The 72,089-nt window shown below is 33.0% G+C and overlaps 1 protein-coding gene and 1 long non-coding RNA gene across 10 annotated transcripts; one reads left to right on the top strand and one right to left on the bottom strand.

The window, feature by feature from the left end:
* Positions 1-43,640: 43,640 nt before the first annotated feature.
* Positions 43,641-48,824, bottom strand: LOC105794086 (uncharacterized). Of its 4 annotated transcripts, none has more exons than XR_008194393.1 (7): positions 48,194-48,824; positions 47,746-48,003; positions 47,098-47,340; positions 46,806-46,955; positions 45,170-46,598; positions 44,662-44,765; positions 43,641-43,986 (listed from the first exon to the last, which is right to left on the bottom strand). XR_008194393.1 is itself a non-coding variant. In XM_012623077.2 (5 exons), the coding sequence occupies exons 1-5, from the start codon at positions 48,638-48,640 to the stop codon at positions 45,555-45,557; spliced, it is 2,142 nt and encodes a 713-aa protein (XP_012478531.2). In that variant the 5' UTR covers positions 48,641-48,824; the 3' UTR covers positions 44,883-45,554. The 4 variants fall into 4 exon arrangements, 1 of the variants encoding a protein (XP_012478531.2); XR_008194392.1 differs by lacking the exon at positions 43,641-43,986 and adding an exon at positions 44,346-44,561; XR_008194391.1 differs by lacking the exon at positions 43,641-43,986 and having other exon boundaries at positions 44,346-44,765.
* Positions 48,825-63,158: 14,334 nt separating this feature from the next.
* LOC105794084 (uncharacterized) lies at positions 63,159-71,705 on the top strand. Of its 6 annotated transcripts, XR_008194388.1 has the most exons (12): positions 63,159-63,355; positions 64,120-64,192; positions 64,316-64,363; positions 65,100-65,222; positions 66,209-66,255; positions 68,690-69,049; positions 70,105-70,245; positions 70,332-70,576; positions 70,657-70,883; positions 70,964-71,056; positions 71,131-71,232; positions 71,389-71,699. It is a non-coding gene; the product is annotated as an uncharacterized LOC105794084 (long non-coding RNA). The 6 variants fall into 6 exon arrangements; XR_008194389.1 differs by lacking the exons at positions 66,209-66,255; positions 68,690-69,049 and having other exon boundaries at positions 71,389-71,501; positions 71,562-71,705; XR_008194387.1 differs by having other exon boundaries at positions 66,209-69,049.
* The last annotated feature ends 384 nt before the right edge of the window (positions 71,706-72,089 follow it).

The raw sequence follows: 72,089 nt of genomic DNA, 5'->3' as shown, positions 1-72,089 counted from the left end.
ACGCATCGTTAGGGGAATTTTGAATATTAGGCCTCAAAGACACCAGAAGCGGCCTGTGATCTGACTTCAATTTGTGTAGGTGACAAACAAAATTGTTTGGAGCAAAGTTATCCCATGCTTGAACATAAATGATTTGAAGAGATTTCACCCAGCTTTAGTATTACCAGATCCACCCCGTTTCGAATTATCCAAAATTGAATTGAAATCACCTACTAGAATCTAAGGTTAAAAAACAAACCCTGCAAGTGACTCCAGAAAACTCCAAAATGAGCGTTTTTTGGCTAGTTGCGAACTGGCATAAGTAGCTGAGCATAAGAAACTTGAATGTCCCTATTTACTATGGATCCTTATATGAACCAGTTGAGGGTTTATATCTAAAATATCAACTTCAATATTTTTGTTCCATAAAATCAAAATCCCCCCAGCAAAGCCCACTGTTTCAATTATGAAAGAGTTGTGAAAACCCAATTTCCTGATAATAGCATCAGCTCTCGAACTACTGATACGAGTCTCAAACAGAACCATTAAATTATGGGAGAAATGTCTTTTATACTCCTTCACAAAGTTGTTAAAACAGGGATGACCTGTCCCTATCAATTCCAAAATAATAATTCTGTATCCATACAAAAATAGATTACAAAACAGTAAAGTCATACCCGATTACTACGACCTGCCAGCACCAAGGCTTCCCACAATGTCAAAACCTTTCACCAGCATGGAATCCTCACTGTCCTTAGGTACAATGACTGAATGTTGATCTATTCCATGTAGAATCCCCTGCATCGCAACTGACATATCCACCAAAGGATCTTTCAGTCTCAAATTTCTATCATCTGGAGGCTTCGATAGGCGTGTCATTTCCATTAGTCTTGAAACCAATACCACGCTTGTCTTAATAACCTCAGCCAGAGTTTCCAATATCATGCTTGTCCCCTTGACAACCGTCTCAACACTTTCCTGCCCAAAACCCTACTCAGCCTATCAGTTTTCAACAATCCTTACAACTTTATTTTTTAGCTATTCAAAGGACCTTTAATTTGCACTGATTGAAAACTAAATGGACTGCTAGTATCTTTAGTTGTTTATTGTTAACACCTTAGAATAGATGAAATTGAAATAATAAAAAATATATATAAATTTTCATTTACTTTGAATAGAAAAGAAAAAAGATTTCATCTTACAATCATGGGACAAAAAACATCTACAACAATGATCATACAACAGAGGTTGCTGCAAGGTTGCCTACTTGATAAAAAATGGTTGAAGTACTTAAAGTTCCCTATATTATAAGGATTAATGTAAATTAGTCACTATACTTTAAAAGTAGCCAATTTAATCATTGTACTTTTAATATGATTCAAATAAGTCCAATTTGGATGTTAGAAACTTGTGGAAAAAAATGTCATATAAATGTATAGTGTCATGTGTCAAGTTTTTGTTAAGGGGGATCGACTTCCTTGGGAGAAGTTTCAAAGTATTGTCTGTCGGGTAGTTAATGCTACCCTCAACAATCGAAGGTATTGTCTTGTGTTGGGGTTTCGTCTCTCGATTCCATGAAAAGCCCTATGGGTTCGCAAAGTGGGAGTGCCTCAATTGGTGAAGGAAGTATGTACCTGTAGGAAAAGTAGAATATTTATCATGAAAAATGCGCACGTGGGGATTCAAACCATCACCCAAGGTATAAGTAGCCTTTTCCTTGGGAGCATAGTTTGATGTATAGTATTTTAAAACATCTTAGTCTGATGTGCTCTGTTGTACCACAATAATAACAAATTATTCTTAAATGAATGGGTACCTTTTTGTTTATCTTAACATAATGACCTTGGTTGAGCATTCTCTTGTTTCACTTTGACTTGATCCATTCACAGACATAGTAGGACTCTTCATTATTGTATTTCCTTTATCAACAAATCCAAGTCCACTCTTTCCTGGATCTCTTCTACCAGCAGTAAGAATTTAATCTAATTTATTGCTACATGTATTGAATTTTTCAAGCATAATTTTTTTTGCCAACTCGTTTTTGGTGTTAACAAGATTGTCCAAGTCTTTGGTCAACAAAGCCTCATTAGCCTCAACTTGCTTAATCAAATTTTTGTTTTCTTCCTCTAGTTGCAAATTCTCTTGAGCCAATTTTGAATCAAAGTTACATACTTATTTCCATTTTCTCAACATAGTTTTGTGGGTCTTCAGAAATTCTTCCCCTTTATCACCATTTGGATCATCATAATCTATTTCAACCTTTGAGCCATATACCACGCTTGAAGCAAAGGTAACATAATTTTTCACCTGGTCATCTTCATATTTAGAATTGCTGGAGGTGTCTTCATCACTCCACGTAACACATAAATACTTCTTTTTCTTCTTAAGAGTGTTAGAACTCTCAGTTGAATATGACCATAGCCAAGGCATTTATGACACTAGATTCCCTTCTTCTCTTTCTCAATCTTCTCTTTAACAATATCACATTTATTCTTAGTCTTAGGAGTGTTCTTTGACTCATAATTCTTGAATTAACTTCCTTCTTAAAAGTTTTATTAAAACTTTAAGTAAGTAGAGCAAATTGCATTATTGCGAAATCTGATTGTGCTCCATTTATTTCTAACCTTTATTCTAATTTGGATGATATTTCTCTTTTGGGCTTCTACCTAAATGAAGCACGATTGTTTAAACATTTTATTTTTGTCTTTGAATTTTCATTATTTAACATGTTTAGATAATAGAAGTGTCGATTGCTTAAGTCGATTAGAGCTTGATAGCTTAGACATTTTACTTTTGATGTGGATTACTTGTGAGAACCACTACTTTCTTATTGATGATGGTGTTTTATTAATGAAATTTAATGGATTTCTGGGCCTTTTATGCTAAAAGAAGAAGAAGAACAAGAAGAAGAATCTAATAATCAATTTTGTTTCATCTAAGATAAGGGGAAGGAGTTATTTGAATTTGAACTCCAACTAATGTCAACACACCGTTGATTGGTTGATAAGCATAAATCAATATATCAAGGCAAAAAAAAATGCTTCAGACTAGACTTGTTTTTTGCCTCCACATTCAAAATTGAACTAACAATTAAAAAAGGATAATGAAATTTATTTATTTTCTCGATATGACCCCATTATTTCAAATTTATATTTAAAATTAAGGAAAGAAAATACTAAATTACAATATTTTATTTTTAGTTTTCTTAAAATTTTAAAAAGAGATTGTTTTAAATTCTTGTTTTAAATTCTATTTTTAAAATATTAAAATTTGGAAATTGTATTAGTTTTGCGCTTTTTTATTATTGAAAAGTATTACTTTTAAAGTACATTTAGATTTTGGTTAAAATATGCTTTAAGTCCCTATACTCTTCGTACTTTTGGCATTTAATCCCCCAACTTCTATTTCAAGGATTTTAGTCCCTCTACTTTTCAGAGTTAAAAATGCAAGTTCAATTGTTAACACTGTTAAAATTTTTTTGTTAAACTCATGCTCATTACAATTTTATTCTTTTAGTTACATGGTCACCAAGTGAGTATTTTTTATTTCAAAATGTCACATTAACAAATGCAACAAAAAATAATGGCGTTAACAATTGAATCAATTATGAAATATGAAAAGTGGAGGGACTAAATTTATAAAATTAAAATATAGGGACAAATTTCAAAATTTATAAATAGTACAAGAACTTATAGCATATTTTAACTTTAAACTTTTCATATTTTAAAAGTATTTGTTATTTGCTATAAGAATATTTGTTAGGATATTATTATAGGATATTATCTTTTAGCAATTTGATTCCTAATGGGATATTATAAGATATTATTATGGGATATTATATATATCTTTGAGGTCTATCAATAAAATTCAAAAGATTACCCTATTCTTGTCATGGCATCTAAACAAGGTTTTTGACACAATTGTTTTTCTTTCATCATTCTAAATGGTTGTTGACGAGTCTTCTCCTCGTTCACTACTACCAAGGGGCGGCACTTCCTAGTTTTAGTGCTGAACAATGATAGTCTCTTTTGGTGGTGTTCGGTAATAAACAATCAATTTCTACTCGGTTGAATGGTAAGTCTAAGAATAATTTGATTATTGATACATGGTGTTCAAATCCTGTTACAGGTGATCTTATGTGTTTGATGAATATGAGAGATGTTGTAGCATGTTCCATAAGAATCCCCAATGGCCAAACAATAGTGGCTACCCAAAAAGGAATGGTTAAATTGACAGACAAAATTCACTTAAAATACATTTTTTACGTTCCTAAATTTAATTGCAATATAATTTGGTTTCCTATTTGAATGATAATATGAATTGTTTTGTCCAAATTTCTACTAACATATGTGCTATTCAAGACCTTTATTCGAGGGAGCTGATTGGAGCGAGTGAGAGACAAGATGGACTTTACTACTTCTGACAAGTTTCGACAGTTAAAGCAGTTTTGGTTAAAGCTTCGTCCGTTTTGGAGCTTTGGCATAAAAGATTTGGTCACCCTTCCAAGAAAGTAGTAAATTTACTTTCTTATGTTAGTAACTCTAGAGGTCATCTAAATAAAACATGTGAAATTTGTCATCGTGCTAAAAAAACTAGAAATAACTTTTCAATTAGTGAACAAAAAGCCACTTATATTTTTGAGTTAGTTTATTGTGATTTATGGGGGTTTTATGACACTTATTCATCTTATGGATCTCATTATTTTTTGACAATTGGTTGATGATTTCTCTCGTGTTGTTTGAGTATATTTATTTGCTAACAAAAATGAGGTTTTCAAAGTTTTCATGTCATTCATTGTTATGGTTGATTGTTAATTTTCTCAACAAATAAAGTGTGTTAGAAGTGATAATGGGACGAAATTTAATTTTCTCTAGGATTATTTTCTTATAAATGACATTGTTTTTCAAACATCTTGTGTTGGTAATCCTCAACAAAATAGGACAGTGGAGAGGAAACATCAACATATTTAAATGTAGCTCGTGCTTTACATTTCTAGGGAAATCTGCCTATATCTTTTTTGGGAGAGTGTGTATTGGTTGCTTCTCATCTCATTAATCAAACTCATTCACTTATTATTCACAATAAAACACACTATGAAATGTTGATTGGTAGCCCTCTTTTGTTTGATGATCTTCGTGTGTTTGGTTGCTTATGTTTTGCTCATAATCAATGTTCTAAGGGTGATAAGTTTGTTAGTCGAAGTCGAAAGTGTGTTTTTGTTGGGTATCCTTTTGGAAAAAAGGGTTGGTATTTATATGATCTAGATTCTAAGAAGTTCTTTGTGTCCCGTGATGTGAATTTTTTTAGGATATTTTTCTATATTTGGATGGGAATGCTGCAACCATTGAGCTTGCCAATGTTGCTTTGCCATATGGATTTGCAGACATAATTTTTTATACATATTTTGGTGAATTAAAGGTGTTACAACCCGCGAAAGTTCCTCCACTTGCTACTCCGTAGCCTGTGAGTTCTCTCCACTTGTAAGTTCTCCGACAGCTGTGATATCTTCTTCTTCTTCCAATGACATGGTGGTACAAGGGGTTTTAGGTGATGATGTGCATGAATTGGGACAAGGGCATAGGGAGAAATTTCCTTGTGTGAAGCTTCGGGATTTTGTCACTCATACTGTCAGAATGAAAATCTCATCTCTCACCTCACCTGCTTTAGAGCCTTCCTGAGGTACTCCATTTCCCATAGCGCATTTTGTTAATTATGACAAATTTACTCTGAAATACTGAAATTTTCTTGCAGCTATTACTGCAAGGGTCGAGCCACAGTCTTTTAAAGAGGCTGTGAAGGATGAAGGATAGCATGATGCTATGCAAAAGGAGATTTGTGCTCTGGAGGATAATGACATTTGGTCTATGGAAACACTTCCTCTTAAAAAGAAAGCGCTGAGTAGTAAGTGTGTGTACAAGATTAAATATATCTCCGATGGAAGTATTGAGAGACTTAAAACTCGTCTTGTTGTTTTTGGTAATGACCAAGTAGAATATATTGATTATAATGAAACTTTCGCACATGTGGCGAAATGTGACTGCTTGAGCTTTCTTAGATATTATAGCTTCAAAAAGTAGGAGTTACATCATATGGATGTCCATAATTCCTTTCTGCATAGTGATCTTGATGAAGATGTTTACATAAACCTTCCTCTAGGTTTTGCTCTTGATAAGCCTGGAATGGTTTGTCATTTGTGTAAGTCTTTGTATGGGTTGAAATAGGCTCTTCGGTGTTTGTTTGCGAAGCTTGTTACTGTATTGAAAGGGTATGGATTTCTTCAATCATATTCTGATTATTCTCTCTTTACATACACTAAAGGATTTGTACGCATTAATGTGCTAGTTTATATTGATGATTTACTTATTTTTGGGAACGATTCAACTGTGTTGAAAAATTTTAAAGGGTATTTTAGTTCTTGCTTCTATATGAATGATCTTGGTGTTTTGAAATATTTTTTGGGGATAGAGGTAGCTTGTATTTCTTTGGGGTTATTTCTTTTTCAAAGGAAATATGCACTTGATATTATTTTGGAGGTGAGTCTTTTGGGAGAAAAACCCGAATGATCACTAATAGAGAAAAATAATAAATTAGTGCATGCAACAGGAAAAGTTTTGTTTGATCTTGAGTAGTACAGATAGTTAATAGGTTGTTTGATTTATTTGGCAATGACCAGACATAATTTGGCATACTCAGTTCATGTCTTATCTCAGTTTATGCATGAGCCGAGGCAGGAGCATTGGGACATGGCTCTGTGTGTTGTCTGGTACTTGAAAGTCTCTCCTAGCTAAGGGATTCTTTTGAGATCTGATAGTGATTTCTCCTTGAAAGGGTGGTGTGATTCGGATTGTGTTGCATGTCTGTTAACTCGACGTTCGCTTACTGTTTGACTTGTCGTTTTGGGAAAATCTCCTATTTCTTGGAAAGCTAAGAAACAACTTACTATTTCTCGTTCTTCTGCTGAGGCTGAGTATAGATCTATGGCTTCTATCACTTGTGAGCTAAAGTGGCGAAAGGCCTTGTTATTGAGCTTAGGTGTTCATAATCCTAAAGCAATTCCTTTATTTTGTGATAGTTAATTTGCATTGCGTATTGGTGAGAATCCCATATTTCACAAGCATACTAAACATATTGAAGTGGATTATTACTTTGTTAGGGATGTAATCCAGGATGGGTTTATTGCACCTTCTTATGGTTCCACATTGATTCAGTTGGCTACCATTTTTACAAATGCGCTTAGTAAATTACAATTTGAATATCTTCTCAACAAGTTGGACATTTATGATTTGCATGATCCAACTTGAGTGGAGTGTTAGAATATTATTATAGGATATTATTATGGGATATTATCTCTTAGCAATTTGATTTCTAATGAGATATTATAGGATATTATTATGAGATGTTATCTTTTGACAATTTGATTCCTACATAACTACTACTGTATAGATATATATATGGGTGTTCATTCGGTTAACCGACCCGAAATCGTATTAACCGAATTAACCGACCTTTAAAAAATTTTAACCGTTAACCGAACCGAAATTTTTTCAAAAAAATTAACCGAACCGAAATTTTTTCGGTTAATTCAGTCGGTTACTAAATATTATATGTTTTTTTTATTTTTGGTTAAAAATTAACCGAATTCAGCAAATTAACCGAATTACCCGAATTACCCGAATTAACCGGATTAACCTAATTGAATCATACATAATTAAATTATTTTTAGACTTTTATACTTTAGTTTTAGGTTTTAGTTTTAGAATTTTATTTTTATTTATTAAATTATTTGTAATTTTTATGATTGAGTTGGGTTGGATTGAATACTTGGGTTTGGATTGAGTTTAGGTGAATAGTAGGCCTATTTATATATTATAATTTTATTTATTAATTTTTTTCGGTTAAACCGAAAAAATTCGGTTAACCGACCGGTTCGAACCGAATTAACCGTTAACCGAAAAATTAAAAAATAATTAACTGACCCCCGACCGAAAAAATTCGGTTAACCGACCGATTAACTAAATTCAGTCGGTTAACCGAATTTTTTTGGTTTTACCCGAATTTTGTACACCCCTAGATATGTATATATATATATACCTTGAGGTCTATCAATAAAATTCAAGAGATTACCCTATTCTTGTCAATATTTGAACAAAAAATTTGAATTAGAGCCAAAAACCATACGTATAAGAATATTGATCTAAAAGAGAGCTCAGGAAAAAATAAAATATTTTTAAAATATGAAAATTCTTACGTTTACTTGTAAAAAGTATATATATATATATATATATATATAAAAGTTGTTTTTGGCCGTTTATATAGAAAAGGTGTACTTGTAAAAATTATATTGTCATTTTTAAAATAAAATTTACAAATTACTTTTAGAATCGGTATTTTCTCAATAATGCAAAAAGTACAAAAAGTAAAAGAACTCCGAATTTTAATATTTAAAAATAATAATATACTATTTTTAAGACAATATAATTTTAAATAATCTCCTTTTAAATTTTTAAGAAAAATAAAATAAGAAAATAATTTACTTTAAAATTAAAAATAAAGTAAAATCGGAAAAAATATGAACAATAAAATTTCTGTAAAAATTTGAAAACCTCAAAATTAATATTTTTACAACATCTAGTTTTATAATATTTACTCTTTTATAAATGTTTTATTTTAAATTATCACATATAAGATTTAACCTCTCATTTAACTGATAAATTAACTATTTTAATAATGACAGGATCTTATTAGTATAACCTCAATAATTTAAAATATAAATATAATATTTTAAAGTTTAAGGACATATTTTGTTTATAAGAAAAGAAAAACTAAGTTTCAACTGTGAAGCTAAACCATTTGTTGTAGGTACATGATGTGTGTTTCTTTAAAAAAAAAAAGATGCCTAACTAATCCAAACAAGTAGTGCGGGCAGATCAGAGATGGTTGCCATAGCAATAAAATAGGAAAATATGAGTGAAAAGTACAGCAGGTTTCAAGAAATCTCCTCCACGAAGGTTTTCCACTGTTATCATCTGTTTTTTCTTACATGTTAAATCTTTCTTATTTGTTGTTTTCCTTTTGGCCTTCTTTTAGACATAATAATTAATTCAATTCAAAGTGATCTTCTGACGTCAAGAGAAAGCAAACTTGGAAATTTCATTCATGAGAGAAAGAAACGAAGATCAAATTAAGACAAAGTAGGAAGGTTCTCACCAGCAAATTAAATATGGAAAAATAAAGAATTTCACGGAAGGGGTTTTTTTTCGTAAAGAGGCTTTCAAAATTTTGTATTGAATTCTCATTATTAGGAAAAAATCTTGGAATTTTAAGGAGAAATATTAGATGACCCAACATTTTTTGGACAAACTACAAGTTTAGTCGTTCATGTATGGTTTAAATTATGCATTGGTCATTGAATTTTAAAAAATTGTTACATGATAATTAATGTTATCGATTTATGATGTTATGGCATTAATCGCTAATTGTCATTAATGTTATAGTGACAAGCTGATGTGATATGTTTTTCTTTTTGTAATAAAGTGAAAATTGAAACATTTAAATTATTGTATACATGTTGGAAATGTGACTAGACCCTTTTTATCCTTTTGTGTGTCAAGTAACAGCTCCATTGGTGGTTGTTGAAGTACTTGCAAACCAATGTCTTGCTCCATGGTCATTTTAGCCAACCTTTGCGCTACCATATTCCCCTCCCATTAGATACGAAAAACTTTGAGTTGCCACTCTCACTTAAGCAAACCAAGAATTGCTCGAGCCAACGAATTTGTAGGTGGAGCCTCGGGTCTTTCCCTAAGCATTTGGACTTCATGTAAATTATCCACCTCCACAACTAGTCAATGATATCCCATTGACCATGCCATATTTAGGTCATCATAGAAGCCCCAAAATTCAGCTTCTGGTGGTAATACAAATGTTTCTTGTAAATCCTGTTAGCCATGTGCTATTATGATCCTGAAGTAGTCCTCCACTCGACACCCTCTCCGTATCATTTTTAAAAGCCTCATCCATATTTAAAGCACAAATTAATTCTTGTTTAGATTTATTGCTATAAATATCACAATGGCTCGATTTAAAAAAAATTCAAATTTTCGCTATAACTAAATAATTGTTTTCTAAACGGATTTTCCCAATAGCATAACTATGTAATTCACCAGAACGTACAGGGGCTTGGCAATGGTTTATAAAAAGCCCACATCTAGGTATCTAATAATTCCTCAAAAAGTCTACAAAATTACCATTATCCAAGTTCCAAAATATTCCTAATGTGACCGAACTCCAAACAAAAACAACCCATTTCTTAAGGTCCTGAGAGAAATCTATAGCACCCTTTCACTTATATCTTGATCGTAGAACTTGAATCTAAATCTGATCTTTTTTAAGGATTAAATTAAACCTAATTTTCATAAAAAAAAGTGATTTTGCATGTCCATATTTCTTAATCCAATCAAATAAGACTTACCACATTCTTTTCAGATCTATTGCCTCATATAAAGTTGCAGATCAATTCCCTACTTAAAGATACACCCATTTAGGAATGAAATTTAATTGCATGACATAAATTGGAATGGTCGCCAAAACAAATTTGGCAAAAGTAATGCGACCTGCTAAAGATAGGGTTTTAGCTTTCCATCTCAATAATCTTTGCTTCATTTTGTCAATCAGAATCCCCTGCTGTTCTCCCCAATCGAAATAGGTGGTTCAATTCTTTCCCCTAGAACCATACTTGAGAGTTTCCTAACCAAATGTGGCCTTTTTCACTCTCTTATGAAGGAAGGGAATGCCTAAAATTTACCAAAGTCATCTACCAATTTAATCCCAAATTTGACACTTATGTTATCCCGAGGTTGAAACGACATATTATTAGAGAAAAATATTTTTGTCTTTTGAATATTAATTCGATGCCCTTACGCCATACAAAAATCCTCTAATACCAACTTAATCACATTTAATTGCTTCATGGACGTTTCCATGGAAAATATAAGATCATATGCAAAAAAAATGTGGGATATAAGGGGACCATGTTGGAAAAAATCCAGTTTAAAAACAGTTTTTTTGCACAATAGAAAAATAAAAAAATTGAAAATTAAGTCAGCTTGTGATATTTATAGCAATATTTTTTTCCTAAAATAGTACTTGAATTTGGACTAGACGGATCCTAGACGTTCCCAGCTTTTAACCGAACAACCTTCTTCACTATGATCATACCATGAGCTGCTTTTAGTGTGGGCCTGAACAATTTCAAATCAAACAAAAAACCATAAATTATTTTCTTTACTTTTAGTAGGAAAGTAAATCTCTCTCTCCCTTATAGAAACCTATAGAATTGTTATTCTCGAAAAGTAGAATTTATACTTCAAAATTTTTATTGACTATTTTCAGACAAAATAACAATATCACAAAAGTTGTGTATAACTTATGGTGTTTTTTAGCCTTATCAGTTCCATCTATTTATAGGAAGAAGAAGTGAAATCTTTGTTGAACTAATAGAAGTCTATTTAATAGAAAAACAATCTCCTAGTTGAACTAGGAGAGAAATGGGCTAATAGGGTGTGCTTCCCCTCATTTGTATTATGATAGGGATTCGAGCATCTCCTATATTGGGTCCAATTATACGTGCTTCTTGGAATTTTAACCTAATACTTTATAATTCAATCCAATGCAATACATATTTTATATTTTCCAAAATAAACATCTTGAATTAATTTAAATAAATAAATTAGTTTCTCAAATAAATAATTTTCTCACCTATTCTTATTCTGCTCAAATCACGACAACTTCATTATAAAAGAATATATGAGAAAATATATTTAATTTTCTACATTTAACGGATTCACAATGACCAATTAATTTTGCAATACCAAACTCAGTTTAGACGTTAAGACCAAATCTTGAAGGTTACATTAACTTTCTTGAAAATTTTGATTGTTAGATTTTGAAAAACTACTACCTATTTTTCGTAAAAGCACATTATGAAAAAATTAAATTGTTTTCGCTTATTAATTACAAAAACATACTATTATACAATAGGGTTTCATTAAACATTTGTTTCGTATAAATGAAGAAAAGTAAAAATGTATTATTAGCTCGTTTATTTTACGAAACCTCAATTTCTTATTTTATTTTGTAGCGAGAAAAATCATTTGACTTGTTTAACTTTGAAAATCAAGCGTTTAATTTTAATTATCATAAATCATGCCGAATTTTTAAAATAACTAACTAAATACTTAGTAAATCCCAAAACTATAATTAAAGTCCGCAAAATAGTCCAACAATCCAAAAGTACATAAAATTAAGAATTTCTAAATTAGTTTTATGCAAAAGAATCAATCTGAACTCCCGAGCCCCGCCAAATACTAAGCCTATGGGTTACCTGAAAAAATAAGCAAACGGGGTCAGCTATAAAGCTTAGTGTGTGCCTTGGCCCACAAGCAATATCACATAACAAAGTCATGCATAAATGCACATGTTAGAAACAAACATATCAGAAATTATAACATGTTGAACATGGAAAAATTATATAAAATAATCTTACCCCCATTTGCTACACACCAGCTCCGACCATCCAATCATACCAAATAGGGCTACTAGAACCCATCCATCCATCACACCAAAATGTGGTCGTATGCCACTTAGATAATATACAGCTATGCCGCCATAATTATATAGCTTAGATAAACTGCCAGAAATAGAGTTCCTCCATCACGTAACCGTATCCCACCTCACATGTAGATGCAAAGTCATGCTATGTGATCATGCATAGCCATCTTAACATGCCACATCTACTCATAACAAATCAGATATATGGTATTCATACATAAAAGATGTCAAAACAAATCATACAAAATAGCTTACTCAGAGTGTTATTGATCCGAATCATACTTATAATGATAAACGTATGCACATATTTACAGATTACATGCTTTAGCATGCATTTAGAATACTTACGAATCAAAGTTCAGAATTTTACACTTAGCCCGAACATGGCCCAACTGACTACTCAAAATAGGCCCACACGCTCTACCTGTCTGGCCCGTGTAACCCACACGGCCTAGCACACACCCATGTGACTCACACGGCTAGACACACGGGCGCATGGCGTCATCAGCCTCTTTTGAATTTCATATAATTTCTAGGTTTTCGTGTTCTTTTTTAGAATTTACGAGTTAGAATGCACACTTGATTGCTAACGATTTCGACGCTACAATAGCACTTCCGAGATCTTGCACACACCACAACCACAACCAACCCATTTAGCACGAAACATGCAAAATTGAAACTTGAATTCGGTACATACTCACTTAACAAAATCAACCCCTACATTTGGGTATTCCGACACTTACCCAAGATAAAACAACAGTTTCACGGCACCTAATTTACCAGAGGAAGATTGTGCGTTTCACGAACCTCCTTTAAATAGAATCAAAACAATTAATCCATCAAAATCATATCAACAACAACCAAATAAAAGCTCTCTAATCAAAATAAAAATGACTTTCTACAAAAACAAACGATGAATTTATGAAAACTTATGATACTATACAAAACCTTTAAAACACAACCAGGAAACTAAGAATGAAGGACCAGTGATGGCACTAAGAAAGTTCAACGTCTTGGCGACAACATAACAATATAATAGATCAAAAAAATAGAGGAATAAGGGTTGATTATGAAAATATGATAAATAAAATTGAATGAAAAAAAGGAAAAAATAGAGAAGAGGGGCGGCAGAGAGAGCTTACTGTAGCAAAATGAAAAAGATAAAAAATGGGGAGAGTAGGGGAGAAAGGGATGACAACTAGAGAGAAAATTTTGGGATTTTTTAATAATTTTAAAAAATGGATCTAAGAAAATCCTAACCTACCAAATTAATTATCAACCTATCAAATTACTTAGCAATTGAGTTTGACCAAAACTCTAACCCCCTAGGCGGCAACAATAGAGACAACAAAAATTAATTTCATTTTTAGGCACAACGAGTTTCAAACTTGGGACCAAAGGGTAAGCTAAGGTCTTACCACTGAACCTATAGACTTGTTCTTGCCAACAAGCTAACAAAAATAAAAGATAACCTACATGACCAGCCAAATGTAGTAATAAAAACAATAAAAATTTAAGGAAAGGGAAGTGAACACAAGACCTCATGCACACAACCAAAACACTTAATCACTGAACCAAATCGATTTACATGACATAGTTAATTACCCATAATTATATAATTTGGGGTGTTACAACTCTCCATTCCTTAAAGAAATTTCATCCCTGAAATTACCTGGTTCAAAAAAATGAGGATACTTCTGACGAATCGAGTCTTTCTGTTCCCAAGTGGCTTCCTCTAAACCATGGTTCCACCACAAGACCTTAATCAAAGTAATACTCTTCATCCGTAGAAATTTTACCTCTCGATCCAAGATTTGAACAGACTCCTCCTCAAAAGATAAATCTGGCCTCAACTCAATCTCTTCAACTAGAACCACATGAGACAGGTAAGACCAATAACGTCTCAACATAGAGACATAAAAGACATCATGGATACGGTCTCACTCTGAAGGTAGCTCAAACTAATAAGCAATCGACCCTACTTGCTTCAAAATTTGATAGGACCCAATAAACCTAGGGCTCAACTTGCCAATACGGCCAAACCTCAAAACTTTCTTTCACGGAGATTGCTTACGAAAAACTTGATCCTCTACATCAAATTCGATATCCTTCCTCTTAAGACCTGCGTAAGATTTATGTCTGTCCAAAGACACCTTAAGTCGATCCTAAATCAATCTAACCTTATCCTAAATCTCGATAACCAGATTTGGACCCATAATTTTCCTTTCACCCAAATCGGTCCAACACAATGGAGTATAACACTTACGACCATACAGAGCTTTCTAAGGTGCCATCTAAATACTAGATTGAAAGCTATTATCATAAGTGAATTCAGCCAGAGGCAGGAATTCCTCCCAACTACCACAGAAACCAACAACACAACTCCGTAGCATATTCTCTAATACTTGAATTACCCTCTCGAACTGCCCAGTGGTCTACGGATGAAATGTTGTACTGAAGTCCAACTAAATACTTAAAGCCTCATGTAATTTTTTCTAAAACTGAGAAGTAAAACGAGGGTCTCGATCTGAGATAACCGACACAAGAACCCCATGGAGTCTTACAATCTCGGAAATGTATAACTTAGTTAACCTCTACAATGAGTAATCAGTTTAAACCAGAAGAAAATGAGTAGACTTGGTTAATTGATCTACAATAACCTAGATCAAATATTTTTTGTGGGTGTCAAGGGAAACCCACTAATGAATTCCATAGTTACTCATTCCTATTTCTACTACGGAACCTTAACGGGCTGTAACAATTAAAAAGGAAGTTAGTGCTTAGTCTTAACCTACTGACAAGTCAGACATCGAGCAACAAATTTAGTCATCTCATGCTTCAAACTGGGCCACCAGTACAGCTTTCAAAGATTACGATACATTTTATTTCCTCCTAGATACATAGCGTAAGGGCTACAATGCGCCTCCTACAAAATTGACCGTCTAAGCTTTCTATCGTTTGACACACAAACTCAACCCTGAGAAGAAAAATACCCTCATCGTTAAACCCAAAATTCAAAATTTTACCCTTCTTGATCACCTGAACCCGAAGAACCAGAGAGTCATCCAGAAGCTGCTTATCTCTAATCTTATTAATTCAGGTTGGCTTAACTTGCAATTCATTCAACAACCCACTATCCTCAAATATACTTAGGTGAGAAAACTTCGTTCTTAACTTAGTCATTGACCTCCGACTAAAAGCATTAGCCATCACATTGGCCTTACCAGGAGGATAGTCTATAATGCAGTTGTAATTCTTAAGTAGCTCCATCCACCTCCGTTGTCTTAAATTTAACTCCTTCTAGGTAAGGAGATACTTGAGGCTCTTGTGATCTGTATATATAATACATTTCTCACCATACAAACAACGCCTTTAGATTTTCAAAGCAAAGACAACTATCGCTAGCTCTAAGTCATGCGTCGGATAGTTACATTCATATGGCTTAAGAAATTTAGAAGCATAGGCCACAACCCTACCTTTCGGTATTAAAACACAACCCAAACTGATATTTGATGCATTACTGTACACGACATACTTATTTTTAGACTTAGGTTGTATCAAAACAGTGCTTGAGTCAACATTGCTTTAAGCTTTTCAAAACTAACCTGCTACTTGTCTACCCACTTAAAAGGAGCACTCTTACTCAATAACTTATTCAAAGGAGTAGCAATCAACGAAAACCCCTCCACAAATCTCTGATAATAACCTGCCAAATCGAGAAAAATCCTAATCTCAGAAACATTCCTAGGTTGTTTCCACTCCAGAATAACCTCTACCTTTTTTAAGTCCACTCGGATACCTTCGGCAGATACCACATGTCTCAAAACCATAACCTCTTTCGACTAGAACTCAGACTTACTGAGCTTAGCATACAAATCCTTCTCATGGAGGATTTGCAGAACCACCTTAAGACGCTTGTCATGCTCAGCCTCAGACTTAGGATATACCAAAATATCATCGATGGACACCATGATGAACTGATCCAGATATGGCTGAAAAACCCTATTTATGAGATCCATGAATGTGACTGGAGCATTAGTCAGACTGAAAAGCATATCTAGGAACTCGTAATGACCATAAAGATTCCTAAAGGCGGTCTTAGGCACATCAACTTCTTTCACCATCAACTGATGGTACCTAGATCTCAAATCGATCTTAGAGAACACTGACGCCTCTCGGAACTGATCGAATAAGTCATCGATCCTCAGTTACCGTTAACTTATTCAGTTGTTGATAATTCATACACATCCTTATGGTATCGTTCTTCTTCCTAACAAATAACACCGGTGCTCCCAATGGTAAAAACTGGGTCTAATATATCCTCTATCCAAAAGCTCCTGGAGTTGGACTTTTAATTCATTAAGCTCTTTTGGTGCCATGCGATAGGGAGCAATGGACATTAGAGCAGTCCTTAGCAAAATCTCAATCCCAAGCTCAACCTTTCGGTCCTGTAGTAACCTAGGTAGTTCCTCAGGAGAGACATCTAAAAAATCCTTCACCATTTGAATACTCTCCACTCCTGAACCAACAACAGTTTTATCCTGCACATAGGCCAAGTATGCCTCACACTCTTTTCTAACCAATTTCTCGACTACCATAACTGAGATTACATTAGACAGATAATTTCAAAGCTCACAAACCATCACAATTTCCTTACCATCCACAGTTTTTAGAGCTACCCTCTTTGAAGCACAATATAGACTAACCTAATGTTCTATAAGCCAGTCTATGCCCAGAATCAAGTCAAAGTCCCAAAAACGATAAATCTATCAAATCAACTTAACACAAACCCCTGAAGCTCAAGCGGACACCTCCTATAGACCTTATTAACCGATATCGACTGCCCTAATGGATTAACCATAGAGACCTTACTAATAGTATTCTCAATAGAAATCCCTAAATTAACAGAAACACAACTAACAATATATTAATACGTGGAACTGATATCAAGTAAAGCAAAATACTATCGAGAATAAATAGTGAAAGTACCAGGTATAACATCGACAGCGTCTTTGTCTTCGTGACATCTCACTACATAAACTAGTGCAGGCTGCCTAGCCTCGGTCTTATTAGCACCCTGACCCAATTCCCTCTATCTTCGACCCATACCATTACCAGACTTAAAATCACCATGACCCCTCGGAGGTTGCTGAACTACCCTCTAAGACTGAACCCAATCCTAAACCAGAGCTTGCATCTGCTCAACCTAACGTGGACACGCACTAATCTGATACATCGTAGACCCACACCTAAAACATGCCTCTATCTTTTTCCAACACTTGCCCGGATGACGCCTATCACAGTATGCATAGATCAGAGCTCGATCAACACCCACAGCCACCTTAACCTGATGAGTTCTATCTACTCTAGCCTTTTTCTTAGAACGCAGAGCTGTACCAAAAAGACCCGATTCTCTCTTACTCTTATTCAAATTCTTATCCTGCTCTCTCCTCTCACGCTCCACACGCTTAATCTCATATACTACCTTAGTCTTCTCCACCAAAATTTTGAAAACCCGATCCTACTGTGGAGCTACCAGAACTTTCAGATCATAACGTAGTCCATCTTCAAATTAAACACTCTTTTCATAATCTCTGGACACCATACTTTGAGCATACCTGTTCAGCCTCAGAAATTTGGCCTCACACTCAGCCACAAACATCTCTCCCTACTTAAGCTTGATAAACTCCAGCTTACGGGCCTCAGTGTATGTTGCCCCCACATATTTCTTTTGGAAGGCACTTTGGAAAAATGCCCAGGTCACATGTACAGCCTGTGTGCCCTACACCACAAACCACCACCACTAGTATTCCTCATCACAAAGCAAAGATACCACACCCTTTAATTTCTGCTTTGGGGTGCAATCCAAGTCGTTCATGATCCTCTCAGTGGCCTCTATCCAATAACCAATGACAATTGGGGTAATCTAAGTGACATCTTAAAATACCTCAACACTATTAAACTAGAGTCGTTCAGTTACAGACCCTAGACCCACAGGTCTAGATTGGGCTCCAATGACCCTTTGTAAAACTCTAAGCATAGTCTGGGATGGTGTATCGTCCCCTATGCCCTGATTATTGGCCTTAGCGGTAGGCATCTTCCCTATCTCACTAGTTTTTATATTATGCATGCTACCTAGAGAAGAAAACATGACTCGAGCTACTCGGCGACATCTACCACATCCTAGTATACCATGACCACATGAATCGCGTGTAGTCTTTTACTTATCTACAGTTCAAAAGTCTAATGTTTAACTTAGGTTATTTTCAAATCCTAAGTCTAAATTTTTGGAACAGTACTTATCTAAAAGTAGAAATTTTTTATTCTACAATCTCTAAAGACCAACAATTTTACTAGAGTGACTAAAGTAAAATCTTTCTTACTTGGATCAATGCTAGAGTCTTAGATTCTCTTTTTTATAAACTCAGATATCATATATAATCAAGATTTGGAAAAAAAATTAAACAGTTTTCATGATCTTTTAACCCAAAAACCACAACTTTAGTTTTAAACTTGAGTCTAATACCACAAAATGTAACACCCCAAACACGATCTTAACGTTAAGACCAGATCTTGATGGTTACATTAACTTTCCCAAAAAATTTGATTGTTAGATTCTGAAAACTACTACCTATTTTTCTGTAAAAAAAAACTTGTTTTTGTTTATTAGTTGCAAAAACATATTGTTATACAATAGGGGTTTCATTAAACATTTGTTCTACAAAAATAAAAGACATATTATTAGCTCGTTTATTTTTAAAAAAACTTGATTTATTATTTTATTTTACAGCGGAAAAATCCTTTGACTTGTTTAACTTTGAATTAAAAAAATTAAATTTTAATTATAAAAAATCATGCCAAAATTTTAATATAACTAACTAAAACTTAGTAAATCCCAAAACCATAATTGAAGTCTGCAAAACAGTCCAACAATTCAAAAGTTCATAAAATTAACCATTTATAAATTAGTTTTATGTAAAAGATTCAATCCGAGCTCCCGAGTGTCGCCAAATCCTAAGTTTGTAGGTTACCTGAAAAAGTAAGCAAACGGGGTAAGCTATAAAGCTCAATGTGTGCATTGGCCCGCAAGCAAAATGACATAACAAAGTCATGCATAAATGCACATGTTAGAAATAGAAAAATCATAAATTATAACATGCTCAGCATGACAAAATTATAGAGAATAATGCTAGCCTCATCCGCTACACACTAGCTTCGACCATCCAATCACACCAAATAGGGCTACTAAGATAATATACAGTTATGTTGCAAAATATGGTTGTATGCCACTCAGATAATATACAGTTATGTTGCAAGCAGTATATTATGAATATACCCCAATTATATAGAACAGTTAAACTGCCAGAAATAGACTTCCTCCATCACATAACCATATCCCACCACAAATGCATATGTAAAATCATATTATATGATCATGCATAGCCATATTAACATGCTACATCTACTCATAACAAATTAGATATATGGTATTCATACATAAAAATTGTTAGAACAAATCATATGTAATAACTTACTTATAGTTTTACTGATCAGAATCATACTTACAATGATAACGTACGCACAAATTTACAGATTACATGCTCTAGCATGCATTCAGAATATTTACGAATTAGAGTTCAAAATTTTACACTCAGCCCGAACATGGCCCAACTGAACACTCAAAATGGGTCAGCACGCCTTACCTGTCTGGCACGTGTAGCCACATAGCCTAGCACACACTCGTGTGACTCACACACCCAGACACACGGACCACGTGGCGTCGTCTACCTTTTTCAACTTTCATAAAATTTCCAGGTTTTCATATTCTTTTTTTATAATTTTCAAGTTAGAACACACATCTGATTGCTAACGATTTTAACCCTACAGTAGCACTTTCGAAATCCTGCATACGCCACAACCACAACCAACCCACTTAGCATGAAACATCCAAAATTGAAACTTGAATTTGTTACATACTCACTTAACAAAATCATCCTCTACATTTTGGTATTCCGACACTTACCCAAGATAAATAAACAGTTTAATGACATCTAATTCGTCGGAGGAAGATTGTGCATCTCACGAACCTCACCTAAACAGGATCAAAACAATTAATCCATCAAACTCCCATCAACAACAACCAAATAAAAGCTCTCCAATCAAAATAAAAACAACCTTATACAAAAAAAAATAATGAATTTATGAAAACTTATGATACTATACCAAACCTTTAAAACACAACCAGAAAACTAAGAATGAATGACCAGTGATGGCACCAAGAAAGTTCAACGTTTGGGCGACAACAGATGTAACTGCCCGATTTTGGGTCTAGCCGGAACAGTGGCTTTGGGACCACAAATCTAACGAGGAAAAAAATTATTTTTATTATATTTTTATGGTCTACGATTTCATGGAATGATTTTTTGAAAATTTCAGTCGAAAATTTCGACGTTTGGGCACTCAATTTAGTAAAAAGGACTAAATTGTAAAAAGTGCAAAAGTTGAGTTCTACATGTTCAAAATGTCCAATTGCTGTGAAATTTTAAATTAGAGGTCCTTAAATTGAAATTAGACCATTGGTTAACTTTTTGGACAAAAATGGACATGAGATAAGTGAAATAGGATATTTTTAAGTTGGGTGCATTTTGGTCATTTAGTAATTAAAAGAATTAAAAAGGCCAAAATAGCCAAAAATTTGTCCATCTTCAAGGCTTGGCCGAATTTCACAAAGGGGGAGCCATATTTAGGGTTTTCAAGCTTCCAAGCTCCATAATAAGTGATTCCAAGCCCTGTTTTTAATGTTCTTTACGTTTTTAGAGTCCCGATAACTTGATTTAGCTTATTCTAGCAATAATTTAACCTAGGTTTTATATTTGGAAAAATACCCATAGGTGAAATGTGTTTATTTTGATGTTTTCTAGTAGAATATGTATCTTGAAATTATGTTAAACAACTTTTGCTACGCGATTTTAAGTGAAAACGAATAAAACGACATAACCGGTAAAAATACCTAATGTTCATAAGTGTTAGAGTGGGAATTCGATGTTGCCACAGAAGGTAAAAATGTTCAACATGTCATAATACATAAGAATAAAGGATGAAGTTTGATTTACGAGCTTTGGGGAAAAGTGTAAATATGTAAAATTTTAGGGGCAAAACTGTAATTTTTCCAAAGTTTGAGTCAAGGACTGTTTTGATAAATGTGAGTATTAAATATGTCAAATGTGTTATTATAGATCAAGAAAGAAGTGGAATCGACCTTGATCGGAGAAAAGAAAAGATTAAAGACTAAATTGCTAAATTTTTATATTGTTGCACCAAAGTAAGTTATGTGTAAATAATAGCAATATATTTTTATAAATTGTAAATTATATTTGATATGTGAATTAATATTGAATGTGGAAGGAAAATTGTTCATGAATTAGTCAATTGATAAAGTGTTTAAAATAAAGTGTTAAGTGTAAATTCCCGGTTGAACTTAGGAATAGAAGTGGATACAAGTGACATGTCACTAGAGACTAGTGTTACAGTGTTACAGTGAGTCCCGGGTGTTGGGTGATCTAGCATGTGTTGCAGACACCTGATAGCTTGTGTGAGCAAGCCCGTGGACATTTCCAGTGTTATTGATCAGTGGTAGCTTCGGCTATATTTTAGTGGTAGTTACGGCTACATATCAGTGGTAGCTTCAGCTACATTTCAGTGGTAGCTACGGTTACGTATTAGTGGTAGCTTTGGCTACATATCAGTGTGGCACTTATATGCTAATTCTCTACGTATTCGTGTATATTCCGAGTGTTTAACGGGAAATTGACTAAGTGAAAATACATGAGATCATGTAACAATTAAGTGTAATTGAATGATGAATATATGTGTGGAATTGAATTGAATAGTGATCGAAAGTGAAAAAGTGAAATTATGAAATAGTAGAATTGGCAACAAAATAGTTTTGTACAGAAACAGTTGTGTGACTTTAAAAAATCACCAAAAATGGTGGAAATCGAATTAGAGAGTGAATAAGATATGAAATGAAAGATTAATGAGTCTATTTTTACATAAAAGAAACAAAGAAAGAAAAAAACTTATATAGTTTGATATATTTTAAGTTTAGTGAGATATGGTCAGAATGAGTTTGGAATCCCCTGTTCTGATTTTGGAAAATTTTTAAAAATCGTAAAAAAATAATTACGGGCTAAAATTTATATGTTTAGAACCCTAAATGACTTTATTTTCAAGTGAAATAAACGTAAGTACCATCCAAATTCTGTACAATGAGATAATTAACTTTTAGTGAAGAGAGATCAGAACTGTCGAGCAGTGAAATAGGGAAAAATTTAAAGAATAAATTGTACTTATTGGCTAAGCCAAAAATTCTGAAAATTTTATGGTAAGAAGATATGTGAATATATTTTTAGGTAAAATTAACGGATCTTAATTTGGAGCTCTATATCTCCGGATAAAAATAATTTAGTGACTCGACTCGGATAGATAGCTTTGAATATACATGTGAGTGAATAGAAAATTATAGAAAATGTTATTTATAAGAGTGTTTTGTACATTAAGGATGTGGAATGGAGAGGAGGAGGAGGAAAAATAAAATATATGAATGATTTGTATATAAATTGGTCATATGCCGATTATATTTGATAAACGTTGAATTAGAAATGACATAATGTTTCATTTCAATTAGTTATTATGAATTGAATTGTAAATTCATATGGATGAAACCAAACAATTATTTGTTAGTATTATGCATGACATAATGTATTATTCTATATATATATATATATATATATATATATATTCATGGTTGAATTATGATTGTTGAGAAAGATAGATAAATTGGAAAGAAAGTTCAAATTGAGTAGAACACTGGGTTGAGTACTTTCGTTCAGTGATAAAGACGAATTGAGGGAAAATACCATGGATGGACCATGGCAATAAGTGATATGTAATTCCGTGTAAGACCATAGCTGGGCTATGGCATCAGTATATGTTATGTGATTACATGTAAGACCATAGTTAGACTATGGCATCAAGAAAATAAAGTACTAAATTCCATAAGACGTTCACTAATTTGACAAAGTTGGTAAGTGTTACATGGACTCACACTCAAGTGATAGATTTATTGTGATTGTTGAAGTTGAATTCAATTAAGTGATTTCACCAATTGGATATTGTATGATGTGTTAGTGAATTACATATTTCTGAAATGATATTTTAAGTTCGATGAAGTGATGTATGAAATTAATATGAAAAGATTTATAATTGTTATTAGTATTGTTTACGACATAATGTGGATTCTTCGATGTTGAAATGATTTAACAAATTTATTGAGCATATGAATGAGTATGAGACTCATACGAGTTAGTATAGATATGTACATGTGTCTTATAAGCCTTGAAATGATAAGACTTGTGAATTGTGAATTAATCGTGTGAAAGTATATGGGATAGATTAGCAAATCTTTACAAGATATTGAATATATAGATTAGCGAATCTTTACAAGATATTGAATATTTAATATATTACAACGGTTTAATACGAAAAATATGACGATACGAGAATATGAAATGATACAGATCAATTCAGGTACTTGCGAGAAGCAAGTAATAATTGATAAATTCATATGACGAGAAAGTGAAGGATTATAAGTTCATATATGGCTCTGAAATGAACAAATGGTGATAGCTATAAGGCTTGGATCGAATGAGTATATATATATTGGGCCTTGTAAGCCTTAATTAGTGATTCGAAGATAATAATTTGAAAGTTTTAATCTGTATGAAATTTTATAACTCAGTTTAATATGTTTATAAATGTATGTGTTTTGGTAATGCCTCGTACCCTATTTCGACGTCGAATACGGGTAAGGGGTGTTAAATGTGACATCGCCAGATTCGGCCATAACGTTTAGGCTGAGTTTGGGGTGTTACAACATAATAGTATAAAGGATCGCCAAAAGAGAGGAATAGGGGTTGATTATGAACATATGAAAAATAAAATAGAAGGAAAAAGAGGAAGAAACAGAGAAGAGGGGCGACAGAGAAAGCTTACAGTAGTAAAATGAAAAAAACGAAAAATGAGGAGAGAGGGACAACAGCTAGAGTGAAAATTTTAAGATATTTTTTTTAATAATTTTTAAAAAATATAATAAAATCTTAACCTACCAGATTAATTATCAACCTATCAGATTACTTAGCAATTGAGTTTGATTGAAACTCTGAGCCCTTGGGTGGTAACAACAGAGATAAAACAAAAATTAATTTCGTTTTTGGGCAGAATGATATTCAAACTTGGGACCAAAGGGTATGCTAGGTCCTTACCACTGAACCAACAGACTCATTCTTGCTTACAAACTAACAAAAAGAAAAGAATACCTACATGTGACCAGCCAAATGTAGGAATAAAAACAATAAAAATTCAGGGAAAGGTAATCAAACATAGGACCTCATGTACAGACCCAAAACACTTAACCATTAAACCACTGAACCACATCAATTTACATAGCATAATTAATTACCCAAAATTATAGAATTTAGGGTGTTACAAATTTAATCCCATTTTCGAACTTCAATTAATTAATAATTTTAAAAACTATAAATTAATTTTCGAGTCATCTCTATACTTAGTTAAAAAACCACATTCATTTTTTAATGTTTTTCATATCTCTAACTCTACCATATTTACTAATTTCTGGTCATTTGCGTCAACTTGCAATTCATTTCTGGTTTCAATGAGATAGTAGAGGGACTGATTGGATACATGTGATTAGGGATCAAATGATTTATAATTAAGTTCTAACTTTTCACCTATTAATTATAAACTCATTTAGTCATGAAGTCATTTCACTATAGTATCATGAGTGAGCTCTCCCTAATGACATACCATTACGGAAGCTACTCGATCAGTGTTAGTCCAATGACTTTGTCATAAGTGTGTTAACCTAATAAGATATCCATAATCTCTGAGATGAATTCGTTCTCTCAATATGGTCATATTTTATCTCATGGTAACCATTACATCTTCTTTTATGAAAAGTTAATTACTAACAAAGAGTAATTAAATCATTTATCTCTAAGAAAAATGACTCTTCACCACGTTAGTTTTCATCTATCATGTAACATATATGAGAGGATATCTTTTACCGTTATTGGGTTATGAATTCCACTGTTGTAGAATGATGCTCCATCATACAAAGGTCATATATCCAACATACCAGCTTTTAGTTCCTTATCTATTTGAAATCAGGCTTTTATTTGAATCAAAGTATACGAGTCACGCATACATAGTCCATTATCCACTTAGGATTAAGATATGACACACAATGAACGTCACAAGTGAATAAAATTTTCATTTGCATCACAGTATACGAGCCACACATACATAGTCTATCATCCACTCAGAATTAAGGTATAGCACACTATGAAGGTCACAAGATTTATTTTACTTGGGTCATGTTCGATGTACTACCAGTCTAATCAGTTACATCTACGTCTCTATCTTCTAGGAGTTATTCACTCTGATACCTAAGATAAGGTATCTCCCCATTTGGATTTGATAGATGACATATTAATCTTTCAATCGATTTGCTCAATTCTACTTAAACTAAGGACACTTTCAGAGTATCTGCTAATATAAGTTATCTTCTTGCATTATGATCCGACCATGTAATGATGATTAATATTAGTTTAAACGTTTAGATAATTAGTAATCCAATATTTACTTTCATTTGACTTTGCGAGCAAAAACTATTGAGGACATTATACAAAAGATATTAATGATAATGATGGATTTTCATTAAACCAATCTGTTAAAAAAATTACAAGTATATAGGCGAAATCACTACACTAAAGGTACTAGATCACAATAGTTTATGTTACAATTGGAGACTTTTTATACCAAATGATGATTGACATAAGCATGCAATTTAACATGAGGTTTATAACAGTTATTTTACTATGTATCATTGTGGTAATAAGTTGTACAAAGAATTGATGGAATTGTATTGGTGGTTTGATATGAAGAGAGATGTATATAAAAATATGGAAAAGTCTCTTACTTGCCAACAGGTCAAAGTAGAACATCATGTTCTATCATGATTATAACACCCCAAAAAAGAGCTTAGGATTTTTAGGGGTATTTTAGGTATTTTAGCCTTAGAGTGCTTGAAATTCTATGACATGGTACACCGTAGATGTTTTCGACTAAGGTTTTTAGTAAAACAAATTAATTTTTGAAAAAGTTCTTTAGAAACCTTTAATTTTAGAAAAAGGATTGATTTGTAACAAGGTCAAAATTGAAAGCATTTATGCTGCAGTTTTACCAATTTTTAAAAATACAACCTAAAACCATCCCCCACTTATGAATTCGCGTGATTTTATCTTCTTTGTTTGCTTATGCCATCCCATTGCTCTCCTAATATTTCACTTTCTATTTTCTTTGTTAGATCTTCATCCTTTTGATTTTCATCAATTGCCTAGAATTAAACCCCCATAAATCTTTAAGAAAACATCCTAAAATACCATTAATTTATTCATCTTCTTTACTTGTTGGTTTCCTAAATTTGAGTCAAAAACTCATTTTTCTTCTATCAAAGGTAACCATTCAATCTCCCATTAGTTTTTAGCCATTAAATCGTAAGTTTTGAATAAAATTCGAAAATTGGATCGTTAATGGTGGATTTCGAGTTTTTGAGTAAAAATGTGATTTTAAAGTGTTTTTAAATTATTTTTAATGTATATAGAAGGTTTCTAAATTGAGTTTAAAGTTACGTTAAAGATTTATAATATTTTAATGAATTTTCGTGAAAAGCGCCATAAACATGTCAAAAATTTTGATACCATGAATTGAGTAGTTTAACATGGTTTAAAGATTGAGAATTAGTCATAGATGAATAAATAGATGAATGAAATTTGTTTTAGGCAAAAATATTGAGTATGGACTAAGATATATGAATTGCAAGTTTATTATGTCGAAGGTTTTGGTTACGTGAGAACTTAGCTTAGACTTGTATTTTTGATTGGTTGAGGTGAGTCATTAGCTGATTGTTGATTGTATTATTGTGCAAAATTTTTTCGTTGAAGCTGCTATCTCATTAGGACCTTCAATGAGTTAAGGAAAAACTAGTTTGAGCTTTCGACATTTCGACGATAGTGTTTTGGTGAGTATTTAGAATAATTACTTGTGGACACAATTCAATACGTTAATTGGGAATTTAGAAGTAGCTTAAACCCCTACTCTAAATTCCAAGTGTAAGCTTCCCTATGCTTTTGAATAACTTATGTATTATGTGCTTATGTTATAGTGAAAATGTGAATTGAGATGATATGTCATAACACGTGTTATGTGTTCATGATTACCGTTGTGGAAGTGTATATGTGGGTACATCATACATACTAAGTGGCAGTGATTATATAATGTGCTAATGATACGTATATGCAATGACAGTGAGCTAAAAATTGGTAAGTAATATGTGTGCTTAATAACGAATATTTTGGCCTTGTGATTCTTGAGACCGTTGGATATAGTTGGCATGCCATAAGATTGTGAGTACTCATTTACATGTTATGTGATTTGGACGTTGAGGCCATGGGACATGTTCGGAGAGATAAGGGAATGTGAGCTATGTAACACCCCCAACCCGTATCCGTCGCCGGAACCGGGTTACGGAGCATTACCAGATATATCGAATAACTTATCACTAATTCACAAATAAATAACAGATATAGGATACTTGTATCAAATATGTCGTATTAGTTCCATTTCATACTAATAACCAATTTAAACATCATTCTACAACAATAATAACAAAACTTTTATTCTTAACCTATACATCACCTAGGTACATGCCACATTATCAAACAAAGGTACATCACTAAAATTTCTCTGAGGTCGGGATTGCTCTGGATGCTGGACCGGACACTAGCTTTCTACTAACCTGCGCACGGAGACAACCGTACGCTGAGTATAGGAATACTCAGTGGTATTACCATAATTCAAATTAATAACATTAATCGATAAATTATATACATTTAAATTTATGTCTACAATTATTCATTAATTATCCCGTACTTTAAATCAACTTGATAATTAATAACAATAAGCAATATTTCAATCTTATATTTAATTGTATTCATACCTTATTTCACTATCTAAATTTTATTGGATTTTCAACAACAATTATAATAACTAATTTTATAAAATTGTATTCAAATTAACTCATACACTATTTCTTAATTCAATTTATACCATTAATCTTTCAATAAACATTTAATACATTAAATCAACTTGTTTCAACAACAATAATAATAATAATAATAACTATCTTTTAATTCGATTCGTTCATTTATAATCAATTTACACTTATAATCTTTTAACACTCAATTTATTCATTAAATCCATAAATAAATTTCAATAACTTGTATTCAATTAAATTCACATATTATTTCACTATTTCAAATCATTTTATTTTCACTTCTCATTTCTCAACAATAGCTATTTTAATTTGCTTTTCTTCACTTAAATTTTACATTATCTCATACTACCAAAACCACTTCATGAACTATATCATTATCTATTTCTTGAACCCATGGTTCATACATTTCATTTTCTATATCTCAATTTAATATCTCTTTTGATTCATATTCAAGATCATTCAATAAAATTTATATTATCAAAATTATTCATTTACCCTATTAACTTGACTCGGACTCGACAGCGGATCTGGATTCCACCCAAACACACCCGAATATCCAACCAAAACACACACGAAATAAATATAAATCCTCCATAACACACCAATATATCATATCCTCCCAAACACACCAATAAGGCACTAAATGCCTCTTCGGATAAACCGAAGCATATAATAACATAATCATCTTCTCTACCGAGCTACAAATCTCCTCATCACATCACAAATCCTATGGCATGCCATTTGTATCCAATCTAGTCCGATAAGTTAATAGGGTATTGAATCACATTTCAATTCAATCACTTTCTCATACTTTCAATTCCAATTTAATCACAATTTAATTCAATACATTTTCACCTTCCAATCAAGTATACCATCAAATGCTCATACATATTCATACTTCATTTTAATTTCATTCAATTCACATACAATTCAATATTATTTAATTCAATCATGATACTTACTTCAATTTGCTTATCATGTATATTAATTTAAAATTTAACAATTAATAATTAAATTCGAATTATGGTAATACTAACCGTAAATTTTCTCGAGTCACTCCTTGTTCACCTTCTCCTTTCCTTTCTCGGACAATGACTCTTGCACGACATTAGCTACGTAATTAAACAATTAAAAATCATTAATACACAATTTCATTAAAATATTTCCATTTATACCTAAACTTTACCTAAATTCTAATTTAATCCCTTATCAATACTAATTTTATTTTCCCAATCTAACTCCACATTCTCTCTTAATTCTTACTATAAATTCACTTTAACTCTTCATTTTCACCATAAATCCCTAATTTGAAATTCTCTCAATTTAGTACCTATTAATTCAAAGCCTATAATTTATTTTACAAATCAACCTTTTACTAACTTCTAACTTGAAATTTAATCAATTTAACCCCTAATTCTTTCATTTATTCAACATAATCAATGTCTAGAAATATAATAACTTCCCAAATTTCAGCATAAATCTTATAATACTTTGTTCTAGAATACCAAAAACTCAAAAATTATAAGACAACATTATCCAGTCCATTTAATGTTGCAAAATCACCAGCATATTCATCAGCAACATTATACACTCCATCTGATGTTGCAAAATCACCAACATATTCATCAGCAACATTATCCACTCTATCTGATGTTGCAAAATCACCAGCATATTCATCAGCAGCAACTTCACTATCATTATCCTCTCCAACAATAGACCCTAAACTAATATGTCCACCACTTTCCATACCAATATCCTTATCTACCTCAATACCAATAGCAGACACACCCTCCCCATCAGCTTGTACCTCTCCTACATCACCCTCCCCACCAGATTCTACCTATCCGAGATCACCTTTACCATCATATTCTACCCCTTCATCATCACCCTCCCCATCAACTTCCACCCCTTGAACATCACCTTCCCCAATAGTCAAAAGAAAATTTTCATCTACAATTATAAGGTTATCAACCTCATGTTCAACATATAAGTCAATCTGCTTAAACTTGACCCAAAAGTCTAACATAGCTACAGTGGAAGTGTCATCATAAATCACCCTTAGATTATTTTGTAACCTTACTGTACCAGGCTCATGAAAATATATTAACATGATAGTGTTAAACCCTAACCCAATTTTCGCTAATTCGAAATAAAATATTGTGTCTGGGTCCTCTTTAAGCCTAATCACTTCCCCACCTACATATCTAACATATGGGTCCTTTACAAAGCACCCATCCACATGCAAAATAATATAATATTCCTCATCTGATGACATCTACAAAAAACAATAACACTTTGTAGGTAAAAACATTAAAAAAATAAAATAGTAATAGAAGTCTACAATTTTAACATCTTTTCAGAGCAAAAAAAATTTTCTTTGAATAAACAAACAATTTTCTAAGAAAAAATATTAAAAAAAACTCACTACCTACATCGGGACCATTTCTTTGAATACAATACAAAACAGTAACACATGTCTACAATTTTAACATCTTTTTGCTTGGGTAACAAAAATCAACATCATCGGAACCACTGTCGCATCACAAATCGACAAAACAAACCCTACATCGTGGCATTAAAATTACAATAATAAATCATAAATAACCATCTACAATTTTAACAACAGTTTTATCAACAACATCGGGACCACTATCGCATTACAAATCGACAAAACAAACCCTACATTGTGGCACTGAAATTGCAATAATAAATAAAAAATAACCAACAAATCAAACCAAAAATGGAATTTATTTTCCCAACAAACCAAATAAGAAAGCACCAACCTTCCGATTTTGGGTTACAGAAACTGCTCACGATTATTAAACTTTTTGTTCTTAAAAGTTTTAGGGATTCAACGATTTGATTCGTAAAAATTTTAGGGATTTCAAGAATATTTTGGAATGCTAACAATTTAGGGATTTGAAGATTTTAGGGATTCAATGCAAATTTCGGAGGTTATAGATTTGGGGAATTTCACAATTTGGAGATTTTAAAAGTTGGGAAAAAAGTTTTGAATTTGGGGGTTTGGGGATTAAGGTTTTTTATGTTTATTAAATTTGTTTACTTGTTTTTGCCACTTCAGCGTATTTATTTTAATGTTTGCCACGTCATCAGTCAACTGGAACACCATGTAGTCTAATTTTTTGACCGGCTGTTGACTAACGGTCAACCGATGGTTATCGTTTCAACTAGGTTAATGTCTGAAAAATCTGTTACGAGAAGGCCGATTTCAGAAAAGAAAAATGTTAGGGGCATATATCCAAATTCCCCCAAAGGTTGAAGGCTTTTTTTGCAATTATGCCTAATATTTAACGAATGATTATTATGGCAATTAGGCCAGTACTAATAATGCTAGATAGTTAGGAGGATAGATTGATAGTGATTTATATGTAAAATTTTAATTAATTTATAAAAATAAGTTGAAAATGATAAATAAAACAAAAGAAAAATGTGTTTTAATAAATTTTATGTTTTTGAGATCGTGATAGCTCGATTGAGTTAATTTTTATGTTATTTTTAAAAATTTTAAAGTTTCAAAATGTTTCCTTTGATGATTTCTTGAATTTCTTGATGTTATTTGTTTAGATTTGAAGCTTAGATATGAAAAGACTAATTTGCAAAGTAAAATTTATAGTTTTGAATTTAGGGACTAAAGTGTAAATATTTCAAAATTGATGTTGAAATTCTATAATTATTGACAATAGCGGTTGTGTAAGGATGGAATTGAGATCGGTTTCAAATCAATGCTCAAATGTGAAAATATGATAATTTCAATTTTAAGGACTAAATTAAATAAAATGCAAAACTTGAGGAATATTCAATAAATGAAATTGAACTGATACATGACTATAGTAGTTGTTAAATAATGGTTGGTATTGATAATTGAAGTGAATTATGATATAGATCGAGATTTAAACCAATTAGGGATAATCATGAAAAGGGAAAATTGTGGATTAATCTACGACACATTATCGATTGTTGTTTTTAACGGTAATTTAATGTGGTAGGGTTATATGTATTTCGTAATATATTCGGAATAATGAAAATTGTTTTGTGTGATTGTAATTTGAATTATTTACAATTTGGTACAAAAAGTTGATATGGACTAAATTGTAAATAAATGATAAATTGTATGATAAATTGAATATAATGAATTGCAATTTAAATATATTTAATGAATTTATATTTGATTATGAAGGATCGAATAGTATTGGTATGAATTGATTGATTATTGAGATAGATGATTAAATTGAATAATTTGCAAAATATACATGACCTTGTAATTGAATGTGATTTGGATAGAATTTGATATTATACTATTATTGAATTATTCTATTTAGCTAAAAACGACTTAGAATCGTCGAAAGAAAAAGGAAATGTGAAAGCCGACAACAAGTGACGCGAGCTTTCGGTTTGTATTTCTATGACATGAAACCAATTTAGTGATTGTTTATTCATGATATAATGTATTGCACAATTTTGAAGTTGATAATAATTATTTAATGAAACGCTATGGTTGAAATTGATTATTGAAATTGAGACTAAAAATGAAAAGAATAGAAATTTGTATAATTTAATTGTTATATGAAATTGAATACAATTTCCACAGTATATAATAGAGTATGTACTTGGTGGAGTCCTTTATATTTTGCTATGTTTGGAATGTTTAGATAAGTGGATAGATAATAGGTTGAATCTTTGGTGTTAATGACTTAAGGTTTATAATTGCTAATTAAGTATATGAGTATATGCAATCTAAATTGCCATAACTTGATCATGATATAATATGTGCAATGGTAATGTGTTCATCCTAAGTTTTTAATCTTTTACTTATATGCTTACTATATTATGAAAGGTTGAATATTAAGATTTAGATAAAACTAGGTAGGAATGAGTAAACTTAAATGGTTTGCCTTAATGGTTTGTAATGATGATGTTATAAGGTTGATATACGTGTTAAATATACTTTGGACTTTATATGTTAGTATGGACTTGGTATTGGAATTGGTTGGGAGGAAAGCAATGGTCATTGTGTATAATTGAACATGTTTTGATATAGGTTAAAGTTGGCTTGAAATAGAGTAGGTGGCAAATGCAATACATTGCTTAGTTATAGTGTGACTATGATTTTGAATGGTTATATAGTGCGTACATAGGTATGAATGATGGCAATGTGTAAAGTTATAGATTAAGTATATGAATGGTAAATTTGGTGATGAAATGCTTGAGTTTATAGTGAATGTGAATGGTATTACATGTTGAAGAATTGGTAGTACATAGATTGTTACGACTTGTTTGAATTTAGAACGGTTAGTTGCATGTTTGATTAGTAGATGAAATTGGTATGATTTGTATACATGAAAATTGTAAATTGTGTGCCATTACAGGCATATTAATAAAGTTGATTGGTTTTGGTTAAATTGTGGCATTATGGTATGTCTTGAATTGAGTTTACGCAGGTTGATGGGTGCCTATAAGCACCATTGAGTTTGGTTTTGGTTTGAACATAAAAAGGTATAAAAAAATGTGGTACTTTTGGCCTTTTGGCAAAAAGAATCAATACTTTAAATTATAGTATCGATACTTTACCAAATGAACAAATGTTTTAAAATCGATAGAATGCTAAAATGTATCGATACTAGATTATGTGTAGATACTTGTAATAAGGTATTTGTACCAAATCTGAAGTATCTATACTAGACATTTTTTTATAAGTTTTACAAAATAAACTGAATGTCAATTTGGTATCGATACCTATTAAAAAGTATTGGTACTTTAATTTTAATATCGATACCTTATAAATTGTTAAATTGATTTATGAAACATCAAAGCCTAGTGTGGTATTGATCCCTAAGATTGGGTATCGATAAATTTGCTTATATTTTTAAAACTTTGTAAATAGGTCCTACTTCATGCCCGAGTCAACATAAGAGCCTTTGTAAGCTCGATTAAAGCTCAGTTTCAATTACTCATCATATGGTGTATGAATTTATAATATGAAACGGATGTATTTATGTTATATCTATAATGCAATTGTCGGTAGTTACCCCAATATAAGCATGAGTAATAATAAAGAATGAAATAATTGTATATTGATTGAAAAGAATGAAATAAGTGATATTAGAAGTGGTAAATCGTAAATAGGTCCGATAAGGGCATGTTGGATATTGTAGGATTGAAATGTTTACCATTATAATTACAATGATATGTCTATATGAACTGAATTGAAGTGGGAAGAATGGTTGTTTGATTTGTGCACTTAATATGTTTAAATTGAATATGTAAAGCTTAGTAACTCCAAGTATTAAGTATGTGGTAGATATATATATGTAGATTTAACTATTTTACTTAGGATAGAATTGTTTATACTAACATTACATACTTAAATTATGGAAATGCCACTAAGCATTTTACTTAGCGTATGGTTTGTTCTCTTCGTGCGCATGTTAGATTTAAATTCAAGATTTTTGAGCATCGACCTCAACATCCCATCCACAACTCGGTCTTAGCAACGTTCGTTTGTTTCCAACTTTATTTATATTTGACATGTACCCAATAAGTTAGGTTTTGTGGTAGTTGAATGATTTTATAATTAAATGTTATATCTTATAACCTAGTAGTAATATATATATGAACGAAATATAGATTTATTTTAGTAAGATTAAGGAATATATATTCGACTGATAATTATCCTTTAAAATATATATTTTAATTATGAGCAGATTGTAGTTTCTTTGGCAATAAATGTGGCATTGTAGCTCAGACTCGGTGATCGGGTCAAGTATGGGGTGTTACATTCGAAGTGGTTTTTGGTCATGCAACATTACTTTAAGAGTTTTCGTAAGTTCAATTTTTGTAAAGACTTTATACTTTAGTTATAGATAATGGCATGTGCCGAAGACTTTTGGTGGAATTATGTGGATGGAAAAAGAATAATACAAATTAAAATATAGAGAACTCTCCCAACTCCAAAATCTAATAAGGTTTAAGAATTAAAAGAACATCCAATGTGAATCAAGCACTCTTAGCAAAAATAGCCTAAAGGCTCCTCCATAAAGAACATTGGCTACTTTGAAAAACTTTGGAGAAAAAGTATAGTCAATCCAACCATATCTTGGAAGTGGCACCAAAGGCAAGTGATTCATGGATTTGGAAGGGATCTTTGTAAAAAAAAGACTTGGATGATAACATGGAGCGAGAATAGTCTATGGTCACTAAAGGAAGAATCCTTGTTAAATTCTATTTGAGCAATAATATCAGCATTAGGAGATCTAATAATGCTATGTCCTTAAGAGGTAATTGTAATGCTTATTGGAAACTTAATAAAGCTACTATAATTCTTAATAAAGAGGCTCTAAAGATCCTTACTCTAAGCATCCCTTCCATTTTTTGTGGGGATAGTGAAATTGTGTAGGCATATACATAATCAGGTAACTTCAAAATCAATTCAACTTACTCTCTTTCAATCACTAAATACATTGGGGACCTCAAACATAATGACCACTAAATATCGATGAAATTCTTCTAGAGAAAAAGTTAGAGCTTCAAACTTTCTTCCAAGAGTATCATCTTTATCTAAAAAATTGCTTCATATTGTTTACCAGTAATGAAGTTATTGTTAAAAGAGTAAATGTTATTTCAAACAAATGATCCCTCTTTGGGATGCATAGTAAAACTCCAAATCACCTCTTTCTTGAATGAAGCTTTTCCAAGATGGTGTGGTTTGATTCTGATCTAGAAGTTAGAATTGCTAGAATTCATTCTGTTTATATTCGAGAATGGATAAGAAGTTGGATGTCTTCTTATAAACATGATAAGTAACCTTGTTTATGATTCACTTGGACCTTTGTAGGCTTTTTATAGACGTTTGGATCTTTAGAACAGGGTTAGATTCAAAGGTGAAAATCCAAACCTTTAGAAAACTTGGTGCAAAGTTAGAGACTTGGTTTTAAACCGCGAGAAAGCTTTCATTAACCATATTTCGAAAGCAAAGAACAAGATCCCCAATATAGAGATCTCTTTCCCTAGAGAAGTTCCAAAACCAAAACTGGTTAACCTCTATCAAGTGATTCTTGGAAAAAGAATAAGGAGGACATAAAAATATATATTCAATTTTGAGATTCCTTATAGGTGGCATGAAGGCAATGTTTGCAAAGTCCTCCAATAACAAAAATAGAACATAAGCTAAGTTGATGCTACTTAGAAATATTTTAATCAAAATCAAAGAGAATCATCTATTCCATGTTCCTGAGGAAGTAAGGACAAACTTCATCACAAGATCCAAAACTATTGGAATTAATTCTGTAAATATGTATGGTAGTTTTTGTGTATATCTATTTTCTTTTAATTAGGAGATTAGATGCTAAAGTTTAGGAGATAATATTTTGGTTTAATTAGGAGATTAGATGCTAAAGTTTAAGAGATAATATTTTGGTTTCTATCTTTGTATTTTACCGTGTATATATGTTCTTGATTTTTGGAGGAATGAAACACGGAGAAAATTCCCACAATTCTTGTTATTTTTTCATGGTATCATGAGCAGGTTTTGAACGTGTAAAGTTTTGCTAATGGCTGGTGGGAAAGGTGATTTCGGTCACAAATTCGGTGAAGGGGTGAAGGGGCGGTTGTGCGAAAAATAATTTCTCCGTACGATATAACCTCGCTTGATAATCTTGGACTTGCAATCACTCAAGTACAATTGAAAGGGGAAAACTATGAAGAATGGGCTCGTTCTTTCTGAACGGCGTTACGTGCTAGGAAGAAGTTCGGATTTATTGACGGATCGATTAAAAAACTAGATGATACATCAGACGACATTGAAGATTGGTGGACCATTAACTCGTTGCTAGTTTCGTGGATTCGGAATACCATTGAACCAACTCTTCGATCCACCATATCTCATGTTGAGGTGGCTAAGGATTTGTGGGATGATATTCGAGAGAGATTTTCAATGGCCAATGGTCCAAGAATCCAACAACTCAGATCTGATCTTGTAGAATGCAAGCAAAAAGGATTGGCTATTGTCAATTATTTTGGAAAATTGAAACTGATATGGGATGAATTGGCGATTTTTGATCAATTGCTAACTTGTAAATGCGGGAATTGTACTTGTCAACTATTAGCCGAGTTGGAAAAGCGACGAGAAGAGGAAAAAAGTTCACCACTTCCTGATTGGATTGGATGGGACATATAGCACGGTTAGATCTAACATCTTGGCTAACGATCCGTTGCCTACCTTGAGCAAGGCTTATTCGATGGTTATTCAAGAAGAGCGAGTGAAGACCATATCTCGTGAGATGGAAGATCGCTCCGATGTGATGGTTATGGCAGTACAAAGTCAATACCATGGAGAAAGTAAGGAGAAATGGGGGTTTGTTCCCATTGCAAACAACCTGGACATGATATTGATAATTGTTTTGCTATTATTGGTTATCCTGAATGGTGGGGAGATCGACCCCGAGGAACTATGAAGGGTGGAAGCCGTGGCAAGAATTTAGGCCAACGTCAATCAAACGGTCGAGGACGAGGGGGGTAGCGAGCTAATGCTGTCTGGACCCACACAGGGGGAGTATCGTCTTCAAATGCTAGCACTGATGATACTGAAGCAAACACTTTGCATAGGCTTAGCAATGAACAGTGGCAAGTTTTGCTCCAAACCTTAAAGGGTATGAGATCAACTACGACTGAGAAGATGACGGGTAAGAAATTGTCTTGGATTATTGACACAGGAGCGTCAAATCATATGACGGGTAATCTAAAATTTTTACATAATATTCATAAAATTCCTAATTTTCCCCTTGGGTTACCGGATGGGAGTGAATCTGTGGCTACTTTGGAAGGATCTGTTGCTCTTGGAGGAGATTTATTGTTGCGAAATGTTCTATTTGTGCCGAATTTGACATGCAATCTTATCTCTGTGTCACAACTTATGGAAAATGATTCTTGCTTTATCCAGTTCACTAAAAAATTATGTGTTATACAGGACCGTACCTCGAGGATGCTGATTGGAGCGGGTGAACAAAGGGATTGACTCTACTATTTTCGGGAAATTCTAAGGATCAAGGCAATGAGGGTGACTGTCGGTAACTCGTTAGAAATGTGGCACAAGCGGTTAGGTCATCCATCTATGCAGATGACGGAACTTGTTTCGAAGGTAGATAGAGATAGTAGGGATGAGATTTTGAATAAATGTTGTGATGTGTACCTTCGAGCAAAACAAACTAGAAAAGTTTTTTCTTTAAGTAAACATCGTGCAGTTGATATTTTTGAATTAATACATTGTGATTTATGGGGTCCTTATAACACTTTGTCTACTTGTGGAACATCGTATTTTCTGACAATATTTGATGATTTTTCAAAGAGTGTGTGGATTTTCTTGATCAACAATAAATCTGAAGTACCTTCAATGTTCAAAAATTTCTTCACTATGATCAAATAACAATTTGATAAACAAGTAAAGATGGTACGTAGTGACAACGGGAAAGAATTTACTTGCATGAAGAATTATTTTGTGGAACATGGTAATATTTTCCAATCTTCATGTACCGGCACTCCACAACAAAATAGGAGAGTCGAAAGAAAGCATAGGCACATCTTAAATGTTGCGCGTGCTCTTAGATTTCAAGGATCGCTTCCTATCAAGTTCTGGGGTGAGTGCATTTTGACTGCAGGTTACCTAATTAATCGAACTCCCTGTTCGAGTTTAAATGGAAAGACGCCATATGAGGCTCTTTATGGTCGACAACCAGATTTTGGTCACCTAAGAATTTTTTGGATCTTTGTGTTATGCTCACTGTAAGACTAGGGATAAGTTTGCCAGTCGAAGTAGAAAATGTGTGTTCATGGATTATCCTTATGGGAAGAAAGGTTGGCATTTATATGACTTAGAAAAACTGGAATTCTTTGTCTCTAGAAATGTTGTTTTCTTTGAAGATCAATTTCCTTTTGCTACAGCTTTTGCAAATCAGTCCATGATCGACACAATTGCACTCCCTCAAAGTGAAGGACTTGATGAGGCATGGAATGAGGTAGCGGTTTGAAATGATAGTCAAGCTACTGATGTAGATGAGCAGCAGGCTGAAAATGAAAGTAGCGAAACTGATACTCGAAGTGGTGAAGAAGAGTTGGGACGTGGATGGCATTTAAAGCAGTCTTCAGTTCGATTGCGGGACTTTGTCATACACACCATTCAGAGGAAAAGTCCATCCCCAAAATTCTCCCCTCTACGGCATTCGCAAGGTAAGCCCTATCCTATAGCGCATTATGTAAACTGTGATAAATTTTCTGTGCAACATCAGAATTTTCTTGTAGCCATTACCGCAGAACGAGAGCCGAAATCTTATTCTGAAGCTGCTAGAAGCAAAGAATGGCGTGATGCCATGTCTAGTGAAATCGAGGCTTTAGAAAAGCAAAGAACTTGGGAGATTGAGGATCTTTCGAAAGGGAAAAAGGCACTCGGATGCAAATGGGTGTATAAAATAAAAAATCACTCTGATGGCTCCGTTGAACGATTCAAAGCTTGTCTTGTGATTCTTGGTAATCATCAAGTGGCTGGAATTGACTACACCGACACATTTACACTGGTTGCAAAGATGGTTACTGTTCGGGTTTTTCTTGCTATTGCAGCAGCCAAGCAATGGGAATTACATCAAATGGATGTGCATAATGCTTTTCTACATGGAGATCTTCAGGAGGAAGTTTATATGACAATACCACCCGGATTTCGAGTAACACAACCGGGAAAAGTGTGTAAGCTTCGGAAATCTCTTTATGAGCTCAAGCAAGCGCCAAGATGCTGGTTTGTCAAGCTTTCAACAGCCTTAAAAGATTATGGATTCAAACAATCGCATTCAGATTATTCTCTTTTTACCTTGCAAAGAGATACATCTCAAGTCAATGTTCTCGTCTATGTTGATGATTTGATTATCTCAGGTAATAATCATGAAGCTATTGGGTCTTTTAAATCTTATCTCAGTGATTGCTTTCATATGAAGGATTTAGGACCCTTAAAATATTTTTTTGGGGTGGAAGTTGCGCGTTCTCCAGAGGGGATTGTTTCGAATCAACGCAAATACATTCTTGACATCATCTCGGAAGTTGGACTTTTAGGAGCCAAACCATCAAGTATTCCTATTGAGCAGAATCATAAGTTAGCTCTTGCTACAGGTTCTTTTTTAAATGATCCAGAACCGTATCGTCGTTTGGTTGGACGACTTATTTATTTATGCTTCACAAGACCGGAGCTTACATACAATGTTCATATTTTATCTCAATTCATGCAACAACAACGCATTGATCATTAGAATGCAACGCTTCGAGTTGTTCGTTTCTTGAAAGGAACTCCGGGTCAAAGAGTGTTTTTGAGTAGCAAAAGTGATCTGCGGTTGTACGGTTGGTGCGATACGGATTGGGCCGGTTGTCTGTTGACAAGACGATCACTCACAGGATGGTTGATTTTCTTGGGTACTTCTCCGGTATCTTGGAAGACAAAGAAACAACATACGGTGTCTCGATCCTCCGCAGAAGCCGAATATCGATCCATGGCTGTGACCACATGTGAGCTCCAGTGGTTAAAGGGATTATTAGGTAGTCTTGGAGTCTCTCATCCGCACTCAATAACGCTTGCTTGTGATAGTCAAGCTGCTCTTCATATATCTCACAATCCTGTCTTCCATGAGTGTACCAAACATATCGAGGTGGATTGTCATTTTGTTCGGGATGAAATTCTCCAAGGCAATGTGAAACCTACCTATGTTCCAACAACGTCACAACTTGCGGATATATTTACCAAGGCTCTTGGTCAGACATCTTTTCGTTCTCTCCTTTGCAAGTTGGGCATCCGTGATCTTCATGCTCCAACTTGAGGGGGTATTGGAATTAATTCTGTAAATATGTATGGTAGTTTTTGTGTATATCTATTTTCTTTTAATTAGGAGATTAGATGCTAAAGTTTAGGAGATAATATTTTGGTTTAATTAGGAGATTAGATGCTAAAGTTTAGGAGATAATATTTTGGTTTCTATCTTTGTATTTTACCGTGTATATATGTTCTTGATTTTGAGAGGAATGAAACACGGAGAAAATTCCCACAATTCTTGTTATTTTTTCAAAAACAATTAAGATTAGTGTACTCCATTAGCACTACTAAACTCTCTTATAGTAAACTTTTAACTTTTATTTGTTATTATGTCTTTTGAATGACTAGTATTTTCTTTCAAGATTAACTAATGTACCAAAAAAAGCCTTACGATTCTTATTGATGAGCTAATCAACTTCATTCAAAATATTACTGTTGATTTTTTTAAAAAATACTATTATTAATAGGAACCATGAACAATAAAAATACAATGACATATCATATAGTACAAATGATAAATAAATTACTACAAACTAATACACAAATGTTATGTATGCAAAAAATCTAAAAAAATGACAACAAATACAACACTGAAACAATTCAGAAACAAACTAAAAATGCATTAATTTGATCAAATTACTAAAATTTGCATCCTAATTGTGCCATCATCAAATCAACTTGATGATGAACACCAATCAACCAATAAACAACTGCCAAAAGTCCCAAGAGACCCATCATATCAAATGATGCACGAAAGATCAAGTCTTAGATGCAAAAATAAACTAACAATGCATTAACTTGATCAAATTATAGAAATTTACATTTTAGTTGTGCCATCATCAAATCAACTTGACAATGAATATCAATCAACTAATAAACAACTGCCAAAAGGCCCAAGAAGCCTATTATATCAATGATGGTGGAAGGTGGCAGAGAGGCAATACCACCCGTCTTTTTTTGACACATATCAACAACCGTTAAGAAAATATTTAACAATATTTTGACCTATATCTAAACTCGTATATTAAATCAGTATTATCTATCTCCCAACCTCCACCATTAAAAAATTAATTTATTTTTCAATGATATATTGACCTGTATCAGAAAAGAACCACCCTGAATATATTATTTTCGTAAATAATGGAGGTGGTATACCATTTTAAGGATTTTTTATTTTGATAAAAAAAGGCCCAAGAAAAAATGAACAGAAAGAAATGCATTTTAGGAAGTCTAAGCAGCGAATCAGAGCGTTTCTTTTGAAAATGTTCCACGTATATATAATTTGTCCTCATCACCTTTGTTCTCAAGTCATGGTTGGTTTTCTTCTTTTCTTTTTTCTTTTGAGCATGCGCATATCATCTTCGATTTCTCTTCTATAATGAAGATTGACCACTATTTGCTAATATAATTGTAGCATTGCCAAATTATAATTTTAGTATTATCAAATTCTCTATGGATATTGAGAATCATTTGTTCAGATTTTGATACTTCCTTTCCCTTTCAGGGAACATCTTTACGTGCAAGTCCTCTTATGATTCGGACTCCTCACCCTTCATCTGTTGCATCCAAGCTAAGAAAGATCTAGGGAGCTAACAGGCCCAGCTCCCTTAAAATAAAATCTGTTTCATTTAAATCATCTATAATTTATGATATTTTATTTTAAATTAGTCAAATAAAATCACAGATTGTTTTTAAAAAATGATAAAAATTAATTTAATCTTTAAAAAATAATAAAATTATATTTTTATATCATAAAATATATAATTTAATTTATTTCTGTTTTGATTTTGTCTTTGCCCTAGATTTACCACTACATCCAAGAAAGATTAAATATCAATAACTAATGAAAAACATAAGAAGACAATAAATAACTCCTATAAAAAAAAGTACAGGGATGAAAATAATATAATATGTAATTAAAATTAAATTCTAAAAAAGGGAATATATTATACACGAATAAATAACCCCCCTTTGAGTTGGATCCAATGTCATAGTGACGAGGATCAACAATTCAACTTCTGAAATAGACAAAATTCTTTCATTGCGAAGAGTCCTATCCAAATTAGAATTCCATTCACCTTACACTCTATCCAAGGATATATCGTGATTATTCATCATGGGCGGTGATATACCCATACACGCAAATGATCACTTACCCTAGATGGTCCCTACACATCACTACGGATTACTGAGAAAGGTTAAGGTGCGTAACTAGGGTATATGTTCGGAGAATAGACTTTTAACGAAATGCCATCCCGTTACAAACCTATAGCTTGAAAAGTTAATTTAGGACTGACCCATGTCGCAGTTGGGCTTGGAAGCCTTTATTCTTTCGCTGTAAGGATTCCTAAAAGATAGAAACCCGAGCATTAGCATTGCTACATCCTCCCCAAGTTCAAGTCTAGAAATTCACACGAATCTTGAAAGAATTTAGCGTCATAGTTCTATTTTTTTTCAAGTTTGCTTATCGACAGAAGATTATTTGGACCAAAAGAGGTCCTTTGATGTTTTAACAGACCCTGCCCAAAACTATCTTTGAGACACATCCATCTGCTCTCCTTACTGTCAAACTCTTATCACATGGTTTTAAAGATTCGAATAAACTCTCAGCACCTGTCATATAGTTGGTCTCTCCTGGATCCACAATCCAATCGCTTAATTTTCCATTGAAGGCGCATAAAGGTATATATATAACATTTATCATGGTTAAGTGAACGATTATTCAAATCACCTTCTTTAACAACGTTTATCATTTAGTGCACATGAATCGCAACCGACAATAGGAATTAGATACAGGGTTTTGAGGAATGTTTAGTATCTTAACTTCTAATGAAATATCACAAATCACTAACCTCACAACCTTAAAGACTCAGACCAACCAAATCCCCACTTATGGAAACTTTAATATATCCAAGATTCCCTCTGCAAACACATAAAATTGCACTCATAATGATATTTGCCATTCCACGCAAGAAATTTTGTGACGTGATCATCGGTGAAAAAAAATTCTACAAATTCATACCTCTTGTAAAACATTTCTTCATAATCCAACCTCATCAATCAAAAGTGACACTAACAAGCAGCATATAGAACTTTTCCTCACTGTTCAATACTATAGCTACTTCTCTGCAAATAAAAGCAAAAGCAAGAAAAGTAAAGACTCAGAATGCCAAATCCACAATCTATGAGGACTCTATTGATGCAAGGTTGCAACAAATTACCCAAAAGGATTCAATGCCTAAATTTGATAAAAACCATGTCTAAACTCGTTCTCACACTCTAAACCTTTTAGGAAGTCGTTCCAATAGATGAATTACTTCCATGGTGAATCAATAAAACATAACAAGGGAAAGAGAAACATAAAGAGCATAAAGGGTAATTAGTTTGGACATGTTTAAAATACCTTAGCAGATAAAGACAATAACACAAAACACCCTAGTGAACTAAAACTCATTATCCAGTAAAGGTATTTTGCATTCTTCTTCACAACAAATTAAAATCCTTTAACTGAAGTTTTGGGAAAGGCTTACCTTTCTTTGGGAAGGGACAGGTCAACTACACACTTGCAACGCATATATAGCTTGCAAGTCTCCCTAACTCTTAATGCTGCAACATTTTCATTGAAGTAATACGCAATATAATCACTTTTCCCCTAAGAAAAGCATTTAGCATAGGAACAACTCGCAGCAGTATCAAGTTGAGGCATTGAAATTGCATTTCTCATCAGATTTTTGTCAAAATCTTTCTGATGAGCATCCCCTTTTAAGAGGTGCTTCCCTTTCATTTCTTTAATATAATAATATCTGCCCCACTGACCTCCGGATTCTCTTCCTTTTGGGTTTCCTTCTATTTTATCAAACTAATCAGCCTCCTGGTTCACAAAAGAAGATATCCCTGGATCATGAGAACCCATATCTAAGTTACTGGGCATTGAGTGGTTTGGTCTGTACCAATAATCTTGGTGGTACTAAAGGTTTGCTCAGCACATGAATCAATGAGGCAGATGTCATTTTCGCTCAATTGCGAAATCTTATTCTGTTTTTCATAATAATCCTCCTCAAAAGGATGCGATGAAGAATGCCCTTCAACACTCCTGTTGTGATTTTCCAAGACAGATAGCCCAGCTTCACAATAATCATCTTCAGTACAACTAGTATCACTATCTGATGATGCCACTGAATAGGACTCTGCAGATAACTGCAAGATTTCTTCCACCAAATTGAGGCGACGATGCAAAAGGTCGTTCTGATAATGAGGCGGCGATCCAGGGTAAGCAGATGAAGAATTGGACTCCATTATAGTATCAGTAGTACTCAGTTGTGATACACTGGCATTTTCAAGCATCCTATTACCTCCTTGGACAGAAAAAATACCGTGATGAGCACTCTCTGCCTGCATGGATCCGCTACTCTTCTCATCATGCAAGTAATTCTTTTGATACTCTTGTTTTATATCTGTTGTTCTCAACCCTGGTAGAGAGAACCCACCAGTAATACCTGGGGGAAAAATATGGTCAAAATACCCATTGGCATGCATACCAGTAGACGTATCTGCAAAAGAACCATCAGATTCTAACACACTCAACCTACTTTCATCCCCTGAAGCTTGAATGGACTTTGAAATGCGTCTTGAACTTTCAATAAGATGCCTCTTACTTTTCCCACTTTTCTTATAATTTTGTTTCTGTGGATGCAACATAGTTGCATTAAAGTTACCACCATCTGCAGAATTCTTAGAAGCATGAACTATCCAATCCTTGAACTCCTGCAACCATAGAATAGAACGCTCTTTCTTCAATTGTTCTACTCTGTTTATCAGATCAACTATTTCAGCTAGATCCTCAGATAAGATTTTCTCTCTGCTTTGAGTTTCATTACCACATGATACAGAGTCTAGATCAGAACAAAAATAAGTGCTGTCTTGTTCACTCTCAATACAGGCAAGTCGAGATACCATTATCTGCAGAAGTGAAAATGATAAAAAAAAAAAAATCAGATTTATAAACAAGATATAAACTACAACGTATAGTTCACAACAAAATTTTATCAGATGCGTCAAAAAGACAAACCAGTGTGCCAAAACCATTTCACAAGTAAAGGGGAATGATGGATGACAGAAGTTACAACAGTAACATACAAATCAGAGAATTGGGGAAACTTTACAGACCCTCTTTTTGTTGATACACCCCTCTCCTTCAGCATCATCTTTTGCGGGAGAATAGAACCCAAAGCTTGAAGGTCGTTTCTGTCTGCTGGCAACGATAATCTTCCTCTTCCAATAGTCTGTGGTGTTAATTTCCTTGTCATCTAATTTCAACTAATCAGCCATACAACAGAACATAGGAACGGTATAATTAGCAAGATTACAGGATAAACCAAAATAAGAAATATTTAGCAAAAGGAGCATGACTATTGCATATTAATAGAAATTCCACAACAAAAACATGCCATATACATACATTTTCTGGATGACTGAAGTAGCTGAAAACTTGTGCGCGATACCATCGAGCACAACATAGTGGATTCCCTTCCAGCCACACGCTTTGTAGAAATGAGAGGCCCACAATGAACTCCAACTCTGAAAAATTGCAAATAATATTGCAGGAAACATCAAGCCCTTCAAGTGACTTCAAATTCTCAATCCCACGCAATGTAGATAGAGCATTGTTCCTCAAAACTAGTTTAACAACATGACAGCAGACCTGCATTTTCAAAAACAATGGTGCATAGGTCCCTATATCAAAACTTCAGATATAGAGCATGTCACTAAGAAATTATTCAAAGGAGTTTTTACCTAGGAAAAAAATATTCAAATGAATGTCTATAAGTAATTTAAACAGAGAAGTGTAATGGGAAATAACAAGAAAAGGCAAAATCAAAGCACTCAAGTAATGCGCATGAAAGTAACAACTAACACGAAACTCCGACGAAAATGATTGTTTAAATACAGACAATTGCACAATTACAAGCAAACAAGATAGGGAAGCAATAACAATTGTAGTATCCAGAAAAATACATGCTAGAGAAGATGATACCGCTATAAGCCCCATTTGATAAATCTTTCAGCATCAAATCAAATGTCAAGTAAAAATCTGAGTTATTCCTACCTCACTAAATGATGAGATGGATCGCAGTTGATTGAATCCAAGGTCCAAGTGCTTCAACTTAGCACATTTTTGAAGATTATCCACTTTGGCAAACTTGTTTCGACTCAAATCAAGGGTTTCAACAGAGGGAAGAAGTTGCAAAGACTCGTCCATTAGTAGCAGGCAATTGCATGCACACGATACAAAGGACAAGCGGTTCCACTGTGGACAGCCCTTTACCTCAGCAATTCTACTGGCAAACACATGTCGCAAAGCATCCTACACATGCCAAAAATATTGATCTTGAGAAAAAAATTTGTGTAAAGTACCCATATATAATTAATAACTTTAATGGTCCTTAGTTAGGAAGAAGAAAATAGGGGAGGGAGATCTTATGATTTATAATCACAAAAACTGAATGAATGTCAATAATTCTTCCTCTCGTTCGAAAATAATGCAAAACACTCACGGTTGAATTATGACAAATAATTTTCTCCAAAGTATGTCTCAACTCAAGCAACCCCTTGGCTGCTGAGGTCGACAAATCGCACCCTCTGAGTTCCAGAACCTTCAGTCTTCCAAACGGGAGCAACGAGAGCGGCGTGGGATCACGCGCAGGAGGGGCCAAGGCAGATACCACCTTAAGAGTGGTTAGGAGGCGTAGTATCCGCCGAAGCTGCTCGAGCGAACGGTGGTCCCCAAGGTCCGAGACGTAGGCACGTAGATAGTCAACTGGAGCTCCCACTAGAAGTCTGTCGAGCTCCTGCAACGCTTGGAGCCGAGACTGCACGTAATGGAGCCCCGCCGGGTTGAGCTTCAGAACCTTAGTTCCATCAATCAAAGGCCCCGCTTGGTCGTCAACGAATTTGAACAGCTTCTCAAGGTAGCGACCCCTTGTGACGATCGCCATTGGCATCAAGTTTTAGAAAATCACCCACACCGCCATATTCCAAAGCTCATAAGTGAACAAAGGGTTTGAAGAATGCGAATGAAGGAAGGTTTGAAAGGAAGAAATGAATCATTAAATGATAAGGGGAATAGCAGGAAATAGAAAAGGACGGCTGTAGCGTACCTTGAGAATGATGGGGTGGTTCATTATGTTCTGGCTTTGGTTGGTTCGGGGGAAAAAGGTCAAATAATTGGGAAGTGAAATATGGTGCGTAGGGAAATAGAGACACCTGGCGCACATGCACACAACATGGGGAATCCAATTCCAAACAACGTTATTCCATTGTCCGCTTCCTCCAGAATCCAAACAAATGCGGGGTCCACCCCAGATGTTTGATTGTTCAAGCACAAAAGACCTTGCATAATTTGCATTTGCCATTTGCCGCCCCCATCTCAATCCTTATTTTTGCCTAAATAGAGTTTTATTAAAGAGGAAAATATACTAATCTCTGTAGTTTTCTATAACTGAGAAATTAATTTCTCTATTTTTCAATTTTAAAATTCAGTTTCGAATGTTAAATACTATTAAAACTTTTTATTTTGAATCAAAATTATTTTTTTAACGAGAGCTCTTTCATGTTCAAAACTTTTTATCCAGAAATTATTTAGACTCGACAAAATGATACCTTTCAAGTGTTTTTGGCGATATGTGAATGCATGTATTTCCCTCCATTTGCTTCACCATGTAACAACTCAATTTTTTTTTTAATTCAAAGTCAATAATAACAATATAGAAAGATCGCCAAGCAATAAAAAAGAAAAAATAAAACACATATATTTTACATAAAATACGGGTAGAGGAAAACAAAATTTACTAAAGTTAAAAATCGAATGAGATAAGAGGAGTTTCGACTACATCTATTTAAAGGTTAAAAAACCTTATTCTAATCAATGTCAAATATAAGAAGAGTAGTTCTATATTGATTCTACTTATACAATCAATGTCAAATAGAAGTAAGTAATTCTATACGGGTTCTACTTGTCCAACTTGATCCGTACAACAGATCCTCTAGTTTTACCATTGTATTATTTCTTTAACAAGAATTTAGGTCACAACTTTAACAAGCTTCCTTCCCAAACATGTTATTAATGATTGTTTATCATAATGATGTTTGTGGCGACTGGAATTAATGTTTTATTACATTTTGACTACAGCAAAATAGGTTTTTAACGGCACATTTAGCGGCGTTTGGACAGAAAACGCCGTTATAGATCGAGCATTAGCGGCGCTTTTTAAAAAACGTCGCTATAGGTGTACCATTAGCGGCGCTTTTTGAATAACCACTACACCAAAACAGGCCTTTAGCGGTGCTACTTAGCGCCGCAGATACTTTTAGCGGCGCTTTGGAAAGCGCCACAACAGATGCCGCTAATGAATGCGCCACTAACTTTAGCGGCGTTTTTTACTAAAAACGCCGCTAAAGACCCTGATCTTTAGCGGCGCTTCTATCACAAACGCCGCTGAAGAATAAGACTTTTAGCGGCGCTTTAGTAGAAGCGCCGCTAAAGACCCTGATCTTTAGCGGCGTTTTTGGGATAAGCGCCGCTAAAGACCCTGATCTTTAGCGGCGTTTTTGGTATAAGCGTCGCTATAGACCCTGATCTATAGCGGCGCATAGACAACAAACGCCACTAAAGAACCGAATCTTTAGTGGCACTTTCACTACAAACGCCGCTAAAGACCATGAGCTTTAGTGGCGCCTTTTCCACAAACGCGCAAAAGACCTAATCTTTAGCGGCGCTTTGACCAAAACGCCACTAAAGGCCAAGCATTTTAGTGGCGTTTTTTAAAAACGCCACTAAATTTGGCGATTATAAAATAAAATTTTTATATTTTCACCTCCCGTAAAAATAAATCGAAGAAATCATATCTAAACCACCAAAAGCAATAAATCTATATATTAAACAAATAATATAATAAATATCAATAAATAAAATAAAATTCAGTATTATTCTTACAAAATGTTAAAAGTTAAAATGATAATTAAAAGTCAAAATTGAAGTATATTTACACGATAATCTAAGATGGCGGCGGTTATGATCTTTGAAACATCTTCATCATACTCTGAAGTCTTTGTTGGAGTTCATCAAACTTTTGACGTTTCTGCTTCCCTCATTGCAGCCTCTATTTCCCTCACTTTAGCCTCTGCTTCCCTCACGCATTTTGTACTTCTCTCATTGCCGCTTTCTGCTTCTCTTGCACCAGATCGCTCTAAGTCGTTGTTGGAGTTCTTCATACTTTCGTTGAACCTCGACTTCTCTCATTCTTTGCATCTGCTTTAAGTTGTAACTGGAGTTCTTCATATCTTTTTTGAACCTCAGCTTCTCTCGATGTTGCATCTGCTTTAAGTTGTGTAATTTGCTCAGTTGTTGTCGCTTGCATCTGAGCCATCTGGTCTCTTAACCTCTGAACCTCAGCTTCAGCTCGACTCCCCGAAGACATATATTGTTGCGAGCTAGATCCAAAATATTGGGATGGGTTAACAAAAGATCCTTGAAATCGAACCCGACCATACCTTTCAGGACCCAAAACTTCAATGATAACCCTGTTATCAATGTCGTCAAGATGAACAGAACTATCACTGGAAACAATCGCTTCGTACTCCGCCTTTTTATCCTTTAATTTTTCCTAAAAAATAAATTAAATAGTTAGGAACGCAATATATATTAAAAAACCCAATGCAATTAATGTACTTAACAATATTTGCATTACAATAAATGAAATAAATCATTAGAAAATAAACACTATAAATAATTAAAACAAGTGAAATTTTATTAAGCAAACGTACCATAATTTCTGCAGCTTCAGGAGTCATAGGGTTTCCATCTTTCTTCCTATGTGTAATGTCAAAAAGTTGAAGGTGTCCAACTTTTTGACCGGACGACAATTCCTACAATACAATAGTAAAAATATTAATGTAAGTAATAAATATCTTCCAATATTAAAAATTGAAAATACCTCTGCATGAGCTACACACGCAAAACTTTTCGACCCAATTTGTGTGAGTGAATTTTGTTGTTGCCTACTTTTTTCCAACTTCTTCACGGTCCTACATTATGAAATTATTAGTATGTTAATTAGGAAATACTATACACCAAAATAATTACAAAATTTTATAAGTTACACATACCTCTCCTTTCTTCGAAGTCCAAAATCTAACGACCTCTTCCCATTGGTACCTCGGCATTCGTGGGACATTTTGTAATCTCTCGTCGAGTGTTGTTTTGTCTTAAAATAGTCTTTCTTTAAAGTGCTCTTATGGTCTCTCCATCTTTTTCCCAATGCCTTCTTTACATAAGCATCGGAGACCTCAGAGCAAATCTAGCCTACAAAAAACACAACTTAAGAAAGTAAATGTAAACAAAACTTAAACCCAAGTATTATAAATGACATACACGTTTTGTTACCTTAATATTATCGAGCTTGGTTCTTGTTACTCTCGGGCACTTTATGCTATGACTCGAAGTTAATTGGCAACATATTTGCATTCCGTGCTAGAATGCCCATGTATCCTGCTAAAAGCGAGCTTCGATCCAACAGTGACCAAAGCTATTCTTGGATACTTGGACACGCTCGATTGGATCTAGGTCGTATAAATCGCTCGAGATCAGACGTCCGCGACCTCTCCGCGTCCCACCAGTTTCATCTGAAAAATAAAAGTATTGTAATATCTGAAATTTAAAAACACAAACAAGAAGTCAACACACATGTAAATTAAATGTTAAATTACTTTGAACGTCTATAGGTTCCTCGGTGTAGGAACATTCAAGATCCAATAGCGATCTGTTGTTCGGTCTTTGTTTGTTTCGCCGAGTTTGGAGTACCTTGAACAATGCGGTGCGATCGCACTTTTCTTCTAGGCATTTTATCGCAATACAAATAAATTAGTTAAAACTTAGTATACAATTAGAATAATAATATCACATATAAAATAGTTGAAATATCATCATTCGTAAATGTAAGTAGATAATCGTAAAAGCTTACACATTATAATTAGTAAATCTCTTCATCCGTATCTTGCGGACCCATTGAAATTGTGTACTAGTACTAGGGATGTTTTCGTTTAAGTTACATTCGAAATGGCAAAGTTTGTGTTCGTCGTCAATGTCATCTCTACTTCTCGCCCATGTCAAACAAGTCTCTAGGGATGTTACGAGTACAACGTACCAACCCTCATCAGTTGGGTCTTTTGAGTAAAAACTTGTTTGACTTGAGAAGAAAATACATACTGACTCATCAATCAATTGTTGTCTGTGTGAATCAATCGAGCGAAGTTTACCATTGTGAAACCAAATTGATCTTGCTTAATTCCACGTGCAGTATTAACATCGGCCCAATCACCTCGAAATAAGACAACTTTCCATTTGTCGTAGTAATCCAACTCAATTATGTCAGTAAGAAGTCTAAAATATTCCACATTTCCCTCCACAGGATTATTGTCACTAGCACTAGCATAACTTGTAATTGAGGAATTAACCACTATTCCACAATTTTGCGTTCTCCTCAATCTCTCGCGGTATTTTGTATGAAATCTGAATCCGTTTATGATGAACGCACTATATCTTTTAACCACCCGATTTGGACCTTGGGAAAGCCATTTAACTTCGTCATTGACATTCTTCCCACTCCAAACCTATTGAATGGAAAGTAAACTAAATGAGTAATTAAAAATGTAAAATCCAAAACATTATTATTTTTCAATGAAGCTCCTATTGCATACCGTTTGGCTTAACCATTCATGAAAAGTTTCTGTAAACAACTTATTGATATCTCGATGTTGTGTTCTTGGGAGCTGAACGAGATCTCAATATTTGTTTGTACTCACTATGTTAAAAATATGTTCAGTTTGTTAGACTATGAACAATTTTTAAATCTTGAATATTTATCAAATTTCTAGAACTTACTTGCGTAAAGGTTCTATTGTTTCGTGGTGAAACAGAACATATCGATGTGCTTGAACCCACGATAAATCATCTAATTCTGCAATTTCAACTTTACCGATTGGTTCTCCAAAACTTTGGAACAAATAATTATCGGCAAAGTTATGATCCGTGAGTCCAACATTTCTATTTGGTCTGTTGAACCTCGTTTCAACATCTTCCAAATATCTTGAACAGAAGGTCATACATTCCTCTGCCAAGTAGCCTTCAGCAATCGATCCTTCTGGATAACGCTTGTTACGGCAATAAGACTTTAATTTGGATAGGAACCTAAACACGTTATACAACATTATCAAAAGTTGTAACTAAAGGCATATAGGCGAATGAAGGAAAATTTAAAAAATACTTCTTTAACACCTTTCTATGGGATACATCCATCGATAGAAAATGGGTCCGCCAAGAATTGCTTCGTGCGGGAGATGAATTATCAAGTGAACCATAATGGTGAAGAAGGAAGGTGGGAAGATTTTCTCCATGTTGCATAAGGTCAAAGCGGCTCGATCCTGCACCTTCTGAAGTTCTTGAACATCCAAAACTTTACCACAAATGGCTTTCATTATGTTGGATAGTTCAATGATACAAGACGTCACCTTCTTGGACATACAACATCGTGAAACAGCGGCATTAAATCTTGCATCAAGATGTGATAGTCATGTGATTTCAGCGAATATAATCTTCGATCTTTAACACTAACACATCGAGATATATTTGATGCATACGCATCTGGAACATTTATATCCTTCAACACCATGCAAAACAGTTCTTTCTCCGTCTTGGACATTGAGAAAATAGAAGGCGGCAACCGATATTTCCCATTCGGAAGTGGATTGGGATGAAGATCAGGCCGAATTCCCATTTGGACTAAATCAAGTCGACTCTGAAGATTGTCTTTTGATTTTCCGTCGACGTTCAAAATTGTACCCACAATATTCTAGCACACATTTTTCTCAATGTGCATAACATCAAGATTGTGTCGTAAAAGGTGGTGCTCCCAATAAGGCAACTCAAAAAAAATACTTCTTTTTTTCCACAAGTCCGCCTCATTAGGATCATCCTCTTCATCGGAGTTGTCATCAGCTTCATCATTTGATCTTCTATTTCTTTGCGTGTTTGCCGGTTGATTCATCTTCCCGTAAATGAAATTCATATCTTGCAACATTAACAAGATTTCGAGATCCACTTGTCTGCGAAGGAGCATCTACGAACTCTTGAAGTCAAATCTTGAACTATGAGATCTAAATCTATGATTTTTCGGTAACCACCGACGATGCCCCATGTAAGAGAACTTCTTCCCGTTGTATAACCATTGCGAACATGTTTGTGCAACACAACAAGGGCACGCATAACGACCCTTGGTACTCCAACCGGATAAATTGGCATCGGAAGTCATTAATGGTCCATATCAAAGTCGCACGTAAATTAAAGTTCTCTTTTCTCAAGACATCGTATGTCTCGACACCACCCATAATTGTTTTAACTCTTCAATAAGTGGTCGTAAATAAATGTCGATATCATTCCGGGCCCTTTCTCTCGGGGATAATCATAGATAAGATAAGGGAAGATTGCTTCATGCAAATCCACGGAGGCAGATTGTAAGGAACAAGCACTACTGGCCAAGTACTGTATGCAGTACTCATGATCTTGTAAGGATTAAATCCATCAGATGCTAGGCCAAGCCTCATACTCCTCGGATCGCTTGCAAAGCTTGGAAATTTATTGTCAAATGATTTCCAAGCTAAAGAATCTGCCGGATGCCTTAATAGTCCATCATCGGTTCGTCCTTCATGGTGCCAAGTCATTGACTCCGCTGTCTTCGACGACATGAAAAGCCTTTGAAGCCTTGGTATCAGTAGAAAATACCGTAAAATCTTTACCGGCTTCTTTCTTGGCTGTGCATCATTTTCATCGTCGTTCCCATCTTCTGTGTTTCTATTCATCCAACGAGATTCGCCGCATACATGACAGCACTGTTGGTTTCTCCGGTCGCCCCAGTACAACATGCAATCATTCGGGCAACTATGGATTTTGTTGTACCCAAGACCTAAGTCTTTTATCATTTTCTTCATATCTTTGCATGACTGAGGGATTTTTGCAAACGGAAACATTTCTCTCAAAAACTCTAACAGCATTGTCAATGAGTTCCCCGTCCACCCTCCCAAACATTTTAACTAAAAAAGACGAATACAGAAATACATTTTCGAAAATTTTGATCCCTCATATAGTTCTTCGTTCATCTCATTAAGTAGCGCGTAGAACTTTGCCGCTTCTCCATTCGGCTCTTCATGATGTTGGTTTCTTCGGGTTCGATAAAAGTATTTCCACCGAGATTACAATCATCAAATGGCACAAAGTCGGGTGGAAACGACTGTAAACTATGATTGTGAATATTAAATGCTTCCGCAACATCCTTCCATGTCATCCCTCTAACGATGATGGTAAGCGGTACTATCATAAGATACATCCATCCTTGAAGAGGAAGTACTAGGTGGGCATTCTCCATGAAAAAACCATTGTTTATAACCATGAACAAACCCATCAACAATTAAATGCTCGTATACAACTTCACGATAATGCCAGTTTATGTTGACACACTTCTTACACGGGCAAAGAATCATGTTCTCTTCGCTTGCATATTGAAATGCAAAATTTAGAAAAGTTTGTACTCCATTTCGATAACCGTCGCTTACCCTTGACAAATTCATCCAAGACCGGTCCATTTCTTATTTCTTGAAGCCTAATCTTCTGTATAAATTGCACAGGTTTAGGATTTAGGAATAAATATAGTTAAGCTATGTAAGTATTTCCTAATTATGTAAGTTATTTATTACCCAAATTATGTAAGTTGTGTGTTATGAAAATTATGCTATATAAGTTATGTAAGTCACATAAGTTATGTAAGAAGTTATTTATGTAAGTTATGTAAGTTATGTATCGAAGTTAATTAACTAACTTATGTAATTTAAGTATAATATTAATGTAAGTTATGTAAGTTGTAAGTTATGTAAGATATTAATGTAAGTTAATTAACTAACTTATGTAATTTAAGTATAATATTAATGTAAGTTATGTAAGTTATGTATAATATTAATTAACTAACTTATGTAATTTAAGTATAATATTAATGTAAGTTATGTATAATATTAATGTAATTAGTTATGTAATTTATGTATTTTAATTAACTAACTTATATAATTTAAGTATTATTTTAAGCAATTTAATAATTAATATTAACACATGTGTAAGCTTACACATTACATCAATGATCTAATGTTATGTATAATACAAAAATTTAAGTATAATATTAATTAACTAACTTATGTAATTTAAGTATTATTTTAATGTAAGTTATGTATTTTAATTAATGTACTTAGTTATATATGTAAGTTATGTATAGTATTAATGTAATTAGTTATGTAATTTATGTATTTTAATTAACTAACTTATGTAATTTAAGTATTATTTTAAGCAATTTAATAATTAATATTAATAGCATGTGTAAGCTTACACATTACATCAATGATCTAATGTGTTGTATAATACAAAAATTTAAGTATAATATTAATTAACTAACTTATGTAATTTAAGTATAATATTAATGTAAGTTATGTATAATATTAATGTACTTAGTTATTAAGTTATGTATAGTATTAATGTAATTAGTTATGTAATTTATGTATTTTAATTAACTAACTTATGTAATTTAAGTATAATATTAATGTAAGTTATGTATTTTAATTAATGTACTTAGTTATATATGTAAGTTATGTATAGTATTAATGTAATTAGTTATGTAATTTATGTATTTTAATTAACTAACTTATGTAATTTAAGTATTATTTCAAGCAATTTAATAATTAATAGCATGTGTAAGCTTACACATTTCATCAATGATCTAATGTAAAGTCTAATACAAAAATTGCTTGCCAAGTCTAATTAATAGCATGTGTAAGCTTCTTGATTTGGTACTTGGATTAGAGTCAAATTTATACTTTCACTATATTTAAATATGGAATTTTGCTCTGCACATTCCATTTCATTGATTTATAAATAAAAGAATTGATTATTAGAATATTTCCTATTGCATACAATTTGTTAATGTTCAATAATGATTTATGTTCACTAACACAAACTTAATGAAATATTTGATTATTAGTTTGAATTGATTGATTTAATTAGTTACCTTAAGGTGATTCTAGAATTAATAATATCATTTTCATTATTATGATTGGTGGTCTGCAAATTATTCACTCTGACAATTAAATTATTTTGACAAAACTTACTATTTTCCTCTAAAACATGTATATTCATGAATCTTGAATTTGATCCCAGTGGAGGAAAATTTTAATTTTATGGCTATGAATTTGGAAGAGTTGAAGTTCATCTTCATCAAAGAGATGACAAAGCTATTACCTTGTCATAGAGGAAGGTAGAGCAATTTACCGTGAAGAAATTTGTCAAAATTTACCTCAAGCTAATGGCTTAACAATTGAAGTAACGAATGATACAGAAGCAGAGACAAATGATGCGGAGGCAGAGACAAATTTCATGATTGAAGTAGAATGCTCAAGTTAGGTTTACGGGTTCAAAAATTACACTCTATCACATTCAACTATAGAACCAAAAGGGGGAAAAGGGAAGAAAAACAATAAGGCAGAAAATAAGGAATGAGAAATTGAACCAAAAGGCATAAAATATAGAAATAGAAGGAATACAATAAGAGATTCCAGCAAAAGAGACGAACAGATTTGCAAAGAACTATTTGAAAATGAAAGTATAACCGCAAAACTGAACGGATTTGAAATCCAACCACAAACTTCAGACAATTTCACATGAACTGAATCAAAAGGAAGTTGCAAACGTAAAATAAAATTACAAAAAGTAAAAGAAGTCTCTAATAAAATGATAAAATCAAATCACAACAACAGAAAAGGAATATACCCTTGGCTCGATTCGATGTCGAGAAGAAGCGGAAAGCTTACCAGTAGTTTCGTTCACGGCTTGAACCCACGATTGGGCTTTCTCGGTTAGAAGAAAGGGAAGTTCGAAAGTGAAATCTCGTAAAAATCGAAATAATTAGAATGAAAAAACGTGGCTGATTTTTATGACGAAATAATCGTAAATCTCTAAATTGCTCACTTGAAATCGATTCACCGAATAAACAAATTTTATGATGAATCGGTTTATTGAAACCACGGATCCCAAAAAAACAAAACCCTAAAATTTTAATCTTAATCGGCCATCGACAGAAATGGCTTACCTGGGATACAAATCTCGCAGCTTTTGCCCAACAATGGTGTAAAGATCGATTCCAAACGAAGTTGATTCCTGAGATGTCGGCTCCTAGAACTTAGTTGCTAATTTTTTTTTCTTCCTCTTAAATCTTCTTTGTTACTCTGCAAAAATTTAGAAAATTTTGGTAAAGGAGACGGAGGGGAAGGATGAAGTAAAAATGTCCTCTTAGGAAACGACACCGTTTAAGGTAATTTTAAGTCTCGTTTGCGGCGTTTTTAAAAAAACGCCTCTATTGTATTCACATTTGCGGCGTTTTAGATAGAAACGCCACTAATATTTTAAAGCACGTAAAGAAACAGCGTCGTTTTAATAAATTATAGTGCCTCTTGTGGCATTTTCAAAAAAAGCATACAAAATTAATAACTGAATTAAACCGTACTGTTTTTACAAACACTTATATATCCTTGCAGCGTTTTCAATAAAACGCCGATAATAGATTATATTCTTCCTTTGAAAGCTACTGCGTTTTCCAATATTTTAAATTTTATCCATAAACCTGAAACGACGTGGTATCAAAACGACTTGGAATTCTTTTGTGGCGTTTTTATAAAAAGCGCGGTAATATCCACCTTTAGCGGCGTTTTGGCAAAACCGCCACCAAGGAATTTAAATTCTATTACCAAATCGGTTCCGTTTTGGAAAATTTATATATATATTAGCGTTTTTTCTAAAACGCCACTAAATTTCACATTATTTATTTATTTATTTTATTGTATTTTCATTAAAATTTTTAGTAAATAATTATTAAAGTTTAAAGTAATCTTTAAAAGTTTTTGATAAAATTAACATTATTAGTTTTTTTATTTCCTTTTTATTTTTTTTATTTTTTCTTATATTTTGGTCCAAATTAAATAATTAATTACATATATATATATATTCATATAAAAAATATCAAATTGTTAAGGCTAAATATTTTTCAGACATTTTAGTATTAATTAATTGTCTCATTTAACAAGTCTCAAATAAACCTTGTATCAATTAGTATGGTAGTGACGAAAAATTGGGGAAACAAAACCGCGCGGCCGGGCGGTCAATATATAAATTAATATATTTTAGAAATATATACTCATAATTTAAATATATTTATTTTATTATTAAGAATATATTTAATATATAAATTAATAAAACTAATTAATCTGAGCTTAAACCTTAATTTGATCTAAACCCTTAAATCACTAACTCTTAACCCTAAACCACAAACCCCAAACCCCTAAACCTTAAACATTATTTAATATGTAAATTATAAAACACTAATCAATCTAAATCCTAAACCTTAATTGGACCCCGAATCACTAACCCCAAACCCCTAAACATTATTTATTAATATATATAAATTAAAAAAAACTAATTAATCTAAATCCTAAACCCTAACTCGACCCCGAATCACTAACCCCTAACCCCTAAACATTATTTAATATATCAATTAAAAAACACTAATTAATCTAAACCCTAAACCCTAACCCTAAATCCCTAACCCCTAAACAATATTATTTAATATTATATAATTTAATATATATATTACTTAGTCTAAACCCTAAACTCTAACCTAACACCGAATCCATAGACCCTAAACTTCTAACCTTTAAAGGTCAAATTTAACCTCTAACCCCTAACCCCTAACCAATAAACCCCCTAATTCCATATTCTATATATAAACCTTAAAATTGTAACTCTTAAACCGACCCTAATTAATCCTAAATTAACCATATATTTATACCCTAAACTATAATGATAATTAAATTAAATATTTTTAAATTAATACTATCGTATCTTTTACAATTATATTTGAAATTATTTAATATATACTTTAAAATCAATCAATTATGTACCCAAAAATTTTAAAATAATTTTAAATAATAGTATTGTAATTTCTCCATTTTAACATATATTTTTCTATGTTTTTTATTTCAAATTATTTCTACGTGTCATTATTTCAAATTTATTCATTTTTAACAAATATTCAATTAAAAATAAATTGGATTTTAATTAATATAAATAAACAAATTACATAGCAAATAGATAGATAAAATGTTTTTGCGGCGCTTTTTAAAAAACGCCGCTAAAGACCTGAGCATTAGCGGCGCTTATTCAGAAACGCCGCTAAAGACCCCAAAACTCAGAAAACGGTGCTTGGTTGGGCTTAGGCTTTTTTGGCGCTTTTAAAAAACGCTAAACACTGAGCATTAGCGCTTTGAAAAACGCTAAAGACCCCAAAACTCGTAAAAGCGGTCTTGGTTTGGCTTAGGCTTTTTGGCGCTTTTAACAAAACGCCGCTAAAAGACCTAAGAATTAGCGCATTACAAAATGCCGCGAAAGACCCCCAAAAACTCAGAAAATGGTGCCGTTGGGTTTAGGCTTGTTGCGGCGCTTTTAAAAAAACGCCGCTAAAGACCTGAGCATTAGCGGCGCAGTGCAGAAACGCCGCTAAAGACCCCAAAACTCGAAAACAGTGCATCGTTGGGTTTAGGCTTTTTGGCGTTGTTAAAAACCGCCTTCTGAGACGAGAATTAGCGGCGCTTATAGAAACGCCACTAAAGACCCCCAAAACTCGTAAAACTGCGTTTGGCTTAGGCTTTTGCGGCGCTTTCAAATAAACGCCGCTAATGCTTATTTTAGCGGCGATTTTTAAAAACGCGCGAATAATCGACCCTTACCGGCGTTTTCCTAAAAGCGCCGCTAATGCTTGATTTGTAGTGGCGTTTTTTGTTTAATCGCCGCTAAAAGCGCCGCTAAAAGCCAGTTTTGGTGTAGTGCGTCGCTATAGGTTGACCATTAGCGGCGCATTCTAGAAAACGCCGCAAAAATTTTAAGCGCAACGCTGTCGTTTTATTTTAAGCTTTAGCGGCATTAGCGGCACTTATTTAAAACCGCTGCTATATATCAAGCATTAGCAGCGTGTCATGAAAAATGCCGCAAAAAGTTTAACGACAACGCCGTCATTTTATGTTGAGCTTTAGTGGCATTAGCAGCGCTTCTTGGAAAACACCGCTATAGATCAAGATTTAGCGGCCTTTTTTAAAAGCGCCGCAAAAAATTTAAGAGCTTTAGTGGCATTAGTGGCGCTTTTTAAAAAACGCCTCTATAGATCGAGCTTTAGCGGCGCTTTGTAAAAAATGCCGCAAAAAACATTTTATCTGTTTTAAATGGTTTATTTATATTAATTAAAATACAATTTATTTTTAATTGAATATTTAAATTCTTCAGAAAAAATAATGAGACGTAGAAAAAATTTGAAAGTAAAAAATATAGAAAAATATTTGTTAAAAATGAAAAAAAATACTATTATTTAAAATAATTTAATGTTTAGAGTTTAGTGTTTGGTTTAGGTTGTAGGTTTATAGTTTAGTATTTAGGGTTTATGGGTTAGGGTTAAAAGTTTAGAGTTTAGGGTTTAGGGGCTTAGGGTTTATAGTTTAGTGTTTAGGATTTTAAACAAAACGGTGTCGGTTTGCTCCGTGTATAGACACTTTTCGACAACATCTAACAGAAACATAAGAAAATATTATGTGTGGTGTATTTTCACTTCTAATACTAGGAGTTCAATCCTTAGATATCAATAACTTCACTAGAATCTTGAAATACATCCAGTAATTGATAGTTCAATCATTGGTTTTGCTAATTTTAATTGTTGAATTTTCATCAATAATGTAGTGTTTAGGGTTTTTTTTTGTCTGATTATGAATTTCATCCTTCTATTTTATGAAAAAAAGTTAAGCTTTTACTTTAATTCATTAGAATTTAATCTTTATACTTAAAAAAACTAATTTTAAAATAATTATTGGAATTATTAAAATTTTAAGATACCAAAATTAAATTATGGATTCTAGAAAGGTTAACAAGTAATCTTATCCTTATATTCAATTTTAATTTTATAATTTTCAAAGAAAAAACCTTCAAAAATAGTTTTATCATTTTGAGATTGCATTCACCCTCCGTCTCTTTATTGGCTTAAATTACAAAATAATATCTAAATTATATTGTTTTTCTGAAGTTGGTACCTAGATTTTTTTTTTGACATAACTGTTATTTACACTAACTCTGTTACCCCGATTGCACCTAAATTATGTTGTATTAACCAAATTATTCCAACCATTAAAGGCATTAGCAGCGTTTATGATAAAAACGCCATAAAAAATAAATAAATAGTAACTTTTTGAAAAAAATACCGTAAAAAACAAGTATAGTGACATTTTTATGGCGCTTGGTTAAAAACGCCTTAAAAAGTCATTTCGTTTTAAACGAAACAACGTCATTTTACACTCCTCACTCTCATCCCAACCTATATACCCGAAAGACCTTATTTTTTCCCCCTAAAAATTTTCCCCAAATCTTCCCCAAATCAGAATCCCTCCTCTGCTGCATCGCCCTCCTCCACTCGACCATCTGCTGCATTGCCGTCGAGTGTCCCTTCTGCTGCGTTGCCATTGTAATCCTCTGCTGCAACCAATCGGTAAGGTTTTTCTCTTTCGCTGTTAATCTGGGCAGACCTTTGGATGGGTTTTTCTCTTTTTTCTTTACTGCGGAAGAGTAGGTGAATTAAGTGGCGCTCCCTTTTTATTTTTCAAATTTTTCATAATGACACATATTTATATATTTGAATATTTGTATGTGTGCTTTATAAATCTATATATTATCGTCAGAAATAATCGATTTCTTTTCTACTGAAAAGTATATATATATATATCATGAATCCTGAATGGTAAGCTCTTAATTTTTTTTCGAATCTGAAGAAAAAACCTTTAATTTTCTAGTTTCCTTTTGATTTCATGTTAAATTAATCATTTTCAATTTATATTTATATGGATCTGCTTGTTTTCCCTATAATTTATTTGTTTCTTTCTTTATCTTGTTTATTGATTTGCTTTGCAAATCGGATCCGATTGATTTTTGTTTCAGATCTGTTTATTGATTTTCTAGCTCTGTAAGTTTGATAAGAAATAATATTTTTAGCTGAAATTTTTGATTTTTGGAAGTAATTTCTTAAGTTAGTTAAAAGTTTCTGGAGAATTTTAATATGTTTTGAAGAAATTTAAGCTTAAAGGTTGAAATAATCGTGCATCGATTGTTCGTTTATATTCTGAAGTCGTATCAAGGAGCTTGGCTGCTTTATAAGATTTCAATTGATCTATGTTTATATGTTGAGATTTTATATATATACACACACATATACTGTGTATAAATATCCTGAAATTGGTCTGTTTGTTTTAATGACAGTGATTATCTGTTTAAGCTTTTGCTTATTGGTGATTCTGGTGTTGGGAAATCATGTCTACTTTTGAGGTTTGATGTAAGTTCTTGGTCCTTTGATTTTAATCTTTTGGATCTTAGCTTCATGATTTGTTATCTTCTCTATCCGTTCACCAAATGTTAATGCTTTGAAAATCATTTTTCTTTAATTTTGGTCAACCAGGATGATTCATATCTGGATAGTTACATCAGTACCATTGGTGTTAGCTTTGTGAGTATCGTCTTAATACTTTTTTCTCTCTTTCTATATTAAGCATAAAATAAACAGACTTTTGCCTTGTAAAAAATCACTTAAAGCTTCTATGCATGTTATTGACAAAGATATTTCATTCCTGTAAGACTCAAATCCCATTACAAGTTTCTTGATTGAAAGTATTGTAGCAACATGTTCTGATTTTAAAAGAAAAGAAGAAAAATAAAATAAAAGAGTAAAGTTTCAGCTATGATTTGATTGTCTTGAACATATGGTTTTTCTTAAATGTAAATAATAATGCTCATTTCCAGTTCATTACAGGCCAACCCTAGCTTGCTATGGTGATGTTTCTATTAATTTGTTTAAACATTTTACCTAATAAAACTAATATTTCTTACCCTAAAAAACTAATATTTCAGTTTTGTTTCTGTATATAATATACCTGATGTATATTACTAGATAAGTAGGGGATTTAGTATTGCAAATGGCTTGGAATTGGATGTACTGTTTTCCTCTGCCATATTATACCTGATGTAGGTAACTTGGATAAATTCTTAGTGAAAATTTATATTCTGGTGTACTTTTATATTGCTTCATTTGAACTGTCCTTATTATCTATACCTAATGAAAGTCAACATTTTTTACAAGAGCGTCTTACTGCTATTTGCCGCATCAATCCGCTGCTATTGATGTGAAATTCTGCTATTACTGCTTTTGAGGTCTTTACTGGTTACGGTTTGTGCTACTACTGCAGATTTGCATTTGGCTGGCAAAACAAGTGTGATTCCAATTTGGCTGGAGGAATTCCTGCTCAGCTGGCAAATTTGTTAGCTTTCATACACTAAAGCATTGCACAAAAAGCATAGATAACCAGAAGGTTAATTAATCTTTTAAATTTGCTTTTTAGTTTTTTAAATTGACGTTTCAATTTGGGATCATTGTCGTTGGGACTATTTTATTACTGTACATTTTTCAAGTTTATTACTGTACATTTTGAACTTGTGCTTCTTTTTTTTTGATAATATTTTCAAGTATATATTTAATACTAAATAAGTTTTGATATTAACAATGTTTGATTTTAATATTTAATAATTTTAAAATTTTTAAAACTTATAAATATATTTTGTAAGAGAGTAATTTTGATCATTATTTAAATTTATTTGGGATCTTTGTAATTGGAACTATTTTATTACTGCACATTTTCAAGTTTATTACTGTACATTTTGAATTTGTACTTTTTTATAATATTTTCAAGTATATATTTAATACTAATTAATTTTTGATATTAACAATGTTTGATTTTAATATTTAATAATTTTAAATGTTTTAAAACTTATAAATATTTTTGTAGGAGAGTAATTTTGATCATTACTTAAATTTATTTTAATATAAAATCAAAACTTACATAACTTTAAAGAATTTACATAACTTACATAATTTACATAACTTTAAAGAATTTTCGATTTTAACTTAATAACTTATATATATGTATATCATAACTTACATAACTCACATATAACTTATATAACTTAATTACTTACATATATCATATCATAACTCACATAACTTAATAACTTATATATACCATATCATAACTTACATAACTCACATAACATACATAACATAATAACTTATATATATCATATCATAACTTACATAACTCATATAACGTATATCATTTAATAACTTACGTAACTTACATAACTCACATAACTTACATAATACATAAATATATATCGTATCATAATTTACATAACTCACATAACTTACATAATACATAAATATATATCATATCATAACTTACATAACTTGTTTATACTTATAAATAAACAACTTACCTGTGTAATTTATTGTCAAGTTTAGACTTCAAGAACTACGAAATGGAACGGTCTTGGATGAATTTGTCAAGGGTAAGCAACGACTATCGAAATAGAGTACAAACTTTTCTAAATTTTGCATTTCTAAATGCAAGCCAAGAGAATATGATTATTTGCCCGTGTAAGAAGTGTGGCAACATCAATTGGCATTTCCGTGAAGTTTTCTATGAACATCTAATTGTTGATGGGTTTATTCGGGGGTATAAAAATTGGATTTTCCATGGAGAGTGCACATATAGTAGAACCTCTTCAACGATTAATCCGACTTATTCTCATAGTGCTTACCATCAGTCTGTTAGAGAAGATGACATGGAAGGTATGTTGCGGGATGCATTTAACATGCGCAGTCATGGTTTGTAATCGTTTCCACCCGATTTTGTTGCATTCGATGATTGTAATCTTGGTGAAAATGTTTTTATCGAAATGAGAAGAAGTGTACCTGATGAAGAGCCAAATAGCGACAAAATTTTACACGTTACTTAATGAAATGAATGAAGAACTTTATGAGGGATCAAAATTTTCAAAAATGTTCTTTTGTATTCGTTTTTTTAGTTAAAGTGTTTGGAAGGGTGGACCGGAAACTCTTTGACAATACTGTTAGAGTTTTTGAGAGATGTTTCTGTTTGCAAAAATCCCTCATTCATGCAAAGATATGAAGAAACTGATAAAAGATTTAGGCATTGGGTACAACAAAATTTATAGTTGCCTTAATGACCGCATGTTGTATTGGGGTGATCGGAAAAACCAATAGTCTTGTCATGTATGCGGTAAGTCTCGCTGGATGAATAGAAATACAGAAGATGTGAATGAGGATGAATATGATGCACAGTCAAGAAAGAAGCCAATTAAGATTTTGCGGTATTTTTCGCTAATACCAAGGCTTCAAAGGCTTTTCATGTCGTCGAAGACAGCCGAGTCTATGACGTGGCATCATGATGGACGAATTGATGATGGATTATTAAGGCATCCTGTAGATTCTTTAGCTTGGGAATCATTTGACAGTAAATTTTTAAACTTTGCAAGTGATCCTCAGAGTGTGAGGCTTGAGCTAGCATTTGATGGATTTAATCCTTATAAAATCATGAGCACTTCGTACAGTACTTGGCCTGTAGTGCTTGTTTCTTACAATTTGCCTCCATTAATTTGCATGAAGCAATCTTCTTTAATCTTATTTATGATTATCTCTGGCGAGAAAGGTCCCGGAAATGATATTGACATTTATTTGCAGCCACTTATTGAAGAGTTAAAACAATTATGGGCGGGTATTGAAACATATGATGTATTGAGAAAGGAGAACTTTAATTTACATGTAGCTTTGTTGTGGACTATTAATGACTTCTCGACTTATGCCAATTTATTTGGTTGGAGTACTAAGGGACGTTATGCTTGTCCTTGTTGTGCTGCGCAAACATGTTCGAAGTGGTTATATAATGGGAAGAAGTTCTCTTATATGGGGGCATCGTAGGTGGTTAGATAGAAATTATAAATTTAGATTTCAGAGTACTCTATTTGACGGTACTGAAGAGTTCAGAGAAGTTCATTCGCAGACCATTGGATCTAAAATCTTATTCATGTTGAAAGATATGAATTTCAGTTATGGGAAGATGAATCAACTGCCCAACATGCAAACAAAGAGAATATCAATGGATGAATCTGATGATGAATCTGATGATGAATCCGATAAAGATGATGATCTTAATGAGGTAGACTTGTGGAAAAAAGGAAGTATTTTTTTTGAGTTATCTTATTGGGAGTATCACATTTTACGACAATCTTGTTGTCATGCATATTGAGAAAAATGTTTGCGAGAACATCATTGGGACAATTTTAAATGACGATGGAAAATCGAAAGACAATCTTCAGAGTCAACTTGATTTAGTTCACATGGGAATTCGGTGTGATCTTCATCCCCAAGTACTTTCAAATGGGAAATATCGGTTGTCGCCTTCTATTTTTCAATGTCAAAGAAAGAGAAAGAAGTGTTTTGTATGGTGTTGAAGGATATAAAGGTCCCAGATACGTATGTATCAAATATATCTCGATGTGTGAGTCTTAAAGACTGAGGACTATATTCCTTAAAATCACATGATTATCATATCTTGATGCAAGATTTACTATTAGTTGCTTTACGGTGTTGTATGTCAAAAAATGTGACGTCTTGTATAATTGAACTATCCAATATAATGAAAGCCATTTGTGGCAAAGTTTTGGATGTTCAAGAACTTGAGAAAGTATAAGATTGAGCCGATTTGACTTTATGCAATTTGGAGAAGATCTTCCTACCTTCCTTCTTCACTATTATGGTGCACTTGCTAATCTATCTCCCTCATGAAGCAATACTTGGTGGACCCGTTTTCTATCGATGGATGTATCCTATAGAAATGTGCTAATTTATTTGTAAATTAATAATTCATTCACCTCTATGCCTTTAGCTACAACTTTTGATAATGTTGTATATCGTGTTTAGGTTTCTATCCAAATTGAAGTTTTATTACCGTAATAAGCGTTATCCAGAAGGATCAATTGCTGAAGGTTACTTGGCAGAGGAGTGTATGACTTTCTATTCTAGATATTTAGAAGATGTTGAAACAAGACTGAACAGACCAAGTAGTGAAGGTTACTTGGCAGAGGAGTGTATGACTTTCTATTCTAGATATTTAGAAGATGTTGAAACAAGACTGAACAGATCAAGTAGAAATGTTGGGCTCACTGATCATAATGGAGAACCAATCAGCAAAGTTGAAATTGCAGAATTAGATGATAGATCGTGGGTACAAGCATATTGATATGTTCTTTTTCACCATGATTCAATGGAACCATTACGCAAGTAAGTTCTAGAATTTGATAAATATTCATCTTTTTAATTTGTTTATCTTCTAACAAAGTGAACCTTTTTTTAACATAGTGAATTCAAATAAATCTTAAGATCTCGTTCACGCTCCCGAAGATTACAACATCGAGAGATTAAAAAGTTATTCACAGAATCTTTTCATGAATAGTTAAGCCAAACAGTATGCAATTGAAGCTTTCACTGACAAATAATAATGTTTTCTCATATCATTTATAATTACTCAATTTATTTTCGATTCAATAGGTTTGGAGTGGGAAGGACGTCAATGACAAAGTTAAATGGCTTTCCCAAGGTCCGAATATAGTAGTAAAAAGATATAGTACCTTCCTCATCAATGGATTCAAATTTCATACGAAATATCGCGAGAGATTGAGAACTCAAAATTGTGGAATAGTTGTTAATTCTTCAATTATAAGTTATGCTAGAGCTAGGGACAGTAATCCTGTTGAGGGAAATGTGGAGTATTACGGACTTCTTACTGACATTATTGAGTTGGATTACTATGGCGAATAGAAAGTTGTCTTATTTCGATGTGATTGGGCTGATGTTAATAATGCTCGCGGAATTAAATAAGATCAATTTGGTTTTACAATGGTGAACTTCTCTCGATTGATTCACACTGGACAACAATTGATAGATGAGCCGTATATATTTTATTCTCAAGTGAAACAAGTTTTTTACTCAAAAGATCCAACTGATGAGGGTTGGTACGTTGTACTCCGTAACATCCCTAGAGACTTGTTTGACATGGGCAATGGAAGTAAAGATGACATCGACTAAAGATAAAAAATTTTGCCTTTTCCAGAACAAAACTTAAATGAAAATATCCCTATTACTAGTACACAATTTCAATAGGTTCGCCAAGATGTTGAAGATATTTACGAATTATGATGTAGGATTTTACAATTTTTTTAATTATATTTAATATCATAATTTAAATCTTGGTCTTATTAAATATTTCAACTATTTTATATGTACTATTATTGTTGTAATTAGTTACTAAAATTTCAACTATTTTATGTGTATTGCAGATAAAATGCCTAGAAGAAGATTGCGAGATCTAAGTATTATTCAAAAGACTCCAAATTCGGAAGAAACAAATAGTGAACAACAGACTGCTATTGGATCTTTTAATGTTCCGAATACACTTGACGAACTTGTAGAAATTCAAAGTAATGTTAAATTTAATTTACATGCGTGTTGACTTTTATTATTGATTTCTTTTCAAATTCTTATATTATAATATACCATTTTTCAGCTGAAAGTGATGGGACGCGCAGAGGTCGAGGACGTACACTACTTAAAGATTTATACGAGTTAAATCTTGTCGAGCGTGTCAAAGCATCTAGAAACAATCTTGGTCAGCCTGTTGGATCAGAAGCTCGACTTTTAGCAGGATATTTGGGTATTATAGCTCGAAATGCCAATATGTTGCCTATCAACTATGAGTCATGGCATCAAATGCCTGATAGTAACAAAAGTCAAGCTCTCGAAAATATTAAGGTAACAAAACGTGAATGTAATTTATAATACTTTGGTTTAAGTTTCATTTATATTTACTTTCTAAACTTATGTTTTTGTAGGAGAGGTTTGCTTTAGAGGTCTCGGATAATAATTTGCTTTAGATGTCTCAGATAATTATGTCAAGAAGGCATTGGGAAAAAGATGGAGAGACCATAAAAGTACTTTAAAGAAAGAATAATTTAAGACAAAAATAGCACTCGAAGAGAAATTATGAAATGTCCTGCCGGGAATGTTGAGGTACCAATGGGAAGATAATGTTAGATTTTGGAATTTAAAGAAATGAGAGGTATTACGTACTTTCAAACTTTTATAATTATTTCGGTTTATAATATTTACTATATACGTAATAATAATTTCATAATGTAGGATCGTGAATGAGTTGGAACAAGCAACAGGCAAAAACAGAAATTCACTCACACAGCTGGATCGAAAAGTTTTGCTTGTGTAGCTGAGGCCGAGGTATTTTGAATTTATTAATAGTGTCAAATATTTATTACTTTCTATTAAATAATATTTTTACTACTATATTGTAGGAACTATTGTCTAGTCAAAAAGTTGGACGCCTTCAGCTTTTTGACATTATACATAGGAAGAAAGATGGATCTCCTATGACTTCTGAAGCTGCAGAAATTATTGTATGTTTACTTAATAAAATTTGAATTATTTTAAATATTTATAGTGTTTAATTATAATGGTTTAATTCTTTATTTGTAATGCAAATAATGTTAAGTTATGTTGCATTTGTTTTTATAATATATATTGTGTTTCTAACTCTTTGATTGATTTATTAGGAGAAACTAAAGGATAAAAAGGCGAAGTATGAAGCGATTGCTTCGAGTGATAGTTCTGTTCATCTTGACGACATTGATAACCGGATTATTATTGAAGTTTTGAGTCCTAAAAGGTATGGCCGAGTTTGATTTCAAGGATATTTTTTTAACCCAACCTAATATTTTGGATCCAGCTCACAGCAATACATGCCTTCGGGGAGTTAGGCTCAAGCTGAAGTTTAGAGGTTAAGAGAACAGATGGCACAGATGCAAGCGAGCACAGATGAATGAATTGCTCAACTTAAAGCGGAAGCTGAAAGAAAATATGAAGAACTCCATTCTGACTTAAAGGGGGCAAGGCAATGAGGAAGCAGAGAGCGAGCAAAAAGTACGACGCACTCTAGCTACAGTTTCAGAATATGATGAAGATGTTTCAACAGTCGCAAAATCTGCCATCTTAGACTACTGTATGAATATTTTTAACATTTTAACTTTTAACATTATTATAAGAATAATTTGAATTATACTTCATTTATCAATTTATATCTTATATCATTCGTTAAATTTAAAGTATCATTTAGATTTGCTGTTTTTAGTTGGATTCCATGCTACAGGAAGGGTTGTATATGGATGAAATTTGGATGTTAAAAATCTGTGAAAGTTAGTGGCATTTTTTGTAAAACGCCGCTAAAGAACGGTACTTTTAGTGGTGTTTGTGAAAA

This window comes from Gossypium raimondii, chromosome 3 (genome assembly GCF_025698545.1).
Source record: "Gossypium raimondii isolate GPD5lz chromosome 3, ASM2569854v1, whole genome shotgun sequence".
NCBI classification, from domain to species: domain Eukaryota; kingdom Viridiplantae; phylum Streptophyta; class Magnoliopsida; order Malvales; family Malvaceae; genus Gossypium; species Gossypium raimondii.
This window is presented reverse-complemented; position numbering and strand designations above follow the sequence as displayed.

Coding starts and splice junctions, on each gene's coding strand:
- LOC105794086 (XM_012623077.2), bottom strand. CDS start 48,640: ATGCCAATGGCGATCGTCACAAGGGGTCGCTACCTTGAGAAGCTGTTC. Junction 48,004..48,193: donor TTATTTGTCATAATTCAACC/GTGAGTGTTTTG, acceptor TGGCATGTGTAG/GATGCTTTGCGACATGTGTT. Junction 47,341..47,745: donor CCATCTCATCATTTAGTGAG/GTAGGAATAACT, acceptor TTGAAAATGCAG/GTCTGCTGTCATGTTGTTAA.